The 71,799-nt window shown below is 47.3% G+C and overlaps 1 protein-coding gene across 2 annotated transcripts; it reads left to right on the forward strand.

Annotated features, from left to right (window-relative positions):
• Positions 1–7,064: 7,064 nt before the first annotated feature.
• LONRF3 (LON peptidase N-terminal domain and ring finger 3) lies at positions 7,065–41,266 on the forward strand (the record flags this gene model as incomplete). Of its 2 annotated transcripts, XM_084258114.1 has the most annotated exons (12): positions 7,080–7,896; positions 10,508–10,626; positions 14,043–14,165; positions 18,107–18,262; positions 20,293–20,554; positions 21,289–21,379; positions 30,646–30,760; positions 32,914–33,035; positions 34,002–34,160; positions 35,063–35,225; positions 36,183–36,332; positions 41,111–41,266. In XM_084258114.1, 12 exons carry the CDS (start codon positions 7,080–7,082, stop codon positions 41,264–41,266), a joined length of 2,433 nt encoding a protein of 810 aa, XP_084114240.1. The 2 variants fall into 2 exon arrangements, with proteins under 2 accessions (XP_084114239.1, XP_084114240.1); XM_084258113.1 differs by lacking the exon at positions 18,107–18,262 and having other exon boundaries at positions 7,065–7,896.
• Positions 41,267–71,799: the final 30,533 nt, after the last annotated feature.

The following is a 71,799-nucleotide window of genomic DNA, read 5'->3' on the forward strand; positions in this document are numbered from 1 at the left end:
CAGAGAATGAGTGGATAAACAAAATGAAAATGCATACAATGGAACATTATTCAGCCTTAAAAAGGAAGGTGATACAGACACTTGCCACACATAAATGAACGTTGAGGACATTATGTTAAGTGAAATATGCCGGTCACAAGATGATTCTATTTATTTGAAGCGGCTAGAGCAGTCAAATTCACAGAGACAGGAAGTAGAATGGGGGTGGCCAGGGGCTGGATAGGTGTGGGGTATGGGGAGGGTGGGCAATGGAGAGCTGTTGTTTAATGGGGACAGAGTTTTGGTTTTGCAAGAGACAAAAGTTTTGGAGATGATGGTGTTAATGGTTACAAAATAATAAGGATGTACTGAGTACCACTGAACCATAGGCTTAAGAAAGATTAAAATGGTCAATTTTATGTTTTTGTATTAAATTGTATACTACAATTTAGAAAACATCCCAGCCTGCCAAAGTCGTCAGATAATTTCCTTCTGATGATTGTTTCTTGCTTTCCTTGCAGCTAACCTGCCTTTTATTACTTTTCCTCTTCAAACCAGATTGCCCCTCTGCGAGGTCTCTAGAGCAGGGTCCAACCTCAGGCTCACTCTCCTGGGAAGAAAATGACTCTACTCTACAGGCAGCCAGCACATATTTTACTCACAACGGTGGGCAGATGTGAGGTCTGCAGGTCCCTTCTGTTCCCAGGAATCCCTTAGGGACTAACTGCGCTGTGCGTTTTCCATTACTAGTAGCTCATTCCACCGGTGACATGGGGCATCATTATTAATAGGTGAAGGGCACACAAAGAGAGAGGGGAAGTGACTTGGGCTGAGTCACACAGCAAAGTTAGAACTCTGCGCTCCCAGCCACTGGCCTCGCCCTGGGCTCTGTCCCATACACCTGGCAGCTCAGACACTCGTTCCTTTTTGTGTTCTGGGCAGCAGACTGTCTGGCTCACCAAGCGAGTCTGACTTGTCTTGCAGAGAAATGAAGCAAAATCTTCATGGGAATGATATCTTGTGATCTCTGGGTTTCTACAGGTCGGGGGGCAAGAAACCACAGTTCCACTACCTGCGGAATGACCTCGAAGTCGTCATTGAAAGTTTCTGGACCCTCATTTTCCCTTGAGTAAAATGTAGGCAAGAATTAATGATGATACTGACCCCCAGAGAGAGTGAAGATGAGCTAGGAAGATAGGGATTATTGGGGAGCACTTTCCCAATCTATTCTGCATTACCCTTTACATGGGTGAACCCCAAAGCTGGCTGAGCATCTTAATCACATGGGAAGCCTTCAAAATACAAATTCCTGGCCCTTGACCAGCCCCCACTTACTTGCATTTCTCATCCTTTCTTCCTGCCTCTTGGCCTCCAAGGCGAAGGAGAGCCCCTGGAATTCAGTGGCGGGTGGTCTTTGGTTTCTCCATTTAAATCATCACCAACCTAGTGTAGAGGGACCTTCTCCATGAGATGGGAAGCTCTGCTATTTACTTGGAGCTTTCCCTTGGACTCACTGTTCCCCCAATGTTGGCACTTCTCACATCTTGCCTGTTATTTTTACTTAACTATTTCAAATCTTTGCCTCTTGTTTCCTCAGCCAGCTACTGGAGGGTAAGAACTGTGTCATCCCCTTCTATTAATTGTCCCACAAATGCCAACTCCATTAGCACATAGCATATGTTCAATACATGTTGAATTGCAAATCTTATAATTAGGAAATCTGAAATAATTTGGCCCATTTGGGGGACATGTTCTCTGTCTTTCGGCACCTTTCTGATCACGTGGAAAGAACTTTAAAATAAGCTAGCACCCTCACTTCCAATCCTGGCTGTACCACAAACTCCCTTTGTGACCCGCTGCAAGTCACTTGCCTTCTCTAGCCCTCAAGCCCCTCATTGGCGAAACCAGGGCTGATCTGCAAAGTTGTGTTTCGGTCTTGTTTTTAGCTCTGGGTTTTGCCTACTCTAGATGGCAAGGGGCAGCTTTTTGCATGCCCATGTCGTCAATGCACACAATACCCTTTTTTTTCTTGTAAGGACTGCATAATGGATGGGTCACTCCCAGTTTATAAAATGAAAAATTCAAGTATAGGTCAAATAAATGCTTTTGCCAAGCTTCCATGCATAGGGTGTGTGTGTCAAGAGTTGCACACTCTGCATCCCAAGCTCCTGGCTTTCATGGATTCTTCCATCCCAGGACAGCCCTTCCCAATTGTGGGACTACTAGCCCTTGATTACCAGTATGCCCACGCTCTCTGTGAATGACCCAGGGCAAGGGTATGATATTCCAGCTGGGTTTCCTCTTGTCCCTCTGCACGCTCCCATCCAGCACAGAATGTCCACTGCCATATTTATTAAGTTCTGTCCAAATACTGTCCTCTGAGGAGGAAACGAGGGATACAGGACACTAGTCTTTGCCCTCATAGAGATTCTGGTTGCCTGGCAAGCCCGAACAAGAACATGTGGGAAAAAGTTGGGCAACCCCAGGAGCTCAGTGCTGCTTAGATACAGCTGCAGTGCCTAGAACAGTTCCTGCTACATAGAAGATGCTCAACATATATGTTAACATAGCTGAAAATTGCCATGGTTTCCAAACTTTTTAAAACAACAGAAAGTCTTTTGTCGGTGAAATTGTGTCCGTGAAGCCTGCTACGTGAGACAGATGGATGCAACGGTGCCTGGTTGAGGGGAACTAGGGTTGAGTCCTGCCTGCTTTCCCCTCTGGACCCAGAGAGGTTCCTCAGAGCCCAGTGGGAAAACTTGCTGTAGTCAACTGGAAAGCTTATCAACTTCTGCACTTTCCTCCTGGGTCACCTTAGCCACGTAGTAGTGATTCCAGCAAAATAAATGGAGCTTTGAAGAATCCACCTTTTAAGTGAAGAGGAGCTGCATCTGAAAAGGGGATGTCCACCTCTCCCCACTCCTCAGGAGCTCCAGCTAGTAAGGGCGGGGGGGGGGGAGTTTTGCATAGGAGGGTTCTGATTTGATCCACAAATGTATATGAATATAATGTTTGTAATTTCAGTGGAGAAAATAGGAATGTCCTGGAAGGCATATGCTAAGTGAAAAAAGTCAGGAGAAAGACAAATACTGGATGATTTCACTCATATGTGCAACATAGAGAGACAAAGCAGAGGATTAGACAAACTAAACCAAAACAAAGCCACGACATCTGAATGTAGAATTGAAGCTACCAGAAAGGGGGTGGGGGGCAGAGAACAAAAGGGTGAGGGACTTAGGTGGAATCCGATGGTACCTTGGTAGTGGGTGTGAGGTGGTAACATACACCTGAAGAGGGATGAACCTATATCTCTGAATCATATGCAACGTTGTAAACCAAAGTTACCTCAAAAAAAAAAGCAACCTTTTTTTTTTCCATAAAATTAAAGCAGTTTAAAAAATAAAGAACTAAAGCAAACCACTTCAGCAGTGTTGTCCATATTCAATAGAAACCAATTTGGTGTTATCCCACAAGGCTGTCCTGATTTGAAAATATGTTGTGAAACTCTCGTAGGGCCTGGTCAGTGCGTAGGTGGTGCTGCATCACCCCGGCAGCTGTTAACATTCTCAGCCAAGTTCATGGTCAGCTCTGGGTACCTCTCTATCCCATGCCACCAGGACAAGACCCTCCTTCTGCCTGACTTGGCCTTATCCTTGCTTCTCCGTCCCCCAGTGGGCAAGGGAGAGAAACCAACTCAGGGGGTACTTACTCCTCCAGGTATTCCCGGGAACAAGGCTTATCCCAGCCCTGTATCTGGAGGACAAGTTGGGGTGACAGACTTCTATTTTAAAACTTGTCAGAGGGATAAAGTTCTTGAATTAAGATGTTTTCATCGTGAAACATCTCATGATTCTTTCATATAAATCTCTTTATCTGCCCCACACATCATCAGTCCTCACACATGCCTTAAGAGGCAGGCAGATAATTAATATTGGGGACCCTGCTGTAAGACTCAGTGTGCCCCCCCCCATTTATATGTTGAAAGCTACTCCCCAGTGTGATGGTACTTGGAGGGAGGACCTTTGGGAAGTGAGTGGAATTACTGTCCGTATAAAAGAGACCCTTTGCTCCTCCCTCCACCAGAGGACACAGCAAGAAGACGCCTGTCTGTGAACCTGGAATCTGACACTCAGCAAACACCTGTCGGCGCCTTCATCTTGGACTTCCAACCTCCAGAACTGTGAGAAATTAATTTCTGTTGTTTATAAGCTGCCCAGTCTGTGGTATTTTGTTGCAGCAGCCCAAATGGGCTAAGACCCCATTCAACAGCAGGGGAAACTTGTGGGTGAAAGGAGCTCCCCTTAGGCAGCAGAAGTCCCAGTTTTTCCTCGACTGCCTGGCATAGGCATTTGCTCGACCTCTTGGCCAATCCCCTGACTTCCCTGTCTTCAGAATCTACCCCAGACATGATCCCAAGGAAGAGGACAGCTGTCTGGTGGTCCTGTCCTTCTGTTAGGGAGAAGTGATGTCCTGAGTTAATCCCATACAGGCTTTGTGGACTCCACCCCCACTCCAGACTAAAGCCATCAAGACTCTGGGAAAGACAAATCCCATCACCAACAAGAGAGGGTGGCTGGGACCTGAGGGTGGAGTTGGGCAGCCAGGTTGGATATAAAAAACCAAACACGTGGGCCTTGGGCTCGCTCTCTGGCTCGCGATCGCTGGCCTCCTGGCTTCACTGCTCCTGGCTGGCGGCCAGCTCTCAGAGCGCCATTTTGGGATTCCTGATCGGCGGATCGGGTAGGACTCATTTAAAACTTTGTCTCCCACTTTTCTCCCAGAGCTGTACATTTCCTCATTTCCCCTTCCCTTGTAAATAAACCTTTTATGAACCTTTCACGTGTGCCTACAGTAGAGCATTGATAAGTCCTTTTAAGCGCGCGGGTGAGGACCTACAGTCAGGCACCCCGTTTTGTATCGGGGTTGCTCTACAACACTTCCACTACAACTGCTGGCTTCACCCCTGTCCAAAGTCCACCCACGGCATCTGGACTAGTCTTTTGTATTTACCTAGTGGAGTTGGTGTCATGAAATCTGGTCTTGGAAGTCACTCAAGGTTAGGACTGGAGAGAAGTTTGGAGAGCAGGACAAACTGGGGCCTGCTTGGAGGACTTGTCCAAGGTCTCACAGCAAGTAATGACAAAGCCAAGGCTGCCAGCCAAGTTCTCCTGTGTGTACCTTACACCTCCCTGGCTACATCCTGACTTCCTGTCTCTTTTCCTGGTCTCTGTCCCCTGTAAGCCAACTTCCCCTCACCCCTCTGACCCTCTCTTCCTGTGCTGTCTCACCAGAGGAGGCTCTAAGCATCCGTTTGTTGTACTGGTTCTCTGGGGCCTTGGCGATAACTCCAGGCATGATTAACCACCTAAGAGACAGAGTCAGATGGAACCTGTGATCTGAAGCTCTGAAACCCGACTGGATATCATCTAAGATCATCCCTGACATTTGTTTGTTCAGAAGCCAAAGAACAGCTCCCAGAGTTTGGGTCACTTGCCCAAGGTCATTCAGCTAAGAAATGGCCACAGCATGAGCCAAGTATAAGTCTCCAGCTCCCTGGGGTGGCGCTCTGCCTTGGGCACTGTTCCTGGCACTGGCCAGAGTCTGCAGGCTCTGGAAGCCGACCGAGCCCGACGCAATCCCAGAGCCCGCCTCCCTGCTCGGAGGAGCGTGACCGTGGGAGCACTGCGTGAATCCTTTATGTCTCCAAGCCTCTGCTTATTTGTGCCTGTGATTCCCTTCCGAAGTTTGGGGGGAAGGGAGACAGTGTGGGCGGATCACACTGGCCTTCTGGTGGAGTGAGGAGCACCCCGGAGGCTCCCTAGCCTTTGTGAGTCAGGCAGAGCTCTCGTGTCCAGTTTCAGCGCTCCCGCGCTGCCCCCCACTGTGACGCGTGCGCCTTTGTCAGAATTGAGTGCTCAGGGTCCTGGACCCTGGAGGCAGCTCCACCGGCCCCTGAACTGCGGCAGAACTCGGGGACTTTCTTCAGAGTAGCGCTCTGGGTCTCCATCTTCCGTCCGTGGTTCTCCCACACATACCCCCTCCCCGAGTTCCCACTGAGCCCAGCCGGCCAAGTTCTCGGTGCTGCGCCCATCAGGCCGATGGCCCCCGGGCCAGGCACGTCTCCAGCCCAGCGTGGGCCGCCTGCCCCAGCGCAGGTTTCGGGGCTGGGGGGAGAGCGCTGAGGAGCGGAGCACGCGAGGCGCCTCCCGGTGCGCGAGCCGACGAGCGCATCTTCCCGGCGCGTCCCTCTCCACTCAGCGAGCGCCACCCAACTTCTGTGCCCGCCGGGCCCGCTGCTCCGAGTCGCTCCCAGCACACGAGACCCAGCGGCTGAGGGGAACCGCACTCACTACCTTTAGGGGATTCCTTTGGGGAAGGTGATCAGGGACCCCGATTGTGAGTAACCCGGGTGGAGCTCCCAGGGCTCGCGGGCGAGACTGGGATCGCGAGCTGGAGTGTTGCTGGGGACCCTCTCAACCCTCTTCCCATGGCAGACAGCAGCCGTCGCCCCCAGGAGAGCGAGCCTTCGGTGTCCCCAAAGACCTGGAGGACTGCGCGCCGGAGGTGCCGGCCTCTCGGGGGAGAAATGGGGGCGGAGACCGCTAGCGAGCGGCTGGCAGAGGGGACCTGTTTGCTGGCAGGTTTGGAATGGGATGGGGTAGTGTTTGGAGACGGAAAAGCCCGAGAGAAGACTTCGGCTTTGTTTTCCCTCCCCCTCTTCCGAAAAGGAACCACAGAGCGAGGGGGAAATAAGGCGGAGTGTAAACACAAACAACCTCAAAAAGAAGCCAAGAAAAGCGAAGCCAAAAGAAGCAAGCGCAACACTGTTACAAAACTGTCTGGTTTTGTAACAATTTCCCCGCCGCCGGCCAATGAGCGGCGTGGCGGCTCGTCACGTGGTGCCGTTTTATATAACACTTTGCTGAGACAAGACAGTTATTAGGCGGCGCGGGGTGGCCGGCATGGAGCTCGCGGAGGCGCGGCGGGGATCGGCGCGCGGCGGCTCGGCGGCCGTGGCAGCCCGGACTCCCTCCAGCCGCCGCTCCCAGCTCCGGCTCCCCGGCCCCTAGACGCCTCTTCCCCGCGCGCGTCCCTCTCCTATGGATGCATTTCAGAGCGGACAGATGCTGAGCTTGCTCGCGGAGCTCGGCAGCAACTTAGAGCTGGCGGAGCCGAAGGAACCGGCGGCAGCGGAGGCCGGCGTAGACCCTGGCCCCCACCCAGAGGCGGCTACCGAAGGCCCCGCACCTCTAGCAACGCGGGAGCCGGAGCGCGAGCAGCCCCTGCGGGCCTCGACGCCGGAGTGCAAAGTCCTGCTCACAAAGGCCGACGCCCTGGCGTCCGGGGGGCGCCTGCGGGAGGCCCTCGAGGTGTACCGACAGCTCTCCGAGAGGCAGCAGCTGGTGGCTGAGCAGCTGGAGCAGCTGGTGCGCTGCCTGGCGGAGAACGTCCGGCCGGGCAAGGCGCCGGCGCCCGCGGACAGGAGCAGCGCGGCCAGCCGCGCGGTGGCGGCGGAAGAGGCAGGGGCGGCCACGGCCGCCGAGGCCACCGAGGTGTGGGACGGCTTCAAGTGCCGGAAGTGCCACGGGTTTCTCTCAGACCCCGTGTCCTTGTCGTGCGGCCACACCTTTTGCAAACTGTGTCTGGAACGCGGGCGGGCGGCCGACCGGCGCTGTGCGCTGTGCGGGGTCAAGCTCTCCGCGTTGATGGTGGCCCCGGGGCGTGCGCGCGGGGCCCGGCGGGCCGGGCAGCAGGCGCCGCCACCGCTGCGGGTCAACGTGGTGCTCAGCGGCCTCCTCGGCAAGTTGTTCCCGGGCCCCGCCCGGGCGTCGCAACTCCGGCACGAGGGCAACCGGCTGTACCGCGAGCGCCAGGTGGAGGCGGCGCTGCTCAAGTACAATGAGGCGGTGAGGCTAGGTGAGCGCACCCGGCGCCGGGAGGGGCCGCGAACCCCACGGGAGAGGGGGCGCCGCGGGCTGCCCCAGCCGGAGCGGGGAGAGCGGTTCCTGGAGCGGGGCCGCCGCCTCTGCGCCCGTCGCCAGCGCTCCCTTCTCCTTCTCGCAACTCCGTCTCGCTCGCTCTTTGTCTCTTCTGCATCGGCGTCCGTGGTTCGCGTCCCGCAGGCGGCTTCTGTCGGGGCCGCTCTTCCTCTGTTTGGCTCTTCGCCTCTCGCTCGCGCTTTCTTGCTCGCGGTCGCCGTCTCTCCCGCGGCCTCTCCCCGCCGCCCCCCGGCCACCTGGCCGCGCCTTCCCGGCCAGGAGAGCAACTTCGCGCCCTTGCCGCCCGCGCGCCGGGCCCTCTGGGTTCCGGCGGGTCCGAGACGTTCGGGCGGCGCCGGCGTCTGCCGCTCCCGCCTGGCCCGGGGCCGCCGTCGCCGCCGGGAGTTGTCCCTTCCGCGGCCGCGGCCGGGGCGGGGTGGGCCCGGCGTGGAATTAGGTCAGGAGAGCACTGGTTGCATAAGGGCGGCGAACGGCCCGGGCCGGGCGGCCCCTCCTCCGCGCGGGCGGGCGGACGGGATTGTGTAACGGCTGAGGTAACCGAAGTGGGCCACGCTCGGCTCGGAAACCATCCCGCGAGCTGGTGCGGGGGGCGGGGAGCGCCCCGCTGCCCTGTGACTCATTGTCACCGCTTCCTATCACACGATCCTCAGCTGAAATAGATGCCCCCCCCCCCCCGCTCCGCGCGCCCGCAACCTGTGCCCTGGCCGCGAACCCCTACCCGCGAGGCGGGCAGGCGACCGTGCCAGGCCACCGCTCAGCGATCTCCGCCGGCTGGGCTGGCGGCAGAGGGGGCACGCCTCTGTCTCGCTTCCCCGTGCTGCCTGAGCAGGGCCGGCCGGGCTTCGCGGCTTCAAGGGCAACGTGAGCAGCTCCCGGGCCCCGGCGGGCGCTCGAGTTCCCCCAGAGAGCCATTCCCCCATCCCGCCCCCGCCACCCCCCACATCTGGACCCAGGAAGTGGCCGCCGAGCCGCCGGTCGGTATTGCCCAGCTCGGGCTGGCAGCCAGGAGTTGGCCAGGCGGAGCGGCGCGGTATCCGGCGAAGCGTGCCTGGGAGGAGGCGGCCGGGCAGGGCTGGGCAGAGGGCGCCCCGTGCCTGCTTCGGATGGGTGCTGGAGGGGCTGGGCTGGAATCTCCACGTGTTGAATCTCCTCTCAGTCTTGCAACAGGTAATAAGGGAAAGGTAGGAGCAGAGCGAACTGGAAAAAACTGGCATCTGAGGGGGACCCCCCTCCACCCCCAGCACCCTGTTGGTGCCCAGTCAGGGCACACAGGTCTCCATCCGGCTGGTACACGCTGGGGAAAAGGGATGGAAAAGCAGGATGGAAAACACTGTCAACTCTGCTCCTGTCTTAAGAGCAAGTAATGAGCACCCAGGCAAACCCTTGGCACACTTCTGGGGTGAGAAAAATGGACAAAGCCTGTTGCAGCAGGAGAAGCTGGAGCCCAGTCCAGGGAGAAGACCAGCGCAGAGTGAAGGAGATATAGGTGGTGGCCTCTTAAGTCCAAATTTCCAAGGGAGGTGCCAAGCCCTTCAGGTATCCCCCAAGGGCCAGGCCGTTTCCCGCAGGCCCTCCTCCTCCCCCTTGCTTGCTGCCACCACTTTTCTCTGGGGGCTCATCCTAGCATTTTTTAATCCCATCAGAGCAATCAGGATGAAAATGTCAAGACCAGCTTCGCCCTTTCAAGGGAAAGGGGCCTCCCAACAGAATCTTTGGGCAGGAAGGTAGCAGTGTTGCCTCATTAGTCTAAATACTGTATTCCCTTGAAAGACAAAAACCTGCCTCCACCCCAGTTTTGAAGTCTGGCCAGTTAACTGTGTGACTTTCAGCAGGTGCCTTTCCCTGGGTTTGACTTTCCTCATCTGAAGAATGGGCTGGTTGAGCCAGATGATCTCTAAAGTCCTGTCCAGCGCTGGCATCTAGGGCTTCAGAGTTGGTGAGAGCCAACCTCACTTTACTTCCAGAAGCCTTGTCCAGATTTGCTGGTATTTGGTCATCTGTGATGAGAGAATGGATCCTGGCAAATGCATTTCCATTTTTTCAGAGAAACTTCATATGTGCTGGGCTTCGTAGACAGAGATGTCACTAATGTCACCAGAAGATAGACTTGGACTTGTCTTCCTGGTGGTCAGAAGGGTGGGGGTCACCTCTTGTCACCTCTCTTCCCCCCCCCCCCCCCCGTCCCTGGCATGTTTTCTTGTGGGCAATTCCTCTCTCTAGAGCCAGGCTGCCATGAGCTAGTGTAGCCATGAAGCAGGGTGCCAGGGCCAAGTTGCTGCAGCCTGCCAAAGAACAGGTTGAGACAGGGACAGAAATGACTCCTTTACGGTGGGGGAAACACAGTCCGAGTGACTTGTGGATGTGGTAGGTAGGGCAATATTAGGGCTGGAAATGGAACCTAAGCCTTTGGATCCCAGTAGAAAAGTCCTAGATAACCTGCCATTTGCATAAGATCCATCCTCATACAGGACTTGTCTGTGCCGGTGGCCATTCATGAGGGTTTTTTTTTTTTTCCTCTCATTTGGCAGCTCCAAATGACCATTTGCTTTATAGCAACCGGTCTCAAATTTATTTCACCTTGGAATCTCACGAGGACGCACTACATGATGCAGAAATAGCATGTAAGCTCCGCCCAATGGGTTTCAAGGTGAGTGTGGGAAGGGAGGGATGGGTAGGGGGGTGTACAGTAGGCAAGAAGTTTCAGGAAGGGCTGCCTCCCTGGGGTGAGAGGCACTTGCAAAGGGAGAAGGCTTTGCAAAGGAGCTGGGTGTCAGGTCCTTCCGTAAAGGGTGACTCAGGCATCTGCAGGAGAACTGGATTCTTCCCTAATTTGATTCTTCCCTAACTGATGACCTGCAGAGCAGCCTGGGCTTTGTGATTCTAGAAAATGCACTTGAGAACCAGACTTCCCGAGTTTATGCCCCAGCTCTGCTTCTTTTACTTGCTATGTGGCTTTGGGCAAATGATTTAACCTCGCCGGGTCTCACCTTATTGGTAACATGGGGATTTTCAAAGCACCTACTTAACAGGATTGATATGAGGATTACATGAGCTAATTCATATAAGATGCCTAGAACAATGCCTGGTACATAGATATGCGTGTTTGCTGCTGTCATCATCATCAGCATCATCATCAGCATCATTTCCCAGGGTCAGTAGAGAGGAGGGTGAGATAACTATTGCCAACTGGCTGTGCCATTTCAAGTCCTTAGTAGATTTTGTCAGCCTGCCAGTATCCCTCAACATCTGGGTCACATGGAGGGGTGGGGAGAAAGAAGGCGAGCATCTCCCAGGTGCCAGGATGCAAAGTGTCACTTTCTGCATCTCTGGCTGCAGGTCTGACCCTCGGCCGCCTGTCAATATTTTGTCTAGATAAAGATTAGATTTGAGCCAGGGCACTACTACTTGCCAGCCAAGTGGCTTTGGGGAAGTCGCTTCACTCTCTGGCCCCCAAGTGTGAAGGTTTGCAAAACAAAAGCTGTTGCTACCTGCCCTGATTGCCTCACAGTAAGGGTCAAAGGTGAACACTGCCAAGAGGCCATCTGTGAGCTGGATCTTACTGCAGCGCTGTCTCTACACAGCCCCAGGATGCCTTCCTTGACTTATCCAAGTCTAGGTCCATGATCTCTTATCTGAATCCCATGGCACAAGAAGAATCCAGAATGTTTCAGATTTCAGAAATACCATATATTAGGTAACACTCTCAGTGAGCTCTGGTCAACACCCCGTTATCAAACATATTAATATTTGTGCAGAAAATTACACAAGAAGTCACACTAAATTGGATAAAGACTGTAGCACACTTTATAACATTTTAGGTTAGGTTTTTCTACCTGATGACTTTTGATATCAAGCTGATGAAAATGTTAAATCATCAATCATCAGACCTTTTTTTTTTTTCTTTTTGAGCTGGGGACTTCGGATAAAGCACTGTGGTCTTGCACAAAGGGCCATTCATGTCAGAGTGAATCTCCTATGTTCTTTCATGAGAAGGTTTTCTTGGGTGGTAGCAGATTAATAAGTTCACTTTCCCAAGGAACACATTTACAGTTTGCTAAAAGTCACCTATGTCTTAATGCAAAGGGCCTTTAGTGAAACACTTCTAGCCTTGTACCAGCACAGGTCAGGGAGCTGGGGGAAAGAGGACTTTTCTTGCAACTCTTTCTGCTCACCTCTAAACCTAGGGATTTGCTAGTATAGTCCACTGAGAAGCAGTAGACTCATTGGGATGAAATGGGGAAAGTGACTTCCCCAGTGAAGGAAGAGTTAGTGGAAGTATTTAGCTGTTTCGTCTCCCCCAAACTACTAGTGTAAGCAGAGAGGTATTGCCAGGGTTGAGAAAAGACTTGAGCTGATGCATATAAATCAAAACCACCTCACATGGTGATTTGCATATCCCTTCCTTTCTCTGTGCCATGTCCCTCTGGCAGGGGTTCATCTCATGTGGCCTTGTTCCAGTCACCCACCAAGGCTCAGTAGTACTCAGATCTCCTACAGGTGATATAGCTCTCAGTGGGGTGAGCTGCAGCCTTGGCCTGGGACATGACTTGGTGTGATTCATGGGATCCCAGAGGCTCCTTCATTATCCCTGAAATGTCATGTGAGCCTTTCTCCAGGGCACTCCTGGGAACCACTACTGGGAGGAGTAGCAGCAAGTCATTGGTGTCCACTTATCAGCTACGATTAATCTGCAGAAGGAGGGGGGCATAGGGAAAGGTCCTCAAGAGGTTTGGAGCAGGGGCCACCACTCCACCACTCCACCACTCAAGAAGGTAGGTAGGTCCCTGACAGCCAGTGTAGGCTGCAAGAGGCATGTTTGAAGGGGAGGCTGGGGAGTGCCCAGCAGCAGCAACCTGGATCAACTTCCTTCACTAAGTTGCACTCGAGGTCAGCCTTGAAGTCAACAGGGTATGGAGCAACCCCCCTCCCGCCCCGCCCCCAGGGCAGCCCTGATGACAAAAGAAGACTGTCCTCCCAGCCCAGTTGCCAGAGCCATGTGTCCTAAGACACAGGGAGAGGGAGTGCTCTTCCCACCTCTTTTCTTTCTCTTCCCCAGGATGCTCCTCTGTTCCCCTCGAGTTTCTCCCTTGGGCTTGTATTCCCAGGAGTCACAGAACTTTCATTTATTCCCAAATTATGTTCATTGAGGTAAAGTAGGTTTACATCTTTGTATCTGCTCCAGGGTGCCCCCACAATCCTCCACCATGCTCCATTGGGCCCCTTCCATCCCCCACCCCTACCCCAGCATCCTACTCTGGGCGCCTCAGTTTTATAGTCAGAGGTTAAAGGTTTATTGGTTTGGTTTTGTCTGACCCTTTGTTAGGTTTCTCTGTAGTCCACACATAAGTGACACCATCCAGTATTTGTCATTCGCCTTTTGACTTATTTCACTTAGCATTATCTTCTGTTCCATCTAATTTGCGAGAAATGGCAGGAGTTGATCCATTTTTGGCAAGAGATAAGCAGTGAACTGAGGAAAAGCATTTGCTCAACCCTTGGCTCCTCCTCTCCAGCCTGTCTGCTGGGTGACGAAGAGCACAATTCTACTTCCACTGTGCCACTAGTTACCTTTGAGACCCCGTTGAGGCCATGCCCCTACCCTTGGGCTGCTTCTGAAAAACGATCCCAGATGTAGGTGGTCACTTGCCCAGTTATGTGGACTAGGTTTCTACTTGACAGGACTGGTTAAGAGGAAGGAGTATGTGGGCGGGTCCTGAACACTGGCTAGTATGTGCCCTGACAGAGGGTCTTGCTATTGATACATTTGGTGATGGGAGGTTGCGGGGGAGGTAGTGCGGCACCGTGGTTAGGAATTTGGGCTTTGCTCTCCAAACTCAAGCCCCGATTCCACAGTTGACCAGCCGTATTACTTTTCTGTGTCTCAGTTTTGTCTTCCTCAAAATGGGCTTCCAAAGAGTTGCCCGCATTCCAGGGCTGTAGACAAGACTGTCCTTTTGCAACACTTCACACAACACCCACAAAGTATTTAGCTGGTGTTTCTGTTAGGAACAGCCACAATGAGGCACATGAGAATGGGATTGAATTGCTCATGCTTTCTTCCAGGCACACTTCAGAAAAGCACAAGCCTTAGCCACCCTGGGCAAGGTGGAGGAAGCACTAAGGGAGTTTCTATATTGTGTGTCTCTCGATGGAAAGAACAAGAGAGCAAGAGCTGAAGCCCAAAAGGTGAGTGGAAATGACATCAGGTCCAGCTTCCCAATGGGCTCCCACCTCTGTGTTCTCCAGAGAAGGGGGATGAGAGATCTGCCCTTCCTGGCATTTGGGGTCCTGCTTCCTGGGTTAAGGGGACAGGATGGGGACGCAAGTACCAGTGGATCACCCAGAAGCACTGCCCTCTTGGTGGGTACAACCAGATGGAGCAAGCAGCCACTGCCTTTGTAGGTGCCTGGGAGAAATGTTGCTGCTGCTTTGATTTAGGATCTGGGTCGTCAATGGGATGGAATACAAAGCAAAAATTAAACCAAATCAGTTAATATGGGGCTTGAGGCTCACCAAGAAAATTCTGCCTGTTGAGGAGAGGTCAGGGGTGTGGGGCTGCCTGCAGGTAGAGAACTTTCCTTTGACTGAGTCACAGCTTCACCAGCCATGCATGGCAGCCCCCCTCCCTGTTGGTCCTCCCGTCCCCAGCCACGTGCAGAATTCCAATCATCACCTTCGCTAGAAAGAGAAAACTCTCTCTCACAAGTGTAAGTCAGGAGCCCCTGTGGATTAATCCAAACAGTTATTCCAACTCGTGGATCCCAGAGGATGTGGTGGTTATTTAAAAAATGGCCCGAGACACTGAGAACATTAGTGAAGGTTCAGGCATCCACGATTCATAGACTTTGTGGCTTCCGATTCTGCAGTTTCCACTCCTGGCGGCTGGCTAAAGGACCCGGCAGTTGTAGGCTTGGTGGGATCTTGGTGGCCTCTGCTCCCCTCGTGCCCTGCCCCCTTTTCAGCATGACGCAGTGTGTTTTGGCAAAGCAGCAGATGAAGAAGGGGAGCAAGAGGCAAGACTGGTCTGAAGGCTCCAGAAAAGGAAGGGTTGGCAAAAGCAGTGAGCTAGGGGAAGCTGAGCTGAGCTCTGGAGGTCCTGCCTGTCACAGATTTCTTTTCTGGGAGGTTGCTGGCTCAGGTTTGGGAATGTGGGCAAGGTGCTCCTGAGAGAAACACTGGTGGTGGAGAATTGCTCCAAGCCACGAGCCCCTCCCTAAGCCTCAGGTGTGGTCTGTAGCGGTGAAAACAGGGAGCATTTACGGAGCATCTCCTCTGTACCAGACACTCTGCCATGAGCTTAATGAAGAAGATGCATTTACTTCCCTGACATCCCTGAGGGAACTTACTGTAATTTACCCCCATGGTAGGCAAGACAGATGAGGAGGCTGAAGCTTGGTAACTTTCCTGAGGCTACTCAGCTAGTGACTGGTGGAGGAACAGTCAAACCCAACTCTGTCTGCTTCCCTAGTCTGCCTTCTTAGCCACTCCACCATCCTGTGGTCCTAGGAGGACATGCAAGGGGTCACAGAACTCACCCCTGGGGCTGGGTGGAGAGTAACAAGGGGACTATCCAGTTCCGGGGTGCATGGACAAAGGCAGAAGAACTTTGCCTTTGGGGACAGACTGTTTAGAGGTCATCAGAGGCAGGTGTTGGACCCAGAGGTGAGTGGTTTCTTCACTCCTGTTTGTCCACTGCCAAATGGGGAGTCTGGTCTCATCAGCTGGGTGCACCTCTCTCCCCAGCCCAGTTTCACAGACCCACTGGTGTCATTTGCACAACTATCTAACAGAACGAGGCTAGACATCGTGCTGCCTTTGGAGATCCAAAGAGGCAGAAGCCAGCCTCAATCCTCAAGGCCCTCACCACCTTGCCTCTGTTCTGTAATGCAGTGTAAATGCCGGATAACACAAGCGAGCACTTGCCCATAATGAAGGTTCCAGAGTTCTGAGGCTGGGGCAAGAATTAGGAGGTGAATTCCCACCAAGTGTAAAAATGCATGGCAGCCCGTTGGGAACACGGAGGGCTCTTAGTGTGCTTATCCACTGCCTAGTCCCAGTTCCAGGGCTAAATATCTGACAGAGACAGTGTAGGTTCACTCGGTATTGATTAGCTGCCTTAGACGCTCACAGGCCTCGGTTGTGGTTTTCTTTATTTGTTTTATGGAGGTAACATTGATTGATAACTGTGTTTTAGAGGTACAGGATCTCCCCATTTTTAAAGTTTTTATCTCAGATTTTTTTTTCCCCTTCTTGACCCATTTGGGCTTTTCTAAGGCTGACACTGAAGTGGAATTGACTTTCATTCCTGTGGAATGAGTATTCTCACTGACAGGTGACCCTAATTTTTGTTTTTCAAAGCCATTGAGAAAGCCCAGAGTGAGAGCTTCTCCGGGGAGAAGCACAGTGCTGCTCTTCCTTCTGCTGTGCTTCCTTCCACATCTCCCCTCTGTCTCCCCTCCCTTCCCTTCCCACCACCTTCTGCCCTTTGAGTCTCTGCTTTGGGTTCCGTGCAGTGTGGCTGACACTGAAGAGCTTCACACTCTTTGGAGAGAATTCCGGAGAGACTGCTTCAGAAGTGGGTTGGTCCTGTTGGCCACTCAGGAGGGCTTCTGAGGGCCCACATTGGCTCCTGTGGGGGAGGGCTCTCTGGAAGCTGGCACATATGGCCCTGGGCACTGATTGCCTCCCCCTCTAAGTTAACTTAGTTGCCTTTGTCGGCTTAGACCTGGGAAGTGGGTTTCCCAGAGCTGGAAGATGACATAGAGATCTCTGTGAGGACTTTGGGCTGGAACACTAGGCCCGTCCCTGAGCCTGAGATGGATAAGTGTCTTAATTCAATTCCGTGTAGTGTTATGAATATTTATTGGACATCTGTCATGTGCCCTCCAAAAGCGGGCCATCTGGTTAGAAAGACTTCATCTGCGACACAACTTGAAGTTAATACAAGATGGTGTAGCCAAAGGTGCTATTAGAGACGGGGGCTGGGTAGTAGAGGAAGACAGCACTGGAGCAGGGCCTTGGTTTGGCAACATGGCAGGTGTGGCCTCTGCAGGAGCATCATTAAAGGATTCTTGGGACCAGCAAGGGAACAAATCCAAGTGGAGAGTTTGGTGGCCTGTTACCTCCCTTGCTCCATTAGTACCCTGACCATGCACCCTGAGCAAGGAAGGGGGTGGTAGAGCATCCTTTAGTGGGTGTTGAAGCCCTCAGTGGTACCCACTTGGGGATGTTTTAGAAACCATGTGAGCTGCCCCTCAGTTACATGGTACATGTAACATGCACATACGTATTCCTGATTCCTGCTGGCACCAGGGGAAACTGAAGCAAGAATGTGGACAGCTAGAGCTGCAGGCTCCCCTCGTGCACACGTCTATGATTCCCCAGTCCCTTCTGGGCCTTCTTCCTGCCTCCACGCCATTATCCATTTGCAATGGCCACCAGCTATCGACTGGAACCTGCCTGCTGCCAGCACTTGAAGTGGCCTGATGTTCTCTGGAAAGCAAAGGCCAGAATCAGGGACAGAATGAGGAAGGAGAGGCCGGGAGAAGAGGGAGGAGGTCTGGGTTCTGCTTTTCCCTCACGCAAGGTGTCACAGATCCAGGGTTGGGGATTGGGCAAGAGGGAGGCAGAGTAAAGAAATTTTAAGGAACCTAGAAGACACATGTAGACATCCACCCACTGGGGTGAGGACATGACTCCAGGACCCCCAGCTGATATTTCTTTTCTGCCTTCACCTCTCTGTCTCTCCCCTGCTAGACAGGTTTCTAAATCCCACTGCAAAGATTTCTGTGCAGTACTAGGACCGGAATGGTGGTTCTCAACTTTGGCAAGGGTTATGGAAGCATCTGTAGTGCCTTTTCAAAATCCAGATTCCTGGGCCACACCGCTGATCTGGGGGACCCAGGAGTGGGAACTAGGGACAGTGTTTTTGTGAGCTCCCTGCCCTCCCCCCGCCCTTGAGTCTCATGCAGGGGTAGCAAGGCCCTCTGCTCTGGCGGCTGGGGCTTGTAATCCAAGCCTTCCTCCTCAGAGTTCCCCACGCCACAAACCCTGCCCTCCTGCCCCTTCCCCTTCGCTCCAGCGCCTGTAGAAACTGAAGTAGTGAAGTCTTCTGTTTTATGTCACAGCTTCTCCTTAGTTTCTTTTCACCATCAGTCCTGGGGGAGTCTCAGGAACATTCTCCCGATATCCTGAAGCTGTTGGCACCTCACCCTAGATTAAAGGAACACGTAGAGTCAATGGCTACTGAAGGCACCAGCCATAATCTACCAGAGTTGTCACAGGTAAAACTCAACTCACCCAGCTCTTCGTGACACTTTGTTTGGCTGTTTTGTGGGCAAACACGGGGCGTGAGTCCCTACCTCTCCTTCGCTTTATAAGAGATGGAGCTCCAGAGAATGTGTCCTTTGCTAGAAGGTTATTTCTCAAAGATAAAACTAGATTTTGGGCATGGTCCCGGGGTTTGTGATTTATTGCCTTTATTTTTCAGTTCTTGGTCAGGTTCAGCTGAGAGGGGTTTGACCAGACCAGAAAGGGATGGCCCACTTCCCCTGCAGCCAGTCAGTTGGTGGTGGTGGTGGTGGTGGGGGCGGTTATCAGCCCCTTCTTTCCTGGCTTGTTTGCTCAAGCTGCTGGACTTTGAGTGGCACCCGAGACCCTTCGATGCAGACAACTCCATCTACTCCCCAAATGGAGTTATTTTATCTCCCTGTGCTGTGTCATACACAGGAGTAGACTTCCTGTACACATTTGTAGCCGAGAGGAGGGAAGTGATTGAGGAAACATTAAGTTGAAGTTCCTGGGAGGAAGAGAAGTATTTGTTTTTTTCTTTGCAAACCATGGAACAGAATCACAGAGAGATGGCCCCAGGCCCTGGCTTTCCCTGCAGAAGGAGCGAGGCTGGGGCTCAGAGTGTACCCCTGAAGGTAGAGTTTCTCCCTGAACACCCCGCTCCTTGCCCAGGCCTCTTCGGGCAGCTGTCCTCCCTCTATTTTCCCTATATTCTCCACCTGTGTGCCAGCCCTGCCATCTCGGTGGCTACTTGGATTCTCTACAGCTGGAAAGCTTAGATTTTCCCAGCTTCTTCCCTGCCCTAGTGAAGGACGAAAATGCAGGTGTGCCCGATTCAAATACACAGGGCAGAACTTCGAGTATCTCCTGAAATCAGAGAACCCCTAGTGCATTTCAGTAATTGTTGGAGATCAGGATCACATGACTGAGCGCATTAATGCTGAATCAAAGTGCCTGCGATGACTTCTTGTGGCAGCTCAATCTAAAATGAAGAAAAATGGCACCCCTGGCTTTCCAGGGTAAGCCAGCTGGGGAACAGGGACGGGGTGTCTGCCCAAACGTGGCTTTGCAAAGCAGGGTACTCCTGTGCGCACAACGCCTAGGGCTCAAGGAAACTTGAGGACACTTCATGCTGTGGTGTTGAAAAAAGCTCCCCAGGATCGAAACTCAGAAGACCCTTTTTCTCCTCACTTCATTGTTTTGTCCTAACTGTACACCACCCATTTTTCATGTCTACCAACTTTGGGGGGAAGGTTGAGGTTAGAGGGCGACAACAACATGGGCATCTTAACCTGAGGAGGAATGGATTTTGAGGAGAGCGGGGTTCTCCAGGGAGAATCTGCATAAACACCAACCTTACCACGCGCTGGAATTGCAGATCAATATTCAAATATCCCTTTCCCGGACAAAAATCCTGTACCAGGCTAGGGACATGAGTGACTGTTATGCCACATGGGTTTTTCTCTTTCGGACTTTTCATGTCCAGTCTAGCAAAGGAGTAGTTTGTCTTATAGAAGGAACTGGTTAGAATACTAGGGAAATCCACCGGCCTAGGGATGAAGCTGTGCCGACGCCTTGGCAAAAGTCCTGACGGAGCTGGTGTGGGCAGGGCGGGGTGGGGGGGGAGGGGGAAGGGTCCGGGGAGTATGGATGGCCTGGACGGGCGGTGAAAGAGAGAGGAAGCACACCATGTACCCTCGCTGCTTGCCTTGGTTTCCCAGAAATGGTAGCTGGGGAATGATCGGGATTGGAGAGGGGGCTGGTGACCCCGTCTCTCCCCTTCGCCAGTGCCCCAGGTGTCTCTCCCCTCCATGCTTCCTGTTTTTGTATAGGGAACTTCCTTACCTGCGCATGGGCGGGCACTCCTTTGTCACACCTGCTGTTATGTCTGCTCCCCAGTTAAGCGGTGTCTGCTGCACCAGCAGGGCCCTGCCATTTTCTCTTTGTCCCTTGCGGGTAAAGAATATCAAAGGATAATATTGGTCCCACATAGATGCTGATGTTAGGTTCTTGTTTTCTCCAGGAAAACCTGGCACTCCCACATTGTTCTGGTCAGGAGGAGGCAGCAGCCAGGGGAGACTGCAACTCCCTGGTGAACCCAGCTAAAGGAAAGGTGGATGGGCAAGAAGGCAATAGGAAAGACCGAGAAGAAGAGGAAGAGAAGCGGGACACTGCCTGTCAAGAAACTGCCTCCATCAAGACTGGCAAATGCCAGGAAAAGAAAAGGAAACATTGTCAAATTGAACCCCAAGACCCAGAGGTGCCTCATAAAGTCTCTAAGCAAGGTACCAACTCTACCCAGGGGGAAAGGGCTTGGAGGAGATGCCTGGGCGCAACACCATGTGCCAGTTACTCAGCCTCCACAGGAGGGCTTCTTGGGCTCTGGGGGGACCGCCCAGCTCTGCCACTTTGCTGTGTGGCTTTCTGCAAGGTTTCTGTGAGAGCCTGCACAGTTCCCAGGTCCTAGCAGCCTGCCAGTGTTCCATAATCATAGTGGAAAGCCAAGGCATAAGGTCAAGAGAATATCAGACAGTGTTATTGGAGGCCCTCGATGGCGTCCCTTCCTTCCAGGCCAACCACTGCCTACCCCACCCCCATGCCAGGAATGTAAAAGCAAGGAATTGTGATCAGGCCTCCCTCTGCTCATCCCCAGTTATGCTCCATAGGTAGGCATCCGAGACGCAGCATCTGGAGCTTGCAATCTTTCCAAGAGAGGTTGGCAGTGCAGGATTCAACATCAGCTTTGAAGGTCTGGCACGGGCTGTGAAGCAGCAGCAGCAGATTGCTGGGGAGCGAGGTGCCTGTTGCAGTTGGATGAAGGCTCCTGGACATTCCCTGCCTTGTGCTAGGAACCTACCAGAGCCCGCTTCAGGCTATCCTATTGTCATTGGTCAGGTGGCCACGAAATCAATTCTGGGAGGCAGTGAGAGTGGCAACCCAAAAGAATAGTCTGGTTCATTGCATGCTGCCAGGAAGTCAAGGTGGTTCGGGCTCTGACTAACTGCTTTCTGAATCACAGATCCTCCCGCTGGTCAGGAGGCCAAACCTGCTCTCCCTGTTCCACTCACATCTTTCGACGCCTCTGACCTTGAATGCTCCCTGTGTATGAGGTAGGTGATAGATGCTATGGCTGACCAGCCGAGGGCTGTGCTTCTGGGTATCTGGACCTTCTACTAGTGAGTTTCTGTTTGGTAAGGGAGCTGAAATATTTTCACAAAAGATGGTAGCCCCAGGAGATACCAAAAAATCTTTTGGCTCACCACACAGGGGACCCAACCAACAGGGGCGCCTCAGATGTTTTTTTACCCTCTACAAGCGCATAGGTCTTCCATGCCAATCACATAGGTTTACATCTGCGATGACTTTCCTTGTTATCTGAATAAAAATGAGTAAGGCAGGTGTTACCTGAACTTCTACTTTCCCTTTTTCTCTCTCAGAAAAAGATTAGAGTTGTCAGATTTGCTCGCCAGCTCGGGCAGACTTGGTAGTGAAGCACGTCCTCCATGTTCTGCTTCGGCGGAGCGGGCTAGGGTGGGCTGGCTCTCCAGCCGGTTCTCCATCACCATCCTCTTCTTTCCCCCAAAACAAAATGGCGGCTGGGTCACGTCAGACCCAAAGTGGGAGATGAGGGTTCTCTGCTTCCACTCAGAGAAACGGGCTCTTCAGGTAACACCCTTGTGGCTCTGAGGCCGCAGTGTGAGCTCTGGCCTTCCAGACACCACACTTCGACAGACTTGATTCCGTGGGCTCGGAAAGCACAGGGTTTAGGCGCGCTCATCCTCGTCAGCACTCCTGCCCGCGTGCAGGGGACGCGGAATCACACACACACTCATGATGTCCCGCTTTCCCGAAGGGCCGAGAATCCCCAGGTCAAGGCTCTTTTGCTCCCTTTCCTCTCCTTTCTCCTTCCGTTTTGCTTGTCCGTGATCTCAACAGAGGGTTTCAGAGAAAGGTGAGAAATCTGGTCCAGGAAATAAACATCAAGAGGTTAAGACCCCTTTCGAGGCTGATGCCTGTATGAAAGCCATCCTCCTCCTCTCCCGTCCTCCTGTTCTAAGTCATGCCTCAAAACAAAACCCGGTCTCCGCCTGGCTGCGGGCCCGTCAGCACTGCGGCACCCATGGCCGCTGCAGGGTGAGAAGAAGACTGTTGCAAGGGGAACCCGCATGCCTCTGAGCAAGGGTTTCAGCTTTAAGAGCCTCGGCAGGGCTTGTGTCTAGGCCAGAGACTATTTCTTAGGCCTGCTTTACCTGGATTTCTTGCTGTCTTGAAAAAGTTCCTGTTTGGACCCCTCTAGTACTTTTCTGCTCTTTCTTATTATTAGGATTATTAGGAAGTTTTATTACGACCTCCGTGTGTCTTCATGGGAGAGGGTTAGGGTGAAAGACATTCAAACAATGCCAGGCATGAAACTGGACACTTGTACCTCCCATGCAAGTTTCTAGAAAATCTAGTCCCGTAGCATGCAAGTTAGTGTGAACTGATGGATTCTGAGGCTAGAGAGAAAGGCAGAAGCTGCTTATAAATTCTTCAGGGGAAAAGGTGGAAGTAACAAGTGGGACAGTAACTGCAGCGTATGCGTGAGGGACTTGGCCATCCCCGAGTGCCCCCGCTGCACCCGGACGCCTCCCTGCAGCTCAGAGCTCTCCCCTCTGTCTTCAGTGACAGAAACTCCTGCTGCTGCACATTCTCTAGCCATGGGACCACCTCTGCTGAAGAGGAGTACTTTTGGGGTGACAGGGATATCTTGAGATGTGCAGCAAGAAAGTTTGATAATTTGAACCAGTTACCTCACGGTCCACTGACCTCTTTGCCAATTGAAAGGAAAAGCTTTATATTTAACTGAGTTTTAAGTATTCAGGTTAGCTGGGTGTTAAGGAGTCAGCTCGTTCTCTCCACCTCTCTCTTTCCCTGCCTCCCTTCCGCCTCCCTTTCTCCTTTTCCTTCCCTCTTTGCTCGCAGTTGATAGCAGCGAAAGAACACAATACAAGGATGTAACTGGTGGGAAAAGATAGCTACTTCCAGATAAGCGAAACGTTTTATCCGGGCTGACATCTAACTGAAAGCGTTTATTATTACTATTGTTTATTCCATCCCTGTGACAATGTAAAACAGTTTCTTGTGAGGAAATCTGGTCCTGCTCTGATTTATAAATGCCTCCCTGAAGTGTTTTCTGAAATCATTACCTAAAGTGGTAAAATAAAAGGGAAGAGAGTTCAAGTATATATCTATTTCTAGCTTGTTCTGTCTATGTATCTGTGTATCTACCTGTCTGTTGGTCTATCTGTCTGTCTGTCTATCTGAGTTCTCTACTTTCTCATAGGAGAGGATGGAGAAAGACGGAGGGAGTGAAGGGTGTGTGTGTGGGGGGAGAGAGAGCGAGAGAGAGAGAATATATACATAGACGGATGAGGTCTGTTCTCGATGTAGATAGAGTCTTGACTGTGTCATACAGGAGAGAAGGAAAATGGGCTTGGAGATCAGAGGTGACGTCACATCCCAAGCTTGCGTGACCTTGGGCATCTTAACCTATCTGCATCTTCATTTCCTCGGTAGTTAAATGGAGCTAATCATAACTGCAACCTGTTGATAAAGTTAATTTATGTAAAAAAATAAAAAACAGTATTGTGCACACCCAAGAGAACGATGTGCTACCTGTTCCCACTTTACTCAGTCAGCCCTCATGGCACAGCAGAGTAGCCCTGAATACAGAAGAGAATCGAAAGGTGATCTAGTCAAAGCAGTGAAACCTTGAGTTATTTCAAAGCACTCATTATAGCAGCATCCTAGGCAGCACTCATGGTCGTGACTATTCAGACCAGGGGCATTTTAATCTTAGCTTTTGCTAAGAGTTGCTGTGTTCTTTTGTGTCTTGTTTCATTGATCTGCTCATTAAATGTCGGTATTTCTTGCAATTAGCCAGCTCTATCAGTGCTATTTTACATGGATTCCATTCTTAAACGAACAATAAGCCCAATTTTTAAATTCTCAGGAAAAATTGTTTTGCAGATACAGATTCGTCCATCATCATCATTAGCGTCACCAAATTGTGTATAAAAAGCATTTCGATTCATCGGACTGAAATTACTGAGGACTTGAGCTATTCTGGTTTGCTCTTCTTACAGTTCGATCACAGCAGTAGTTCCCAAATCAGCCTGCAGATCACACTTTTGAAAAACATTTTAAATTGTGAAAAATACATGAGTGGGAAAGTACATAAAATATAAATGTGTTCGGGCCTCCCCTGGTGGCGCAGGTGATTGAGCGCAGCGCTGTGAAGCTGTCCACAGCCTCTGCAGCGCTGGTTCGATCCTTGCCAGCCGGCGAGGGTCCCACATGGCGCGGCAGACCTCTCCTGTCGCGCCCGCTGCTCCCCTCAGCAGTGTATTTCGTCAGTCTGCCTGTTCTGCTCCCCACTCTGTCTCTGGTGAGTCCTCTCACCCTCCCGCACATCTGGCCTGTACCCTGGTTCTTGTATAAATAAATAAATAAATAAATAAATCTTTAAAAAATATATATAAATGTGTTCTCTTAAAATATTATAAAGATGATACACAGGCAACAGTCCCTCTCAGTTCAAGAAATAAAACATTGCCCAAGCCCCGGAAGCCCCCATAGACCACTTACAAATCTCCATCTGCCGCCACCAAATCATTATCTTGAGTTTGATCTAGTCTTTGTTTTTAAAAATTGACTTGTTCCTTTTATATTCCTCCCTCCCTTCCTCCTCCTCCCCTCCCCCTCCTTCCCTCCCCCCTCTTCCTTCCCCCTCTCCCCCTTAACTTCCCTCCCTCCCTCTTTACTTCCCTCCCCTCCTCCCTCCTCCTCTCCTTTTTTTCCTTCTTTCTCTCTTTTTTAATGGTTTGATTTACATGTATTGTGCAATGATGACAACAGTAGGCTCAGATAGCATCTGTTTTCTCTTATAGACGCAATGAAAAGAAAAGATCAGCATACAGAAAAACATTTTGTCCTTGTGGTGAGAATGCTGAGGATTTATTTCCTTCACAACTTTCCTGTATAGCCATAGAGCAGGGTTCGCGCTCGACACCAGGTTGTGCCTTACGACATTACATGATTTTTTAAAAAATTTTTTAAGATTTATTTATTTATGCATATAAGAGCTGGGGTATAGGTCAGAGATGGGGGGGGGGAGGGTGAGAGGATTCACCAGAGACAGAGTAGGAAGCAGAACAGGCAGACGACTGAAATACACTGCTGAGGGAGCAGCGGGCGAGTCAGGAGAGGTCTGCTGTGCCATGTGGGTCACCTCCCTGGCCAGGGATCGAACTTGTGCTGCAGAGGCTGTGGATTGCTTTATAGTGCGGTGCTTAACCCCTTGTGCCACCAGGGAGGCCATTACATGACTGTTTTAAAAAATAATTTTAGTAGCCTGTGTGCTTCTCTAAATGTTATGATTTCGTTTTTCTAAATTTTAAAAAGTTGTATTTATTTAACTCTTTATTAACATTGGTTTACATCATTTTTGTGTTTTAGAGGTAATGGGTCTTCACCCCTCCTAAGCACTGTTACTGTACCACACCCCTCACCAAAACACCCGCAGTCCAGCCCCACAGCCCCTTGTGCTCCTTTGCCACTTTGTTCTCACGCCTCCTCTGATAGTTCCAGTTCTATAATCAGCTTTCTAAGATTTGTTGTTAGTTTGACTTTATCTCCACCCTTGTTTGCTGTCTCTCTACTCCACATGAGTAGCACCATCCAGTATTTGCCTTTCTCCTTCTGGCTTGCTGCACTCAGCTGAATCCCCTCCATCCATTTTGCCACAAAGGGCAAGTCTTTGTTTTAATACTGAATAGTATCCCATTACGTGTCACGCCACAGCTTCCTGGTACATTTGTGTGTATTTGGGTGCTGAGGTTGTTTCCATAATTTGGCTATGAAAATGGAGTTTTGCTTATTTTTCAAAACTTCTACCCATTGAATTACCCAGCAAGTATTCTTTTGCTCTGGCTTCTCCTTGTCAGTATTGAGTTGTCCATGTTACTGCATGAAGGTGAGGTCCCATTCTATAACTCGACCTCCAACTGTGAATTCTATTACAGGTGGGTACTTGGGGGCTGTTTCCAGTTTGGGGCTATGATGCAGAACCCTGCTATGAAGACTTCTTCCTTCCTTCCTTCCTTCCTTCCTTCCTTCCTTCCTTCCTTCCTTCCTTCCTTCCTTCCTTCCTTCCTTCCTCCCTCCCTCCCTCCCTCCCTCCCTCCCTCCCTCCCCTCCCTCCCTTTCCGATTTATTCATTTATTTATATAAGAACCGGGGTACAGGCCAGATGTGCGGGAGGGTGAGAGGACTCACCAGAGACAGAGCGGGGAACAGAACAGGCAGACTGATGAAATACAAAATACACTGTTGAAGGGAGCAGCGGGCGAGACAGGAGAGGTCCGCCCCACCATGTGGGACCCTCGCCAGCCAGCCGGGATCGAACCGGCACTGCAGAAGCTGCGAACAGCTTCACAGTGCTACACTCAACCACCTGCGCCACCAGGGGAAGCCCGGTTTTAGCCCATTTTCTATTGAGTTATCTCTCTTTTCCTCACTGACTTGTAGGAATTCTATGTATGTTCTAGAAACCAATCTTTTGTCAGTCATACATGCTGCAGATACCTTTTCCCACCCTGTGGCATGACTTCTTGCTCTCTCAGTGGCATCTTTTGATGTAGTTACAAGTCCTAAATCTTTTTTATTGCAAAATGGATATTTCCTTTATTTATACTTTTCAACTATAAACCAACTTGCAGCAAAACACAAAACAAACTTTCTGAAAATATTAATGAACACGCCAGGGTTTGTGGTGAAACAGAGTAAAGTGGGGTGTGGTAATCCACAAAACACCTGATAGTTTAACCCTTCTTGAAAATGGAGGGTTTTAGCAAGTATAACCTTCCAATCCCAGGGGAAGAAAGAGAATAATCCTTTATTACACAGCTGCATTGCTGTTACTTTTACTTCCGATTCTTGAGGTTGGATTCTAGATCCCAAAGGTCCCCAAACAAGTATTAGATGCAGTTCTCTGGAGTACAGACATCTTTCATCATGTTGCACAGAGCAGCCAGCTCTTCATTTTTTTAAAAAAAAGATTGATTGATTGATTGATTGATTGATTGATTTATACAAGCACTGGGTCAGAAGCGCAGGAGGGTGAGAGAATTCACCAGAGCCAGAGCTGGGAAGCAGAACAGTCAGACTGACGAAGTACACTGCTGAGGGGAGCAGCGAGGGCAGCAGGAGAGGTCTGCATGCCATGTGGGACCCTCGCCAGTGGCTGGGGATCGAACCGGTGCTGCAGAGGCTGCAGGCAGCTTCGCAGCCCAGCGCTCAACCGCTGCACCACTGGGGCGATCCCCAAGCTCTTCATTTTAATGCTATGAAAATTATTGATCTTATTACTCACTTAGTGGTTTTTTGGTGTACCTTACTTAAGAGAATTTTTTTTACCTTGAAGTCGTAATCATATTCTCCTGTTTTACATTCTGAAACCTTTACTGTTGGTCTTTCATGTTTATTTTTAAAGCTCACATGGAATTGCTTTCTTTATATGGTGCAAGACATGGTCTTCCTTTCCCCCGATGCATAGCCGAGTATCCCAGATAGCAGGGGCTGAGGTGCTATTTGTGTTTTGAAACACCCCCCCCAACCTCTGCTTTGAAGTGCTGCATCTGTCCTGGACCAAGCATCTGTGTCTGGGTCTATTTCTGGACTTTCCATTCTGTTCCCCAGGTCTGTCCATCCTCGTGCTAGTCCTCCACTCTTTTAGTCACTACAGCTTCATAATGAGTTCTGACATCTGGTGGAGCAGGTCTTACTGTGGCTCTTCTTGGCCCTTTGCCTTGCCTTACAAAGTTTAGACTTAAACTTGCCAAGTTTTTTTTTTTTTAATGGTACTTATTTAAGTCTTCTTTACTTTCTTTCAATGAGGTGTTTATAGTTTTATAGTTTTTACAATCGAGGTCTTGCACAACTTTTGTTAGATTTATTCCTGGGTATTTGATTTGCAAAAACAGTGGGAAATGTCATCTTTGTTACCATGTATTTTCTAATGTTTGTTGCTGGTATATAGAATTACAATTGTGTGTGTGTGTATTTGTCCAGCATCCCTGCTAATTCTATCAATTCTCATGAACTCTAATAATAATTCTGTAGATTCTTTTAGATGTTCTAAGTTTACCATCGTGCCATTTGTGAATAATGGTGATTTTTTTTCATTTCTAATCCTCACACTTTATATTCTTTTCCTTGCCTTAGTACACTGCTGAGGATCTCTGTAATAAAGGATATTTTTAAATGTATTTTGATTTTTGGCCAATATAAAAGCTAAAATGTTTTAATGGTATTAAACAAATTAGTTTAAAACAGCATTATAAAAGTCAAAAAGTAGAAAGAAGTACATCTATATAAAACCTCTCTCCTACTCCAGATCTTTGTTGTCTTGTTAAAAGTAGCAAATCTCCACCCCTGCCCTTGACCTGCTGAATTGAACACTTGATTGGGGGAGAGGGGTGGGCTTTGCCATGTGTGTGCTTTTAAGGCTCCACTGGCGACTCTGTAATTCAGTTTAGAGACCAACACTGCCTGTGCAGAGATCAGTTGGGCTGTGTCATGCAGTGATTCTCACCCCTGGGGGCACATTGAAACCCTGTGAGGAGCTCTTTATGCCTGCTTGTGTCTGTGCAAGCGTCTTCTACTTTCCTTTCTTCCAATAAACCTGATTTTTTTTGGATATAAATAATAAGAATAAAACCACCTGAGGAACTTTCAAAACTCCCGATACCTAGTCCTTAGCTTAGACCAACTGACCTGCATCTGCACATGCAGTCCCAGGCCCCAGTAGTTTTTAAAAACTCCTCAGGTGATGGTGGTACAGGGAGGAGCAGAGGGGAGGACATACACGGGGCATGAGGACAGGGTTGGGGGTTGTGGGCGTGTTCATTCTCTTGGCTGTGGAGATGGCTTCATGGGTGTGTACATATGTCAGTCATATCAAATTGTACATTTGAAGTATGTGCAGTTTATTGTCTATCAGTGTACCCCAATAAAGCTTTTGAAAGCAAATGCTCCCAAGGGGTTCTCACACAGAGCAATGGTTGAGGCACCTCACGGAAGTGCAAGTTGGATAGATTTTCATCTGCCAGTAGTTGGCTGTGTGCATGTAGACAAGTGCCTTCATGCCCTCTGGACCTCACTTGCATTCTGGGAGGTGGGTTCATATTGTTCTCAAGTACTTTTCAGCTCTGACATGTTGATTGTGCTCAGCGCTGCTTGTGGGCCAGGCTGCTGGTGCACCTCCTGGCCACACGAGGGTGTTGTGCAGCAGGCAGCTCCTTCCTCTCAACTGAACACTCTTGTGAGATCAAAATAGGCTGGTCAGCCTCCTTCTCTTCTTTCTGTCTTCTGGGTGAATGCAAGCCCGGTTTCTGAACCTCATCTTCAGCTGTCCCCACCCAATGATCCTGCTGCAGGTGAGCCTTTCTTTTAAGCCAAAAAAATCCTTGAATCTCTGAATGTACAGAATAATATCTTTTAAAAAGATTCCCAGATTGCTTTGAAAATATCTAGCTCCTGCAAAGCAATCAATACAGGATCTCATTGAAGTACATGTGTGCATACATATATATGTATATATGTATATGTATGTGCATCTGTCTGCCTGTAACCATATTATAATATTACTCTCTACTGCCTAGAAAAATGATGCATCCATGTAAAAGGCAGAAATATATTTATCACAGATGTAATCCCAAAATCCTTCAGGCAGTAAACATTGCTTAGGTGAAAAATGGAATTAAGGTTAGCAAATAGGCTGTCTTTTTCCATTGTAATGTGACGTAAAATACTTAAATGGTTAAGTGTGACTGTGTGTGTATGTGTGTATATATATATATATATATATATATATATATATATATATATATATATGTTTCTGTGTGCTTGTTTCTCTAGCTGTGTGTTTACATATACCCAGGTGAACAGGTTGGCTAAATATGTCAGGATGGAATCTGTTCAGACACTCTGGGAATTCATCTCCATTTTTCTGGAACGTGACAGGGTGGGGGGATTCTGAATGCTCTAGAAGAGGCTGACTAGAACTGATGATTACAAAATGATCTAGCTGTGTCCTCAACTTTAATGAATGCATTATTTTAAATCCAGCTCAGAAAGTAAAAGGCAGATGCTTTATGGTCAGGGTTTTGTGTGTGTGTGTGTGTGTGTGTGTGTGTGTGTGTGTGTGTAAAAAGAACCTCCCCTCCCACACACAGATTTTTCCAAATAACACTATAAAATCTTAACATTGAGTAGCTCTTTCTTTTATTTTTTGGTCTTATTGCAGTTTTCTTCCATTTTGATTCCTACATTTCAGATTATTCTATGAGCCAGTCACAACACCTTGTGGGCACACATTTTGCTTAAAATGCCTTGAAAGATGCCTGGATCACAATGCCAAGTGTCCACTGTGCAAAGATGGCCTTTCACAGGTAAAACAGTATTTCCTTCTTGGTTGGATTTGCTTATCTGGAGGTGGGTACTAAAACAGTGTCCGATTGGATGCCAAGCCACTGCAGTATGCTGGGGCAAAATACCCCCTCAGACCATCTGTGTGCTTCTGTCGCATAGCTACCCCTCCCCTCTCCACAAAATCCTTCGGGAAAATGAGGTGACTAGCTTTTTATGAACTGTTGCTAGTGAAATTAACTTGTGTGGGAAACAAAAGTATTAAATTGATGTTAAACATGGATCGTGCGTCCAACCCCATCGTGACACCCGATTCCCTGTAATCTTGGGTGAACCTTTTGTCTTCTCTGTGCTTGGACTAGAGGACCCTGATGGCCCCTGATCATCAATGTTTATTCTGTGGTTTGAGGAAACCACTCCTAGGTCCCCAGGAAAACCTCACAGACCTTCAGTGTGGTCCTTGGCCCACCCGGCAGGAGCCACTGTACATGTCAACAGATAATTGGCTATTTGCAAAGCTCTAGGGCTTCCAGGTTCTCTGAAATGAATCACACAAACTGCCACCTTTGTTTTTCAAGGGGTCCTGATGACTTTCTTATAACCCAAGAAGCCTCCGAAAGCCATGTTATTCCCCCCACTCAGGGACGTGTGTGCCACATTTACCATCAGTCTTAATGTTCCTGACCCCCGCCATCCCTGAGGAGAGGTTGAAGACTGGGCTATCTCTAGGTGAATGTAGATCCAGAGAAGTCACAGGTTGAGCTTTTCCATCATTTAAGAGAATGGAGTGAACTAAGCATCGAGGGTAACCTTGAGGGCATGTATTGGATTGGGAGGAAGGTTTGTGTCCTCTCTTGCCTAGGTCAAGGGATAAGATTTGCTGGCCTGATTGTAGGTGAGAAGCCCATGGGCCTTATACTTAAATAGTTCATGTGTGCTGTGATTTCACTGCAACATTCAGATAGGTAGGAAGAAGAAACGTATCTGCATACGTGCTCAGCACCTGCAGAAAATCACTGTTAACATGTTAGTGTGTGCTTTTCCCGGTTTTCTGTTTTAGCATCAGCAGAGGAGTCACCTCCTTCTTGGACTGGCTACCTCCTGAGTCACTGCTTTTTCCCGGAAAAGCTGCACTAGGCAAAGCATTTGATTCTCCTGTAGCCAGGGGTGACTGTGACTGATGATGCTTCCTGGACGCAGATGCTGTGGGATCCCGGACTCAGGGGCTAAAAGATATTGTCATCGATCTCTATAGACACACACAGACTCACACACCATTCTCCAGAGAAAGAAATCTCGTATTCCAGTCATGTTCACTGCAGAATAGACAGGCACAGCCCATACTGGCAAAGGAAAAATTATCTCAAACCCGCAGTTTTAGACTCAGGAGCACCCCCTGCTGGGTCTGTAGCGGTAATTTCCATAGCGAGCAGTGCTCTGCAGATGTTTTAACTCTTATTGTCTGGTTCACATGGTTAACTACCCCCTGCTTACAGCTCACTGAGGACACATGGGGTAGGGGTGTTTGGGAGGAGAGTAATAGTGACGGCCGAGCATTAGTTGCTGAAATCATGGGTTATAGCATCTCAGTGTTGCCTAGATGGCATATTAAAGAAGCAAATAGCAAAACCATTAGTATTTGGCTCTTTTTTTTTTTAAACCAAAACGAGATGAAAAACATATTTAGATTTTCAATATCCAGAAACCAAGCATTTGGGAAGGAGAGGTGGGCAGAAGAGGAAAGGATCAGTGATTGAAAATTGCTCTGTAGTTTCTTGAACCTCTAACCCATGACTTGTAGCCTGTTCCAAAGGGCGACCATTCTGTGAGCTTATAAAGACCGTGATCAGAAAAAGGAAATGAAAGGATCCCTCCGCCTTTTAAACAAGAACATGATCTTAATTTCAGTGCTTTAGGAAAGTGATAAAGTTTTTTAAATTTCCATGCAGTCTTTCTCTCTTGTTAATTTTTTTTCTAATTATAAAAGCAATCACATGTGTCTTTTAAAAACTTAAACTAACACATGGAGACTACATGCACGAATGTAGTATCAGCTGCTACTGTATGGGTCTGGATTACTCCAATATGTGGATTATTTGTCTCTTCTGCCAATTGCACCAGAAATGCTTCATGTTCCTCTACTATGTACTCTCGAATTGCCTTCTTCCCCATATAGTGCTTGGCATCAAGAAAATATAGCAAAAATGTAATCATGGAAGAGCTAATAGCTAAATTCCTCCCAGAAGAACTGAAGGAACGAAGGAGGCTTTATGAAGAAGAACTGGAAGAGCTGTCCAAGTATGTATATGACTGGCTCTCTTTTCACTTTCACTCATGTCAGCTCGTAGAGCTCCATGGGAACATATTTTCCTAACTCCCTGTCCGGTGCTGGTGCTGCTAGCTTCATATTGACCCTGGAAATGTACAGATACAACAGGGCTTTTACCTCCAGAGTCAGTTGTTTGACAGTCTCCAGCCCACCTCTGAAGATGCATGAGCCAAACCACTGACCAGGTTACGTCTTGGCAGGAGTAAACAGAGTGGCTTAATTAGGAGAATGCACAAAGTGTCCAGAGGACTGTTTTCAAATACAGAAGGAGGTACTATAAGGTTAAGAATTTTAGTATCAGCCTAAGTCCCACTTCTCCCACTAAGTGAGTCTACTTCATGACCCTAGGCAAGTCACTGAACCTCTGCGGGCCTCAGTTTCCTCATATGGAGCTTGGGGTTCATAATAGTTCTTACCTTATGGTCTTGTTATGAAGATCAAATGAGCCAGTTCATTGTAAACACCTAACCCTGGAAACAGTAAGGCCGCTGCCTGCTCTGCTTCCCTTGCCAGGCACAGGGGTTGTGAGAGGGGTAGGGGTGCCGTGGAGATGGAAGTGAGGCTCCCAGCTCTCTGCCTGGCTGGAATCACAGCTCACTTAGAGGCAGTGCCCGAAATTCTGTCTCTCAGATGGCTGCCCTCCCATCTCCCCAAACCTGTGTTCTAGCTTTCACCAGTGTGCAGGCGCTGGAGGGCTACTTTAGCCGCATTGGAATATGTGCCACGTCCACTTTGATCTCTTAGCCCTTAGAGTAATCTCCGCACCAGCTCACAGGACCAGCCCATAGCATCAGTGGCATTTCAGTGTTTTTTTATCGACCGTCAAAACTTGATGTCCCCTTGCCTTCCTGCGGGGGAACTCCCTGGCGAGGTGGGGCTCACCTTTCCCGTGCTCTGCCTGACTTGAGATGCATGCCGCTTGCTCTTCCCGACAGCTTAAATAAGAACGTGCCCATTTTCGTGTGTACCATGGCCTACCCCACCGTTCCTTGCCCGCTGCACATCTTTGAGCCTTGTTACCGTCTGATGATTCGTAGGTGCATTGAGACAGGCACAAGACAGTTTGGCATGTGCCTTGGAGATCCCGTCAAAGGGTGAGTGAGGAGCTACGTGAGGAAAGGGGGGTTGGGTTGAGAAGCAGGTTTGTTTCGCTCTGGAGAGCCCCCAGGAGATGGGGAGGCACAGCTCCCAAGGTTTAGCTGGCTTGTAACCACTGTAACCACAGAATTTGTAAAGATCAGGGTTCCTCCGGCCCTCCCTTACCATGTGAGAGGCTGCCTATCTAAAGGAACCGCAGGGTTCATCTTTTGTTAAATGGGTGGTGTGTGCTATAAAATGTGTTTTAAGATTTTTATTTATTTATACAAGAACTGGGGTATAGGCCAGAGGCGTCGGGGGTGAGAGGATTCACCAGAGACAGAGCGGGGAGCAGAACAGGCAGACTGACTGAAGACACTGCTGAGGGGAGCAGTGGGTGGCAGGAGAGGTCTGCGCGCCATGTGGCCGGTGGCCGGGGATTGAACGGGCCCTGCAGAGGCTGCGGGCAGCTTCGCAGCCCAGCGCTCAACCACCTGCGCCACCAGGGAGGCCCTATAAAATGTGTTTTATAGGAATCCAGGCCCTACAGTCAAACTGCCTGGTTTCAGGTTCTGGCCCCAGAGTTGGGCAAATTATTTCACCTTTCTGTGACTCAGTTTCCTTGTCTGTAAAGTGGGTGTAACAGTGGCACCTACCTCTGGGTTTTTGGGCGAATTGGTGAGTGTCCATAAAGCACCGAGCATAGTCTAGCACACAGTCCGTGCTCACTCAGTGGTAGCAGTTATCCTAGCGTATTAAGTAGTCTCCACACGGGTGCCACCTGCTAGGTAGTCACCACTGTAAGTCCTGGAACAGGCAAATAGGCAGATGTCCCTCAAGGCACAGCATGGGTAACAGAAGTGGCTAGGGTCCAGGCTCAGGCAACAATTCATCAAGAATTTACTTTCTCGATAAACAGGTTTGCAGAATATGGCTGCATCCTAGAGATCAGAAATGTTCAGTTCTTTGCTGATGGCCGCTCAGTGGTTGACAGCATAGGCAAGAGGCGCTTCAAGGTGCTCCACCAGAGCCAGCGGGATGGTTACAATACAGCCGACATTGAATACATTGAGGACCAAAAGGTGAGGGTGCCCAGTGCCACACAAACATGGCTGCAAAAGCGTTTCTTAGCACTGTTGGGGGCGCTGGAATTTCTCACCAAATTGCTGCAGCAACATGGAACAGTGCTGGATTCCATGGTAGAATGGCAGTGCGGTGCCCGCTGCCTGCCTGTGCTGGCTTGCTTGCCAGGTTGTATTCATGTGTAAGAAACGCTCAGCCAGACCATCCTGGGGACCCCTTAGCCTCGGAGTTAGGTCTCTGCAAGGGATTCCAAAGAATAGATCTGGAGCAGGGTGTTCATATGTGTATTTTATTTATCAATTTTTTCCTATTTAAACCTTTTTCTTTTGAGACAATTGTAGATTCACATGCACATTGTATTTTTAAATGTGCCACCTGGCAGAGAGCCCTTCCCAATAATCCATTGTCCCATGAGGCAGAAAGATGCCATGTCCAGTTAATCCCTGGTTTTCTGGGCTAGAAGAGGAGGTAAATAATCCCATGCTTTTTGTATTTTCTGATCACTACATAGAACAAGATTAATAAATATTTGATCAACAAATACATGTATTTGACTTGGAAGATAGAGTTACGCTTGGAGACACAGACATTTCCTGTCTCCCGTCTGGGTGAGCTGTGGAAAAGCAAATGTGAAAAACAGGAAAGGAGAGGGCCTAACCTAGTTTAGCAGCACGCCCTCACGAAGGCCACTCTGAATCTCTGCTTTTCCATCTGGCTTGCTGCTTCAGCTCATTTGCCCAGCTGACCCTTCCTCCTTCCTCCACCCTCAGCATTGTTTACACACAGGCCATCCTCTGGCTGAGGAGCCTTTCACATAGCACTCGGGAGAGAGCCGGCTGGGTGAGCCTTCCCATAGGGAGGTGGGGTGGATGCTCAAAGAGAATCAGGTGTGAAAAGCAGCTCTTGGAGTGATGGAGAAGCTACAGAATGCTTCACTCCCACTCTGATGCTTTCAGGTCCAAGGAGAGGATCGCGCTGAGCTCATGGGATTACATAACTGTGTCTATGAGCAAGCGTCATCGTGGTTTCATTCGCTGAAGTCATCTCTGAAGAATCGGATACTCAATCACTTTGGTCCAATGCCGGAGAAAGATGCGGATCCCCAGGTATATACAATTGTCTCTTGGGGAGCAGTTTCCCCGCCAGATGAGGGCCTAGGGTTTGTGAGTCAATGAGTGCATGATGGCCTCCAGCAAAGCAAGCGTGGAGAGGAAGATGGATCCAATTTGCTGTTGTTTGGCTGGGTAGTGGAGCCCATGGTTAAGAACTAAAGGACCCCAAGTCAGAATCAGACTAAAAGCAGGAGCATGGATCTGAGGTGTGGAGAGAGAAGTCAGATGGAGAGAACGGGAACACGGGCCCCACCAACAGAAGAAGCTTCAGCAGGAGACCAGACTCACGCCCCGGTGAGCTGTTAGGGTGACAAGATGTACGCAGAGGCCAGGCTGAGAGAAAGGTGTTTTGGGAGTGAGGCTAAAGGTTACCATGGCCAGGGAGCTTTATAAACTTCTCCCCCATTGCTGCAGGAGCTAGGGACAGGATCGGCTACTTTATGACAGCCCAATTGCCAAGACTACAGAAACTTCACACCCGGCTCCTCCACCCTTAACCCTTGCAGTTCTAGACCCTGTAGTTGTCCTCATCAGGGATGAAAGGTCCTGAGAAAACAGACTGAGCCTTTAAATATACCCCTGACTGTGAAAAGGAGTTGATTAGGTTCTACCGGGTGGGGTTTATTTCCCAGGGTGGGGTCTATTCCTGGGGTGGAGCTCAAGCTGCAGCTCATTAGCTCCCCAGCAAAGTGGAGATAGTTACATCTGTTGTAAATCAGCAAATCCTCTTTTTCTAGCACAGGGCTGGTACTCGTCCCCCACTGCTGCTTTTTCTCACATTCTGAGCTGGCCCGCCCACACCATCACCTCCACACTTACCTTGATTCTGTGCTGACAATCCTTCCCAACTGTCACAATAGAAACGAATATGTATATTTGCCTTCCCTGCCAAAAGCTGGTTCTGCTGGCCTCTCTCTCTGTGTGACTTTGGGTCAGCCCCTTCCCCCCTTTCAGCTTTTCTCCCATTTCTGAAATAAGGCAGGTGGGTGAGGAGGCCTCCAAAGTCCCCTCTTCCTCTTGCCCTCTGAGGCTGTGAAACACCAGTGTATTCTCTGTAAGGGCAGGAATGGGCACGGTGCAGGTTTTCTCATCCAGCAGACCGGGTGAAGGAGGAGTCAGAGTCCTTAGTGGCTTTTTGCAGGTCTTTTTATTTAGATTACCAGGTATAAGGCAGGCAGGGGCGCTGGGGTGCTGGGGGCCTGCCAGCCTCCCAGCCCCCAGCAGGTCTTCACTCTGGGCTCTCCAGCCTTCTCTCAGCTTCAGCTTCTCTTGCTTCTCTCTTGGCTTCTACTGGCGTCCCGGTGACGCCGCCCTTAAAAGCACAGTCTTAGCCCAGGTGAATCCCATCTACTTATGCCCACACCCTACTCCAGGTGCCCGCCATCAGGCATGCATTCAGGACCTCAAGGATCCATCATCTATCCTGATGGCGGGAGGGCAGAAAAGCCTGACATTTTTCCTTACCCTACAGTCCACCCCCTCAGGGTTTTCTGCCATATGGTCTTCATATATACAATTTTCTTAGCAAACATAAACAATGCAGCCATGGCCTACAAAAGCAAATACATCACAATATAACAAAATACAACAGAACACAGATAAGTCCAGGCAGGTTCCCAACCTAGTGGCAAAAGACAATTATTGGTACCAGCAAAAGAGCCACCAAATCTGCTGCCGAAGGCACTGCTCATACGAGGGAGGGGAATCACTCACCGCATCTACTGTAACACGCCAGGAGCCGTCAGGCTTCCTGGCCTTCTCTGGCTGTAGTCTCGGCTACAAGCCACACACTGCATCCACCCCCAGGATGCACTCACTCTGGGATTGGCGATTCTATTCTGTTGGGGGTAATCGCCAACCCTCAGGGTTTCTGTCTGCAGTCGCTCCAACATTCTGCCTTCAAAGCCACCAATGCGACTCGCAGACCCCTGCACTCAGGCCAACCCACTGCACAAGCACATGGGTCAGGGATCCAAACTCTACATTTGGCTTGGGCTCCACCCCAAGCCACGTTCCCCACCCATCCCCCAAGGACGGGTTCCTCAGCTTCTCACCCTCACTTAAGAACGAGCAGGGCATCACCCACAGGTGATTTTAAGAGACTCACTGGCCTTCAGCATACTCAGGCTCCTTAACAGCCACTCAGGGCTTCTCAACTTAGCATCAGCACCAGCTTTTGCCTTATCAGTTGGCTTTTTCTCCTTCGCCTAGCTGCCGGGCATACAAAGGCTGCTTTCGGCCATCCCACTGGCCACCCCCAGATTCCCAAAAGACATAACCTGCCAAGGTCCTCCGCCCCCTGGCAGGATTGTCAGTTCAAGTCCATCAGTCCAAGTCCATTAGGCCTCTCCCTGCCATTAGCACCAGCAAGCTCCAAATCGTGGTCCTCTCTTCCCGACAATTCTTGCTGCCTCAGGGTTCATTGGCTGGTCCTCTTGGGCGTCTCCTCCATGCGAGGTCTCATCCGCAGCTCCTGGACCTCGTCCAGCTCCTGTGCCACCATGACGCCTCCAGCGTTGTCACAGGCTCACACAGTCTGTTACTCCTTAGTCCCTCCAGGTCTTCAGAGGGCTCCATACCCGTCTGCATGGATCATCCTGCTGACTACGCCAATTGTAAGGGCAGGAATGGGCACGGTGCAGGTTTTCTAATCCAGTAGACCAGCTAAAGGAGGAGTCAGAGTCCTAAGTGGCTTTTTGCAGGTCTTTTTATTTAGATTACCAGATACAAGGCAGGCAGGGGCTCTGGGGTGCTGGGGGCCTGCCAGCCTCCCAGCACCTAGCAGGGCTTCACTCTGGGCTCTCCGGCCTTCTCTCAGCTTCAGCTTCTCTTGCTTCTCTCTTGGCTTCTCTTTTGGCTTCTACTGGTGTCCCCGTGATGCCGCCCTTAAAAGCACAGTCTTAGCCCAGGTGAATCCCATCTACTTATGCCCACACCCTACTCCAGGTGCCCGCCATCAGGCATGAATTCAGGACCGCAAGGATCATCATCTATCCTGATGGTGGGAGGGCAGAAAAGCCTGACATTTTTCCTTACCCTACATTCCCTAACGAGCTGAAATGTCTTGCTTTCTTCAGACCACAACTATGGTTCCTCTTCCCCAGGCAAAGTCATCCCAAATGATGGAGGGAGAGGCCAGTTAGTGCTTCCCAGTGACCCACTACTCCTGCTTTCTGGGCCGCTGTGACTCAAGACTACAGCAGAGCTTCTAGGCACACTTAATGCTTAATAACAGCATCTTCCACAAAAGAAAGCACAGATGTCACTGAGTGATTCATAAGTACTCAGTGACACAGAAAGCTGAAATCTTGAGTCTCATTTCTTTTCTTCTTAGGACTGTCATTATGTTGCTTTGGTGGCAACAGTGAGAACGAAAAATAACTAACTTACAACAAAAAATACCTCCTCTAGTTTGGTCCAGTCAATGCAGCTGCCCCTGTGATTCCATTAATAAGAATGTTCTGAGCCCCAGGAGGTTTCTCAGAGCCACCACGGGTATTAACATCAGCTTGAACATCGTGGTTATCGGCCCTGAGGAAGAAAGGTCAGAATGTGCCCGCCTAATATTCAGAGCTGATCCTAGGGGGAGGGCAGGTGACAGACCAGAGTGAGGGACAAAAATGAATGCAAGTGAAGCTGGAGGCACAGAGGAGCAAAGAGGGGGTGATGTCAGGTGGAGAAACTGGTGAATTTATTTGCACGCAATTAATCCCACAGGTAGGTGGTTTGACCAGAATGCAATTCTTGGGGATCCTAAAACCAAGCTTCTGCGGGTGAGGAGCAAAAACTCATTTTGGGCTTCGTGGGAAATGTCACCGCAATCTAAAATGTATGCCTGGGAAGCTGCTCCAAGCAGAATTTTGGTGAAGGATTTGTGTGGAATGGGAAAGGTCTTTATTAAAAGGAAACTGAGGTGAATGTGTTTTCTAATGGGAATCGTTGCCACGTGGAAGTGCTGTGCTTTGGGGCTGTGAATGCCAGGGTTTGGCTTTAGGAGAGAAGTGAGCTGTGGCCCTGTTGAGTGACATGGCATATGTCTACTAGATGAAGGAACTACCTTGCCTTCATTCAGAAGCAGGGAAATGAAGGAATTAGGGGGATGTGGGAAGTCAGTTGGATCCCAGGCCCACCTGTTGTTTGCATCAATCTTTAGGACCCAAGCAGAATCTTCGAGCCAAAGGACTGAGTCCAGCTGGTGAAATCACACTGGCTGGAGGGTAGAGTGTATTCATTGGGATGCTGGTTGGTTAGCTCTAACCGCTTCCCCACATAACTGTAGTTTACACAAGATAGAGGGCGTAAGTCCTGGAGGGCTAGGGCAGCTCTGTTCCATGAGCTCATTCAGGGATCCAGGTTCCTTCTTCACAAAGCTCTGCCTTCCTTAGAATGTTTCCTGCATCCTCCTGATCAAAGAAGGCCATCACCACGTCCACATTCTAGCTAGGGGTAAGAACAAAAGAGGATGGAGAGCACACGTTATCTTCCCAGAGCATGACCCGAAAGTTACACAGATCACTTCCCTTTATGTCTCATTAGCTAGAACTTTGTCTCATGACCTCCCCAAGCTGCCAGGGAGACTGAGACGTGTAGTCTTTTTTTTTTTTTTCTGGGTGACTATATGCCCAGTTAAGATATAGGGGGGGGGGCATAGTTTAAGGGTATTTCACAGTCTCTGCCACACACAGAAGCAGCTCCACCGGGAAGCTTAGGCATCTGCAGATAGAGTCACTTCCAGGGGAATAGGATAAACCCATTGTGTTTCTCTGTTGCAGATGAACCCGAATGGTCCAGCCTGGTGCTGGTGGACATTAGCGGTTCTTCCATTGGAAAGCCGTGCTCAGCTCCCGTTCCTAGCGATGAGGTCCTTAAAGGATAGATTGAATGGTATTCGGCGAGTCCTGGCCTTTATAACCCGAAACCAAAACTAGCGAGAGTGAATTGCTGAAGAGGAAATCACACCCTCCCCGCTGCCCTTGGGGGAGTTGTCTTGTAAATATATCTAATTGCAATAACATCTTAACAGAAGGAAGTATCAAACAGAGGCATTGCCCTGCTATTAATCACAGCGAGAAATTGAGTAGAAAGACCAAAAGAATGGGACCTGTTTGAAACTTTCTGTCTTAAGATGCTTCTTGACATGCTGCACAACTACATGCACAGCAGAGGTTGTTTAAGAGCCCAGAAGAAAAAAAAATTCATTTGATTTTGACATAAAATTTTCTGAAAGTTTAAAGTGGTTTTGCTTTAATTTCCTTTCTCTCATAGATGAATGATTGTGTGGTTGAAATGTGAAGCAAAGACACTAATAATGTTGCTGCTTTATTTCACTGACTTGAGGTCTCATTCCAATGGTTTAGGTTTTATACAGCATTGTGTAAAATAGTGTTCATACTTCTTTCTGTTTTAATAATTTATTTTTTGCACTACTGTATCCTTTTTTCTACATGGATGTTTATAACTATGTAAGTGTAAATAACTGGAAAGTCAGTTGCTTTATTTATTGATGTGGCTTACCATGTACCTAGGGGGAAGTAACAGTACTCAAAATGTGCAGTTTCTGCTTTAACTGTGTTTTTTTTTTTTTTACATCTCATTCCAGTTCTTGAACCATTTTTTGTGTTTGTCCAATTGGATGTTTACCAAAGAAGTTCAGAATCATGCTAAGATCATCTATGCCACAGACTCCATCTTGTTTTCACTTTGAATACAACCATATCAAATAGTGAAGGGATTTGGCCTAGATTGTGGTATGTGCCAGTATAAACTAAAATAATTGATTTTCAGTGTGCTGTCCAGAGAGGGACTAAAGAAATTATTTTTGGGGGAGGAAGAGATGAGTCAAAGGAGTAATCTTTGACTGCAATCTAGTGTGGGCATTTATTTCAACCATCTCTAAGTATATCTCATTTCTTCCTTGTGCAGTTAGGAATGAGGTTTTTTCTGTAGGCTAACACCTAACCCTTTAGTGGGAATGGTTTTCAGTCGTAAGTTTCTCCACTTGCTTTTGGGAAGTGATGTCACTCTTGCTGAGCCCCAGTTTCCTCATCTAGCGAATGGTAGTGATGAATACCACCTCTAGGTTTTGATGAATGTTACATGAGATAGTATGTGTATAGCTCTTACCTCTGTACCTAGCACATAGCAGACATCGACAAGTAATCACTATTATTAGATTATTTATAGTTACTGAATATCATCAGGAGCCTACATTTGCAGAAAACACTGCCTTTACACACAATGCCTATTCCCAACCCCTTGAAACTTGGTTGGAGGAATCCGTACCATTGATTTTCTGACTGTAACTTGATAATTTACAGGCAATTCCTTACTGGGTCAAGTCTAGGAAAATGAAGACTAGGAAACAAATGAGGGTCAGAGGTAAGCGAGCATTCTGTGCCAGCACATTTTTCCTATTTCAGTGGGACTAAAAAAAATAGCGTTAATTTGGAGATCTTGAATTTCCACTTAGTAGCTCTAGTAGCCCCATTCGAGTAACCAATCCATCACTCCCTGCTCTCTACAATGAATTGAGTCTCAGTAATGTCAAGGAGAACGTATTTTATAGTCTATGACATTTAAGCTTAATTCATGGCCTGTCTTTACACTGTCCCAACTAAAAGGTACCAAGAATTCACTACTTCCCAAGTACTGAGCCAGGTATGTGGTTTCACATACACAAGCTCATTAATCATTTATTTCTCACGTCAGCCCTCTGAAAACCCATCTCTCATCAATCTAGGTGGAAAGGGAAGTTTGAGTGTTTTATACAAGTCCACATTGTAGAATGTATCATCTTGATTGACTAGTGATTACCTCACTCCAACAAGTGTAGATCTTGGTGTGGCAGAATTGCAGTTGACTCTCAGCAGCCCTGATACACATTGAGATTATTTTACAGCAAGTTTTTATTGCAGTAGTGCTAACAGGCAAGACGTGAGGCTAAGCGTTGGCTTTCTTTGGAATGCACTTAAATGGGGTAATCAAATGGACATGACCATTTTCTGCACTTGTAAGTTGATTTTGTTGCAAAACTTAGGAATGACGAGTATTCTGAGAAAAAACATAAAGCTAAATCTAGGTCAGAAGGACAAGACATCCCCCCTGGGTAGGTAGTGCCATTTATTTGGTTAGTTTTCTTGTCTATTGTGACTGACCTAGTCTTTTTCTAGTAGGTTGTTTTTCTGGTGTGTGTATGTGTGTGTTTGTGTTTGTGTTTGTATATGTATATGTATATGTATATGTATATGTATATGTATATATGTATATATATGTATATATGTGTGTGTGTATAATAGGTACCAAGCAGACAATATGCCTTTCTGCTTTGTACTGAACTACTACTGCTGCTAGCTAATAACCAGCAACATGTAGAAAGTGAAAAACAACAGAACTAATTTTCTATAGATAACTTGGAGAAGAGAGTCTTTGCCCCTGATTTCAGAGGGCAGAGAACTGACTGTTTCAACAGTCTCTTCTGAAGACTGACAGCTTTTGACCCAGTGCTGAGGCAAAACAGGGCTGGTCAAGTCACTGCCCATGTGGCACTTCCAGCTCTGCCTGTGGAGCTACTTGGGCTCAGATAATCCCCTCCAACTGGCCATTGGAGCAGTGGAATTCCTGAGATTGGTTAACAGCTCCCAAAGGTCTCTTACTGCCAATGATTGCATTCTGTTGATGGACTAGAATCCACTGGGGACTGTCCCCCCCTGCCAACTCCATTTCCAAGATGGGAGTTTGATTCGTAGGACTCGTTCCTTGAGTTCACACTTGCTGACTTTGCATCCATCTCTGTTTACCAAGGCAGAATCATAGTAGAAGAGTATAATATGGATGCAAATGAAAGGCAACCCTAATAAAGGAAAAGGACAGATGTTCAACCCATTCTTAGGCTTGAGGAATGAGGTTTTGATTCATGATTAAAGACAGTTCTGAATAGCAGCCTGCTGTATGGGCTGCAGTATGTGGTCCTTCTTCATTATAGAGAGGAAGAAGGAAAAGGAACCACTGTTCAGCTATTTAATAATCTGAGTTATACACATCCAGAGATGAAATGAAGACATTTTCACTTACAAGTGAGTATTTTCAAATGTGTTTAAATTAACGTTGAGAGAGAAGTGCCTGTAATCTCTTCCTGGTGTCATTTTAAAGTCCTTGCTTCTTGACTCTGTAAGCTGTTTAAAAATCTGTGGCAGCAAATGTGATTAACAGAAGTTTACAAAGCAACACTGTAGCTTATGCATCATTGTAGAAGTTGCTGAAACATTTATCTATTGTCAAAGCAACAACATTAAACAAGATAAAAGGAGAGCAAATAGGTCAATGTGGCATCATAGGCTTATCGTAGATAAACTAGTTCCATCATTTTATGGAGTTCTCAGACATGCCAGGGTTAAAATATCAAGCAAGCCATTTAAACACTGGCAAATAATGTGTGTGTGTGTTTGTTATTCCATTTGTTTGTTAAGCAGCCAGTTTACTGCTTGCATTGTAATGAGTGGAAAGAGAATTTAAGAAAATGCTTCCCCCCTCCCACTCCACATACTGCTGTTCAACTACCTCTATATGTTTGATTTCTCTTTAGGGTTTTCTTTGCTCCAAATCTGTACAAAAAAAAAAAGGCTCAGCTCATCTATATTGTAATAACAATGTGATATAGACAGTCTCTGTGAAAGCTTTTTGTTCATTAAAGAAATGTTTCCTAGTGTCTCACTTTGTATGTAACAACACTCTACCCATACCTTAGGGCAAGAATTACACAAATAACTTCAGTTTCATTTTGTTGGAAGTTGACTAGGAAGGAAAGCTATGGACACTTCTGTTTTCTTCTTGTTCCTGTTGGTTGTAATAAGTTGGAGCAGAAGAGCTTTCAAAGAAATAGACGAGACACAAGCTCTTGTCGGTGTGACAGTGAGGCAGGTGTGATCTGTAATATCAATGTGATCGATGTGTTCTGAAAACCTGACCATAAATTGTTCTACAAAGTGTACCAGAGAAGCTTGTTATTTAAAGAATTATGTTGAAGCATTTCGCCAATAATCTGCCCCTAGTTTGTCAATCCATTCACATATTGGGTTTGCTTACAGCAGAACACACTACCTACTCTGTTTTCTTTGGCATTATAAAATATTCGTGAAAGCAAATGGCATGTTTTCCTTTCAATTAAACCATTTCTCAGTAATTGGCTAAACCCAAGGCCAAAGCGTGAACCTTTTGATAGGAGATTGATAAAATGGCATGGGAAATGAGTGCTAGTGGCCAAGCTACTTTCCACAGCACAGCTTCAGAGTCTCATCATTGGGATGGTACTGATTTTAGTCTTGTGCAATTGATGACTTCAGATGAGTTCTGCTTTACCACTGGAGGGAGAAAGACGTGGGGGTGGGACAATTAAAGAAATGAAAAGCCCACTTAGGCCTGACATTGTTCTTCATAACAGGATCTTTTGGGGTAACAGAAAAATCAGAACTTCAGACCAACTAGGCCCCAGAAGGAAAGCTTGGCTCTGTTAGACGTTGCTCTCTGTACCTAGCCTGCTCTTCTGTGGCTACACATGGTCAAAGGCATGATCTTCCCTCCAAGGTAGCCCTTCTGCCCAGAATGGCTGCTGAACTCTGTCTGGAGAACTGGGTTAGATTATCTAAAAAGAAGATCTAACTTACAATTATCCCCCAGGTCTTCAGCAAAACCAGAGCCAACACTTTCAGCTTCCTCTTTTCTGCCATCCACCCTTTGTGTACTCCTGGGCCAAATGCGCCTCCTTAGAAGATACTCCCAGTGTCAAAATGAGATGTAAGCAAGGAAAGGGAAGGAAAACTGCACTAGACCCACAGCCTCCTCAGTGGTGTCATGATTTCTTCCACTCCCAGGAAAGACTAAAGGAGAGGGATGGGACTGGGGTCAATGCTCCCCATATAGACTTCCAGGTAATGCAGAAACATCCCAGCCAGACTTGCCTTGGGTCAGCCCAACAGAGAGGTATGCCCTGGTCAAGGCAGAAAACTGCAGGCTCCAAGAAACCCTCCCTCTTTATCTGCAAGACCCCTTATCCCATCCTTTCCAGTTTTTTTGTGAATGGTTTTCCCATTTCTACCTGCATTAGAAAGTCATGAAAAACCCTTTCCTCACTTACCAAAGTGCTGCCCCCTAAACCCTCTTGCAGAACACTGCCTACCTTCCAGTAAGTCCAATCAACAAATTCTGGAGCCCCCCCAAGGGCAACAAAATTAAGTCCTGAGACAGTTCACTTGTCCTAAGACCAGTTTTACTATACAAAGCTTTCCTCGCATTTTAGGGGTAGGTTATGAAGATATTCAACACAGTTATGGAAACAGGAGATTATTACCCATTTAGCCCATCAAGATGCCTTTTGCCACTCCCAGTATCCTGGCAACTGCATTCTCCAGGACCACGTGCTCCTCCTGCAAGCCCAAGTGAGCACTATCATAAGACCAATGGGAGGGCTGAGGAGCATTTTGTCCACAAATGGAAGCATGCCCTTCAGCTTAGGCAGCCTACAGGGGTGAGTTCCCATTGGAGGGAGAGAGAAGTGTCATGGGAATGGCTAATTGTGAGAGTTGAAGTGGTTACCTTTTCACCACCATTTGGGCACAAAGTCATGCATCTTTTTCTCACATTGACTGGATTTGATCTTCTGTCCCAACTGAGGATGCCACTTAGGCCCACACCAAATCTGCATTATGCCTTCAGGAATATGAGTCATGTTCTTATATCCTTAAGCATCCAAAGGCTAAATGAATTCCACTGAGTATTCACTATTGCCAGGTTCTTTTCTAGGTGGTGGTGGTTTTTAATTAATTTTTTTAAAGATTTATTTATTTTTATACAAGAGCTGGGCTAGAGGCCAGAGGCGCAGGAGGGTGAGTGAATTCACCAGAGACAGAGCAGGGAGCAGAACATAGGTGGGGGTGTTTTTTAACATTTAGCTTCTCATCAGATCTCAATATATTTGAAGTAGATCGCTAGTCCCATGTTATAGAAACGAGTGTCTCTCTTCCTAGTGATTGCGAATTCAGGGGTTCCACCATTGTCATCACAGCTTGCCCAGCTTGCTCGTGCCCCACCCACTTCTGTGGTTGCTTGAAAGACTCCTGGGTCACAGAAAAAAAAATGAGTACAGATTTGGAGATTCAAAAACTGAAAATGAATAAGAAAATTCAATGCTGCCACCCTGTAGTTCTGGTGCCATACATTTCAAAGCTGGAAGAGGCCTTAAGTAATCATCTAGCCCAGCTTCCTGCTTCCGATCAGTATATTCTCATGTTGTAGATAAGACAACTGTGATTGTACAACAGTGTCCAAGGTCCTCACAGGAAGCAGTGACCACCAGGGGGAGGGAGCCTCACGTTTGATGCACACTTTCCACGGCAGGAATGCTTATGGCTACATGTCCTCACCTCGTGATTGTTCTGATGAGGGTGCCTTGGAGAGGGGCTTTCATTGGGCAAAACAAAGGATCTCTTTAAAGCAGTTGCAGCCTGTCTGGAAAGAGCTTTGGGGTCTTTGTCAGAGTCTCCTCACCTTGCCCTTTCTCTTTAGATTGATTCGCCATTCAAGATTTTCTCTCATATAGTCTGCTGCCTGTGAGCAACTTTTGCCCCACTCACAGAAGTCTGATTTCAGTGGATCTGAGGCAGGTACCTCTCTACTCCCAGTCACTCAGGTAATCCTGCCTAAAAAGTAGGAATTTAGGGCCTCCCCTGGTGGCGCAGCGGTTGAGCGCTGGGCTGCAAAGCTGCCCGCAGCCTCTGCAGGGCCCGTTCGATCCCCGGCCACCGGCCACCGGCCACATGGCGCGCAGACCTCTCCTGCCACCCACTGCTCCCCTCAGCAGTGTATTTCGTCGGTCTGCCTGTTCTGCTCCCTGCTCTGGCTCTGGTGAATTCTCTCACCCTCCCACACTTCTGACTGTACCCAGTGCTTGTATAAATAAATAAATAAATCTTTAAAAAAAAAAAAGTCAGAACTTAGTAATGGTGACCTTGACCTGGAAGGACTTTCAAGTCTGTGCTTTTCCTCTGGGAGTCACAGGGAGAGCCAGGGCTGTGAGGGCCATGCGCTTCCCCCGCACGGGAGGAGTACCCAACTAACTACAAGAGCGTAGATGAGAGTAAAAAGTAGTACCATGATTGGGAAGTGAAAAGCTTTGAGTATTTATTACTTTTTTAAAATGTAGTTTGTTTAATTGTGAGATTATGGAACTAACTTCTATTAGTAGCTTGTTTACCAACCAGCTTGCAGTTTCTGACATTTCCAGTCTCTGTGTCTGGCTCAGTTTCCACAATGGTAGGATGGAAATAAGAGTTTCTACCCCATAGGATTATTTCAAGGATTACATGAGCTGATGCTTATGAAGCTCACAGAGACAAGATCTGTCACATAGGTAGTAAGTGGTGGGGACAAGTTGTAACATCCTGCTGGTTCCCTCACCTGTTAATGAGTTTAATAAAAACTTTGATGTGTGTTTAAAAAGTGAATAGAATGGCAAAGGGGTTTTCTATTGCTCATGTCTACCTGAAGTTCAGTTGCAAGGGGGTATACCAGAGGTGCTTCCACCTGTAGGAACTGCCAGATAAATAGAGGCTCAGTTAAGCGATAATTCTTAATCTGGGCCCCACATGCATTAACGCCTCCAATTCATTCACTTATTAATGGAACAACTATTTACAGAACACATATCCTAGGCCTTGAGCTAGAGAAAGGAGTACAACATTGCCTGTGCCCTTAAGAGACTCACAGTCTAGGAGAAAAACACCAAACCTTATAAGGAGCATGGTGGTACCTCAGAGAAAAGACACATACTTTTGCTTGGGAAGGTATTCAGTCAAGGAAGCCTTCCTGAAGAAGGTGATATAGGAGCTAGATCTGGAAGGATGAGAAGTTTTCCAGGTGAAAGGATCAAAGAACACTCCAAAGATTGCAGAACATTCCAGACGCAACACTTGAAACCATCTGGTGCTCTGTGGCCAGTCATATGGAATATTGTGAGCAGTTCAGCTTGGCAGAGCACAGGGCTCAAAGCCTGGCACTTCTTGACAGGGAAGCAGGGTCCAGTTTCTTGCACTCTTGTTTTATCCTGATTGAAACCATCAGCTGGTCTCTGGGCAGGCCTGAGCAGCAAGCTCCAGGGGCAGAGGGCTAGCGTATGTGACTCCAGCTTGTAGGCCAAGTCAGGGTTCATTGTGCAAGCCCCGTGGGAGTCCTCTCAGCACAGCCTGACCCTGGTGCTGGGCCCAAGGGATTCTGGAGGGTTTGGACCAGAGGCAGAGAAGTGGGGATTGGTGGGATGGACATTTTTGGTAAGTGACTGGGGTATTCTGAAGTGGGGAGTAAAAGTGGAGGGGACAAGACTAGAATAGAGGGTTGTGCTTGCTAAGATTTGAAGGCTTTGGGACAGTGAACCCAGATAAATCTCTTTACCTTGCTCAACAAACATAAATCAGGTCCCTGGCCAGGGCATGCTGGAGCTGGCTCATACTGGCTCACAAAACCAGTTGTTGTTAAGATTTCAGAAATTACAAGCTGGTTTGTAAACAAGCTATTAATAGAAGTTAGTTCCATCATCTCACAATTAAATAAATTACATTTTTTAAAAAGTAATAAATACTCAAAGCTTTTCACTTCCCAATCATTGTACCATTTTTTACTCATATACGCTCTTGCAGTTAGTCGGGTACTACTCCTGTGAAGGGGAAGCACATGGCTCACACCCCTGACTCTCACTGAAAGTCCTTCCAGGTCAAGGTCACCATTACTAAGTTCTGACTTTTTGGTCATCTGAGCATATGACCTTTTCATTGTTTTTTGCGTTGCTACCCTCAGTGGTTATCACCATTATTGTGTCACACGCAGATGTGGAACATTATGTATCTGCACACACATGCTATTTTGCAGACACTTTGCATACAGTTTACGGACCTCCCATGAACCAATAAAGTCCAGTCATGTAGGGCCTCCTCTTGTGGCACAGCAGTTGAGCGCTGGGCTGCAAAGCTGCCCGCAGCCTCTGCAGCACCGGTTCCATCCCCGGCCACCGGCGAGGGTCCCACATGGTGCGCGGACCTCTCCTGCCATGTCCGCTGCTCCCCTCAGCAGTGTATTTCAGTCCATCTGCCTGTTCTGCTCCCCGCTCTGGCTCTGGTGAATCCTCTCACCCTCCTGCGCTTCTGACTGTACCCAGTGCTTGTAAGATAGATGAATGAATCTTTAAGAAAAAAAAAAAGTCCAGTCATGTACAGTATTCTATACACACTAACATGCACAACCTTTAGTAGAACATTCTAAAGCCATAATCATGTGAGGCCACCAAGGTTATCATGAGAACCCTATAATATTTCCGTGATTTGGTGACAGGCATATCAGGAGGCCCTGATACATGTGCACTTGAACTGAACTTCCAGCTTTCCCAGTCTCACAAGTTTGGGGACCGATTTCCACACCTCCCTCTAACTTCGCTTCCCCAGTATGCTGGCTACTTGGCTACAGCCTAGAATTGCCTCATCAAGCAAGCAAATATTAAGAAAAAGGATTCATCAAATCTCTCTGTGTGAACAGTAAATTATATAAGATGTTCTGCCTTTGAGATTTGCTAAAAACTGTGTCCATAGGGCCTCCCCTGGTGGTGCAGCGGTCGAGCGCTGGGTTGCGAGGCTGCCCGCAGCCTCTGCAGTGCCGGTTCGATCCCCAGCCCCCGGCAAGGGTCCCACAAAAAAAAAAAAAAAGCTGTGTCCACAGACACATATACTTGGGGGGCTCTGACACCTCCTGATGTGTATAGATGGACCTTTCTGCTCGATTTGCTTTCTAGTTTCTGAGCAAGGCTGTACTTGGAAATAGTCCTTTTCCAACTCTAGCATCTAGATGAAAGTCAGTTAAACATTCACTTCCTGTTTTATCCCTGTTTTATTCATCTGGCAGGCTTTGTCTGTGCCTCACCACACTTGAGCTCCCCCACCTTGGATCCTTAATCCTATTTCTACCTGGCTTTCCTCTCTTGCTCCTTGAGCTCTTATTTTCTTGAGCTTGCATTATCCTGTTCTGCACATTTGCTCTCAGCTACACTTTTTCCCCCAGTAGCCTCTAAACTCTACATACTTACTCATCCTCTGCCTGGTCCAGTTGATGGTTCCCAGCATCTCCCATAAATGGGCTTTGCCTTCTCCTAAAGACTTTCATTATGGCTTCTCCACATACATTTGCATTTTGATTATGATATCCGTGGACTCTGGCTTTGCAAAAACCAAAAGCAGAACAAAATCCACAACTCAGGAAACCACATTGATACATTTTTTTAAAAAGTTTACTTCTGGCTATCCTATTCCCCAGTGGCTTCCACCATTCAAAACCCCTCATTTTCCAGGAACAGCATTATATCTCTTCCCACCTCTCTTATCCCATAGCTGTGGAGTGAAAAGCTAGAACATCCTGTCTATTTTGCCAAAGAAAAGAGGCCATCAGATTGAGCCCAGAGATGTATGTGTGGGAGCTTCTCAATAAAGCAACCTCATTTCACTGTTTTTCAACATGACTATCAATTTGCAAAATAGGATTATGGAAATGTGTAAAATGAGAGCTAGATAGACAATCTCTTGGATTAACACTCCACAGTGACCTAGAAGCACATTGAAAAAAAGAGTAGCAAATTTCTCATAATGAAAACATGACATTTGTACCTGCCTTTTAAGATTAATAGTGGAGTATATACACTGTGGTCTTTTCAAGGGCAGCAGGCCCACATTCTGAATCATTTCCCTAGAGTTTATCTTGAAGAACATGATAGTGTTTCTAAGTGTTTCCATCCGTTTGGGCCTTGGAACATGAATAGAAACTTATACAGGAACTCACTGACATTAGATGAGCTGATTTGAAATCCAGCAGTTCGTCTAGAAGAATATCATCTGTCATAGGGGGGTTGAGAAACTCCAGATGTTTTAGATTTGTTAAGTACAACCCCAAAGCAGAATGGACTGAGAAGAAAAAGTAGCTAGATTGTGGTAGGGAAGGCGAGCCTGGCTTACTATTACAAGGGTAGAGGGAATGGAGTTGCGAACCAGCCCAAAGCAGTAGTGCCCAAGGCAGGGTGGCAAACGTGGGGAAATAAACATCTGTCCCTGTTGTGGGCTGAATTGCATCTCTTCAAAATCCCTATGTGGAAGCCCTAACCCTCAGTACCACAGAATGTGACTATGTTTGGAGATATAAATCCTCTTTAAAGAGGAGAGTAAGTTTGAATGAGGTTGTTACACTGAGCCCCAATCCCACCTAACTGCTGTCCTCATAAGAAGAGTCACAGGAGCACACAGTGAGAAGATGACCATCTACAAGGCAAGAGGAAGGGCCTTGGGAGAAACTAGACCTGTCAATACTTTGATCTTGGACTTCCCAGCTTTCAGAACTGTGAAAAAAATAAATTTCTGTTGTTTAAACCACCCTATCTGGATGGATAGATACATACATATATAATACACACATGCACAGGTACATACATATGTATACAATACATACCTATACATATATATAGAGATATAGATTCATAGATACATTGATGATAGACACAGAGATAGATAAATGATTGCTAGATGGATAAGTAGGTAAATAGTCAATGGTTGGGAGTAGGAGATGTGGAATTGAGCTAGGAGCACTGTGTGTAGCCAGCATGCTGTCTTTTTTTTTTTTTAAAGATTTTTTTATTTATTTATACAAGCACTGGGTACAGTCAGAAGCGCGGGAGGGTGAGAGAATTCACCAGAGCCAGAGCAGGGAGCAGAAGAGGCAGAAGGACCGAAATACACTGCTGAGGGGAGCAGCGGGCGGCAGGAGAGGTCTGCGTGCCATGTGGGACCCTCCTCCGGTGGCCGGGGAGCGGCCGGGGAGCAGCCGGGGATCGAACTGGCGCTGCAGAGGCTGCGGGCAGCTTCGCAACCCAGCGTTCAACCGCTGCGCCACCAGGGAGGCCCCGAGCATGCTGTCTTAAAGCTGTTTACATAGCAAGTATACTACTTCTCTTTAGATTGTACATGATAAAGAAGCGAAAATAACAAGTCTCTAAATACCAAAACAGGTTTCCTTATTAAGGAATTTTTTATTATTTTAATTTGATGGTGACTTTGGGAAACAGATGGTGATAAGGGGATCTCTGCAGCTCCCCCAAGCTACTCCTTAGTGCCACTACTCCAGGACAGGAGCCATCTAGGTTTCCCCAACGTTACCTGAGTAGACAGTCATTCTGTCCCAAGTTCAATTTCTGCTCTTAGGGACTCATGCTATGCCTTGGCCACCAGCCTGGGGCCTGACTGCTGGGTGCCCCGGCACCTAATGGGGATCACTGTTGTCCCCAGCACAGGATTTGGGGCTATTGTGGCCTTCAGCTTGGGTCTAGAACATAGTTCTTAGCTGATCTTTTTTACTGTGACTTAAGGCTTGCCCAGCTTCTGGGCCCTCCAACTCTCCTGTGCCACATCTTATCAATTCTCCAGTCTTCCCCTCATCACACTAGCCTGTAGAGTCTAGGCCTCACAATGAAGTGAGTACTCTGGACACAAGTGGTACAACTCAGAGGTAATTCCCAGGTTATTATTGCACTCTTTTGAAACTTAATAGAATTATTTAATTGAAAATGAAAAATATAGTGCCTTCTGAGACTAAATGGATGGAACCTGAAGTGATTATGCTAAGCAAAATAAGTCAGAAAGTAAAAGATATTGGATAGTTTCACTCATCTGCGGAATATAAATAATGAAAAACCAGGGGCCTCCCTGGTGGCGCAGGGGTTGAAGACAGCACTATCGAGCTATCACCAGCCACTGCAGCATGAGTTCAATGCTCCCGCCGGCCAGGAGCAACCCACACGGCATGGCAGACCTCTCCTGCCTTGCCCACAGCTCCCCTCAGCAGTGCATTTCAGTAGACCCACCTGTTCTGTTCCATACTCTGTCTCTGGTGAATCCTTTCACCGCCCCCCGGCCCCCGCACCTCTGGTCTATACCCCAGCTCTTGTATGCATAAATAAATAAATCTTAAAAAAATAATGAAAAACCATATACTGCCATAGCACAGCTGAAACAACTCCTTAGACTTCATGAAAAATATTCTGGTTACCAAAGGGAAAGAAGGGAGCAATGGGGGAAGGTAGGAGATAGGACAGTGGCACAGGAGGTTTGGCAGAGGGTGAGTGAAGCATGTGCACACGCCAGAGTTACACAGGCATGTAAATGACTGACACATTTAATAAGAAAATGAAAGAAATGTAAAAATACAAAACAAAACCTGAAACCCAGGAGACAAATGGAACTTGTCTGAAGTAGAAGTTTCGAGCGTTCCCGTGTGTGAAAGAGCACATTATACTTACAACATACCCAAACCCTCATCAAATCATTCATTTAACCTTTCTCCAAAAAAAAAGTTTTATTAGGGGAAAAAAGGTCAGTAGAGCAAAGGTTTCTATAGCAACCTGGCAGCCTCACCTCTTGTAACCTATGAAGTCACGGAATTACGAGGTACAAGTAGGTCAGAGATGAGCCTTATGGGCACCGGCTGACCAACAGTTATGTAACTGGAATAAGTGAGGGTTACTGCCCATCGTCAGGGAGACAAGTAGGTACCTACAAAACCCGAGGCTGCGTCATTCTGCCCTATTGTCAGGAGGCCTTCAGACAGGGTGGTGGGTGGTTGTTGGCGTGTGCTGTCAGGATCTGAGTGGAGGTGGGGCGTGCCCTAAAGGCTGGAAGGACAAAACCTGAAAAAAGCAGCCTAATGATTAAGTCTGAAAAGCCTGGTGTTGTTGAGAGCTGACCTCTGCTGGATTTTACTGGCTATTAAAGCGACATGTGGGCGAGAAAACAGAGGATGATCAGGATGGGCACTTGGCAAGTATGAAAAGGGGGGGAGCCTTTGGTTTGGGAACCTGAGGGGTTGCCATGTTAAAAGGCCTAAATTTCCTGGCAGACACGCCCCTGGCAGACATCTCCCCACCCCACCGCTCTCCCAGAACCTTTGACACCAGCCACAGACTCCCATCATGACTGCCAGTGTCAGGTCAAACACTGATGATTAATACAGAGACGGCTGGGAATGAATACCATCATTTGTTTCTTTTATCTCAGCAACACCTCTGCAAACCAGATGTGAATAGATTCATCAACCCACTTTCATTTAATGGGAGGACTTGCAGAGCATTATGTAAGGCAGCTATTTTATTTTGCACCTACAGATGAAAAGGGGTTTGACTTGAGACAAATTTGTTTCCAGTCTGGGTCATACAGTGAAGGAGAGAGACGCATGCTAATTTCTCAGCATCCTGTGCCAGGAAATCCTATCACCTGATCAACATCAGCCACATCAGGGGGGCAGAGTCCCCATTTTCACCAATCATACAAATGCTGGGAGTCTGGTTTGGGAGGCTGCCCAGTTCCTGGAAGTTGCTTCTTTGTCAACCTCCATTGTATCTCAGAACCCACCTCTGCCCTCCGCAGGTCCCAACAGCACACTCAGGTGCCTTATGTGGTGATTTTGATCACAATTGTCTGAGATGAGGTAGACTGGAAGTCTGAGGAAGGTCTGACTACAGGAGTGCTGGTGAGAGAGGTGAGTTTGGGATAATGACCACAGCTGCAGTATTCGTGCATTGGCTAAAGTCCAGGGTCGTCAACAAGTGACTCCGAACGTTGGAGAGGATCTTCAGTCCTCTGTGAGTCACTGTTGTAACTGAGTCATACACAGAACGAGAGAAGCCATGTTCTCTGCTTACAGGCACCCCTACTCATCCACTCCCCACATTCTTCCCAGGTGGCAGAGGAAGAGACCTGACTTCTATTGTTATTATGGCATGTCATAATTAATTTGTGGCCACAGCGATCTGTCATTACCTCCTGTAGATTACTTCCTCTGTCTAAGGGGGATAAAATAGTACCTCATAGTACATCACAGGATTATCATGAGGTTTAGATGAGCTGGGTCATGGAAAAAAAATTTGTGTCCCTGTCACATAGCAAGGACTCAAGAGTATGAATTATCATTAAGTCATGCCCCCAAATTATTTTGGAAAACCATTTATGATGAGTTTGATTAATGAAAATCATTTCTTGGAACCTCATCACCCAAGAGGAGGGGGCAGTGATCTGATCAAACTTCTGCATCCTAAAAGCTAAGGACCAACTTGAAGCACACGTTGACCCCATCAAAGGGCACAGGCCCCACAAAACAGCACCCAGCCTTCACTCTGCTCCTCCCTTATGTGTAGGAGGTGTGGATTATGTAGTAACTGCCTTCTGTTAGACTTCTGCTGGGGGGAGGAGATATCCCAGGGTCCTCTGTGTTCATGCTAATGAATGGTTTGTCCAACCCATATAGAAGAACGATGTTGTTTCTCACTATCGGGGAAACTGCCCTTGGCCATCCAGGTTCCTTGCACATTTGATGTCACTTAAAGGTGTCTCTTGGGTACCCTGACATCATATTCAACCAATGGAACTGATGACTCCTCAAATTAAAGGCTACGTTGCTTATTTCTTTCTCTGGAAACAGCCCATTCATCAAGATGTTTCCTCCCCAACTTCTTTATTCTATTTATTTGTTTATTTTTTTCCTCCAAAGAAAAGAAAGTCAGCAAGTGAGGGTCTATGAGGTGTTGCTGAGGCTTTTTTATTTTTTCCACAGCAGGTTCACAGAGTTCATGTCAGGGCTGGGTGTGCATTTCATACCCTCAAACTCATAAAGACCAATTCTGCGTAGCCTCTCCATCCCAGATTGTGGTCGCAAGAAATTCATGGGTTTCCAGGCTCCAGAGGCAGCTCCCCCCCACTCTGGGCAGGGAATCAAACCTCAGTAATAGTTCATACACACCAAACCAATGGCAAAATCAGTGTGGATATTCAATTGTTGTAGGCACAGCCATCAAAGAACTATTGTGTAGGCGCCTCTGAAGCACTGCCACGTGTTCCAAATGCACAAAGTAGAGGCACACACATGGCAACAAGAAGGCGTGGGCTCAATGGCCTCATTCAGCCTGTTCATGTCACACTCGCAGGCTGTGCTGACTCTCCAGCAGATTACCCAGGGCTCTGCTGGCCTCCACTCCTCAGCACAGATGACAGCCCACATCGACAGCCCGGTGTGGTGTCCAGTAACATGCATATTTCAGTTTTCCTAATCTTTGGGGTGTTGTAGGGGCAGGAATGGACACGGAGCAGGTTTTCTATGATCCCATGCAGACCGGGTAAAGGAGGAGTCAGAGTCCTCAGTGGTTTTGCAGGTTTTTTATTATGATTTACCAGGCATATGGCAGGCAAGGTTGCTGGGGGGCCGGGAGGCTGGCAGTTCTCCCAGCCCCCAGCAAATCCTCACTCTATCTGGGCTCTCTGGCGTTCTCTCTGCTTCTCTGCTCTCGGCTTCTCTTTAGGCTTCCACTGGTGTCCTCATGACGCCACCCTCAAAAGCCCAGTCTTAGCCCAGGTGAATCCCATCTACCTGTGCCCACACCCTAGTCCAGGTGCCCGCCATCAGGCATGCATTCAGGACCGCAGGGATCCATCATCTATCCTGATGGCGGGAGGGCAGAAAAGCCTGACATTTTTTCCTTACCCTACAGGTGTGAAACAGAGTGCACTTTTCTGTAATAGGGGAGTTCTGGAATTGTTGTAAAATGCAAATCAAAACCACAATGATATACCATCACACACCTGTGAGAATGGCTCACGTCAAAAAGACCAAAAACAACAAGTACTGGCGAAGATATGGCGAAAAAGGAACACTCCTACACTGTCGATGGGAATGTAGACTGGTCCAGCCCTACGGAAATATCTTAAAATATTGAAAATAGATCTACCAAGGGACTCAGCACGTTTGATGTCACAATTCCACTCCTAGGTATCTACCCAAAGAATACAAAGATGCTAATTCGAAGGGAAATATGTGTTCCTATATTCATTGCAGCACTAGTGACAGTAACCAATCTACAGAAACAACCTGAGTGCCCACAAAGAGTTGAGTGGATCAACAAGATGTGGTATATATACACAATGGAATACTACTCAGTCATCAAAAACATAAATTCATGCCATTTGTGGTAGCATGGATGGAACTGGGGGGGATTATCCGAAGCAGAATAACTCAGAAGGAAAAAGATAAATACCAGATAGTGTCACTTACATATGGAATGTAGAGAAACCAAGCAAAGGATCAGATACAGTCAAACTTAAAAACTAACCCTTGAAATCTGACTATGGAACTGAGACACCCAGAGGGGGGAGGGGAGAAAAGAGCAGTGGGGAGGGAGCACAGTGGACTATGATGGAGGACTACGGGTGCCTTGTTGGTGATAGTGCTACAGTAACTACACCTGAGGGGGGCATCCTATACTTCCAAAATACTAATAATGATGTAAACCAGCTGTACTTCAATTAAAAAATTAAACAAAATAAATTGAATGGTGTACGGAGGAGTGCAGCGACTAAAACAACAGCGAAGAGCAAAAAAAAAAAAAAAAAAAATGTCAGGCTTTTCTGCCCTCCCGCTATCAGGATAGATGATGGATCCTTGTGGTCCTGAATGCATGCCTGATGGCGGGCACCTGGAGTAGGGTGTGGGCCGATGTAGATGGGATTCACCTGGACTGAGACTCGGCTTTTAGGGGTGGGGTCATGGGGATGCCAGTAGAAGCCGAGAAAGAAGCAGGAGAAGCCAAAAGAGAAGCTGAGAGAGAAGCAAAGAAGCAGAAGCCGAGATGACTAGAGAGCCCAGATAGAGTGAAGATTTGCTGAGGGCTGGGAGGCCTGCCAGCCTCCCGGCCCCCCAGCACTCCTGCCTGCCATGTACCCGCTAAATCCCAATAAAAGACCTGCAAAAGCCACTGAGGACTTTCACTCCTCTTTTACCCGGTCTGCTGGATCAGAAAACCTGCACTGTGGCCTGTCCTGCCCTTACAAATGGTGTAATCAGCAGGATGATCCACGCAGACCGGTATGGAGCCCTCCGAAGACCTGGAGGGACTAAGGAGTAAAAGACTGCCTGTGCGACGCTGGAGGCGTCATGGCGACCCAGGAGATGGACAAGGTCCAGGATCTACAGGACAAGACCACACCTGGAGGAGGAGACGCCTGAGAGGACCAGCTTACGACCCCTGAGGCAGCAAGAATCATCAGAGTAGAGAGGACCATGATTTGGAGTTCACCAGTGCTGATGCAGGGAGAGGCCTAATGGACTTGGACTGACAATCCCGCCAGAAGGCGGAGGACCTTGGCAGGTTATGTTTATTTTTGAGAATCTGGGGGTGGCCAGAGGGCCTTGATGGCCAAAAGCAGCCTGTGTATGCCCAGCAGCGAGGTAGAGGAGAAAAGTCAACTGAGAAGGCAAAACCTGGTGCTGATGCTAAGTTGAGAAGCCCTGAGTAGCTGTTAAGCAGTCTAAGTATGCTGAAGACCAGTGAGTCTTTTAAAATCACCTGTGGGTGATGTCCTGCTCATTCTTGAGTGAGGGTGAGGAGCTGAGGAACCCATCCTTGGGGGGCGGGTGGGGAACGTGGCTTGGGGTGGAGCCTAAGTCAAATGTAGAGTTTGGATCCCCGACCCATGTGCTTGTGCAGTGGGTTGGCCTGAGTGCAGGGGTCTGCGAGTCGCATGGGTGGCTATGAAGGCCGAGTGTTGGAGCGACTGCAGACAGAAACCCTGAGGGTTGGCGATTACCCCCAACAGAATAGAATCGCCAATCCCAGAGCGAGTGCATCCTGGGGGTGGATGCGGTGTGTGGCTTGTAGCCGAGACTACAGCCAGAGAAGGCCAGGAAGCCTGACAGCTCCTGACGTGTTACAGTAGATGCCGTGAGTGGTTCCCCTCCCTCGTATGAGCAGTGCCTTGGCAGCAGATTTGGTGGCTCATCTGCTGGTTGGGGCCCTAGGGGGCACTAGGGGCACTAGGTTGGGGCACTGCCTGGATTTATTTGTGTTCTGTTGTATTTTGTTGTAATATTGTGATGTATTTGCTTTCGTGGGCCATGGCTGCATTGTTTATGTTTGCTAAGAAAATTGTATATATGAAGACTATGCGGCAGAAAACCCTGAGGGGGTGGACTGTAGGGTAAGGAAAAAATGTCAGGCTTTTCTGCCCTCCCGCCATCAGGATAGATGATGGATCCTTGCGGTCCTGAATGCATGCCTGATGGCGGGCACCTGGAATAGGGTGTGGGCACAGGTAGATGGGATTCACCTGGGCTGAGACTCGGCTTTTAGGGGCGGTATCACGGGGACGCCAGTAGAAGCTGAGAAAGAAGCAGGAGAAGCCGAAAGAGAAGCTGAGAGAAAAGCAAAGAAGCAGAAGCCGAGATGACTAGAGAGCCCAGATAGAGTGAAGATTTGCTGAGGGCTGGGAGGCCTGCCAGCCTCCCGGCCCCCCAGCACTCCTGCCTGCCATGTAAACCGCTAAATCCCAATAAAAGACCTGCAAAAGCCACTGAGGACTTTCACTCCTCCTTTACCCGGTCTGCTGGATCAGAAAACCTGCACTGTGGCCTGTCCTGCCCTTACAAATGGGATCTTCAAAACCATATCCCCCAAAGTTCCCGTTTTTTACAAGGGAATAAACTAAGCTCCAGAGAGATTTTATCATCTACCCAAGGTCTTTGTGGTCAAATCAGAGCTAGAATCCAGCACACTTGACATCCAGTGAAATGTTTTTTCCAGGAAAATGTGCTAGTTTTTATTGTAATGGTGTTTGCTTTACCTTAATTAATAACAGCTAATACTCATTGACCACTGCTTGCATGCCAGGAATTGTGCTAAGCATTTAGATGCATTATTGGAGTCAATCTACAAAACAATGTCAAGTGGTAAGGACTTGTGTTTTCCCTACCTAATAGATGAAGAGATGGAGGCTTAGAGAGATCAAGTAACTGAGCCAAGGTTACACATCACACCACACAATTCTTAATATTTAATTTACTAAAGTGACCAAGCCAATCCAAGAAGAAGAGTAGTCACACTAGAGGAGATTTTTTAAACTGACCAGAAGTTATAAGGCAGAATGTCAGAATTTTATGTACATTTGTTTATTTTTATCCTGAGACATCATTTCCTGCATTAACACTTACAGGTCTATTTCTGAAAAGTTCTCTTGACATTTACCACTATGTTTAGGAATTAGTAACATGACTTTCTGTTGTCCCTTTTCTAAAATTTCAAAACTGATGTGTTGAAGCCAGTGATTTAAAAAATAATAATAATTGGGCCTCCCTTGGTGGCGCAGCGGTTGAGCGCTGGGCTGCGAAGCTGCCCGCAGCCTCTGCAGCACCAGTTTGATCCCCCGCCACCGGGGAGGGTCCCACATAGCGCGCAGACCTCTCCTGCCGCCCGCTGCTCCCCTCAGCAGTGTACTTCGGTCCTTCTGCCTGCTCTGCTCCCCCCTCTGGCTCTGGTGAATTCTCTCACCCTCCCGTGCTTCTGACTGTACCCAGTGCTTGTATAAATAAATAAATCTTTTAAAAATAAATAAATAAATAAATTTAATTGAGGTAATGTTAGTTTATATCACTGTTTGTATTTGGGGGAATATACTATCCTGACTTCCTATGCTATTACCATAGTGCATCCAGTACCACCAATACTTTTTTTTATTTACAACACATGAGCTCTAGCATTCTACTCAAATTATACTTCATTTCACTCATAACATGCAGAAATAGAAAATGCCCATTTGATTATCACTGGCTTCATCTGATCAGGCTTAAGAATGTTTCTACCAACTGAAGGTAGAAATTATAGTTGAATATAGGCCACAGATGTTCTAGGGATTATAGGGGACAAACCATAGATTTCCTAACTTAGGCGTTATCCAGTATTTACTTCTATTAAAGTCACATTTACTTACTTTTCTAAACATATCATAAATAAAAGGTGAGAAAATCCTAAAATAATTTGGAGTAACCAGAGCTTCCCTTATATTCTTGCAACTCTCTTTTGCTTTACTTGGTACCAACACAAATGTTTGGGAAAGAGCATGCAGATAGGTAAAAGATACAGTGTTGGGGCACCCATCAAAAGGCAAACACCCCATCTTTGCACAGTGCTGGAAATCCAATCACTGAAATGCCTGTGGATGCCTATGCTGATTACCAGAGGTTTAGACAGGATGTGTACTTTACGATGTTCGGGCCTTAAAAATCTCCCCTAGAGGGGTGGGAATTTTACTGGGACTATAACCAAGATGAAAATGCATACATTGTGCAAAAATGAAAAATAATGTAAAAAATATATAAAATTTAAAAAATAGTAATAATAATAAAATAAAGCAAAAAAAAAAAACTCCCCTAGAGGGAGAAGGATCAGAGGGAGGGAGGGAGGAGCACAGGGGACTGAGGTGATGGTGCACGGGTGCATTGGTGGAGGAAATTCTATGGGGACTATACCTGAGGGGGCGGAGGAAAGCAAACATTGTTTAAAATTGAACAATGATGTAAAATATAAATAAATTAATTTTAAAAAACCCTCCCCTAAATGTGTAAATCCATTTTGCCTTCCCTTGTCCAAATATTGGTGCTCTTCTCAGACAGGCCTTCCCTGGATCTCTTGTTTAAAAATCTCACCTCTAGGGCCTCCCTGGTGGCGCAAGGGGTTAAGCACCGCACTATGAAGCAATCCACAGCCTCTGCAGCACGAGTTCGATCCCCGGCCAGCCAGGGAGCAACCCACATGGCACAGCAGACCTCTCCTGTCTCTCCCGCTGCTCCCCTCAGCAGTGTATTTCAGTCAGTCTGCCTGTTCTGTTCCCCACTCTGTCTCCGGTGAATCCTCCCACCCCCTGCATCTCTGGCCTGTACCCCAGCTCTTGCATGCATAAAATAAATAAATCTTTTTTTAAAAATCTCACCTTTACATTTCCTATACTTCCCTCTATTTTCCTCCATATCATTTGTCACCATCTAATGTATTACATGATTTTTTCATTTTTTCTGTATTATTCACAACAAACCCACTTCCTAAACTACAATCAAAACTTCACACATACTAAACATGCAGTTAATTATCTAAATAAACTTTATTTTGGAATAGTTTTAGAGCTAGGAAAATAGTTACAAATAGAATTCCCATGTATTTCCACCCAGATTCTGCTATTCTTAACATTTTACAGTAGTATGATGCATTTGTTACAATCAGAGAACAAAATTGACATTATTAACTACAATCCATGGTTTATTCAGATTTCCTTAATGTTTACTGCTGTCTTCTGTTTTAGGATCTCACTAAGATACTACATTACATATACTTGTCATGTCTCTCAGACGCCTCTTGGCTGTGACGGTTTCGCAGACATTCTTCATCCTTAAGAGTTTTGAGGTGTATAGCCAGACATTTTGTAGAACTCCCCCTCATTAGGACAAATTGGATGATTTTAACATGAGATTATGGGCTTTGGGGAAGGAGGACCACAGAGGTCAAGTGGCATCACATCATATCAAGGGTACTTATTACCAATGTATCAATAGCTTATCTCTGCTGATATTGACTGGGTCACCTGGCTGGATGTGGTGTTTGTTAGCTTTCTCCACTGCACCATTACTCTTCAACCGCCTTTCCTAGCTGCACCCTCCAGAAGGAAGTCACGACCCCCAGCCCACACTTACAGAGTGGGGAGTTTCAGGGAAGAGTATCTACATGAAGTATTTGGAATTTTTCTGCATAGATCTGTCTCCTCCTACATTTATTTATTCAATCATTTATTTATATCAACATAAGCACGTGGATATTCATGATATACATTGGGGTATAAGCCAATATTATCATTATATAGTTTGTAATTCAACTGATATCAGCTTTGTTCACTGAAACCTCTTTCAGATCAACTCCCGTGTCCTGTTGACATAACTCCAGCATTTGGGGATTTTTTTTTTTTAGTACTTCACTACAAATACTGTAGTGAATACTGTCACTACAAATGCTGTAGGCTCATCCTGTACACTCTCTGCCCCAGTCCTAGAGTCAGTCATTTCTCTAAGGAACCCTGGTTCTTTCTATTAGAAACCAGTACCAGTGGAATGGGCATGCTCATTGGGGTGGTGCAAGTCACATGGTTTAGTCCAATACTCTATTTTTTATATACTGAGGAATAAAGAATCCCAGCCTTCATTAAACGAATCACATTATTCAAGAACCTAGTTTCTTTACAAGCTGTTTCATTTAACGTAGTTTCCAAAAACCTCTCACTGACATTCAGTGAGGATTTACTGTACTTCTAAAGCCACCGGATCTCTACTGCTTGGCATTTCAGTTTGGAATGAAAGTCTGGATTTAAGGGAATAGGAATTGGTACATTTTACCAGGTGATAACTTCCCCACCTATACTGTGTCTCCCAGAGTGACTCATCAAGAGAGAAATCTAGGAGGGGAGAAAACACGGAAAAGCAAGTCAAGTAACCAAAAAGGTTGCCTATTGTATAGACTGGCATCCTTCAGAAATGGTTTTCCCATACCTCTGTGAGAGTAACATAATAGATCTGAACATTTTTTAAAGGACATTTCATATATTTCAAGAGTTTTCAAAAAATATGGCACACAGACCCTCTCAACTTTGTGTGAGTGAGTGGGTAGCTCTTGTTCAAGTACAGATCTAAATTTAAAGTTTCAGAGATAATTGGTGCAGGAGTAGGAATTGGAATTTGTTATTGCAGGTCTGTGATTTATTTATAACTAAGGAAATATTATACCCAGTTTTAGAAAAAATGTCAACATGTTATTAATTGAAAAGATGATGTATCAAATGTTAAAGAACATTTTTGAAAAGAAAATGTTTAATAGCTGTAATGAGAGTTAACTTGCTTTGAAACTATTAAATGTATCACAGCTAAAATTGAGTATTTTAAATCATAAATACAGAAATTCCAGTTCGTATACTGAAATATTCTTTCCATTTCATACTATTAACTGTAGTTCAAATATTTGAGATTATTACCTTTTAAAATATAGAGTAAAAGTTTAACTGCTTCTTCTACAAATAATATTTTAATGGGTATTTTTAAATGACTCAAATATTTATTATGTAAGCAAGTTCCTTCAATGTAGAGTAGGAACATGAAATAAAACTAAAATATTTCGGGCCTCCCCGGTGGCGCAGCGGTTGAGCGCTGGGTTGCGAAGCTGCCCGCAGCCTCTGCAGCTCTGGTTCAATGCCCGGCCATCAGGCGAGGGTCCCACATGGCACGCAGACCTCTCCTGCCGCCCGCTGCTCCCCTCAGCAGTGTACTTCGTCAGCCTGCCTGCTCTGCTCTCCCCTCTGGCTCTGGTGAATTCTCTCATCCTCCCGGGCTTCTGACTGTACCCAGTGCTTGTACAAATAAATAAATTTAAAAAAACTAAAATATTTCTATGCAGAATTACCTAGTCAATATATGGTTATTTCATAGTTGTGACTTTCTGTTCCATATATGGTGCTGATGCTAGTGACATTGATGAAAAGTGACTTGTGACTTTGCTAAACATGAGGGAAAACCCAATGGGACAATAATAAAAAGTGAAATCCAACCCAAACCATTGCTCCTATTATATTGAAAATAAATAATATACAATTAAATTTAAAAGTCAAATATAGAATCTACAGAAATTGAAAGAAGTTAGCACTATATTTTACAACAAACAAAATGAAAATCTGTAAAACATGCAAAATGTTTATCTTTTAGATTCAATAAACATTTATTTATACTTAGTATGTGATATACTTTCCCCCATTCATCTTATTGGATTTCCCATAATAATATCTTTATTATTTTAAACATAAAATATACTCATTATAGAAAATTCAATTTAGAAAGTTACAAAGGAAATTAAAGTTACCTACATTCCTATTACCAAGAAGCCACCATTGTATTTCTTAGTTTTCTTTCTATGCATATATATTTACATTTATTTTAGAAATACAATGGGAGTCCTGCGGAATACATAAATCTAAGTGACCTATAACTAGGAAAAAGAAAAAGAAAATAACAGGAATTAATGCACCTGTCAGCAATATGTTTTACAAGTCAGTAAATCTTGTTACCCATATAGCCAAAACAGGAGCTCATTTTTGCAGTTGGTGGACATGTTAAGCAGTTCAAATATTTAGGGGAAATCAGACATTTATAATAAAGATGACAAGCACACGTCTTTTCCTTTCTCTTTCACAAGGACTGTAACCCAAAAAAAAGAGGATCAAAACATAGATCAAGAATGATGTTACTGGGGGCCTCTCTGGTGGCACAACAGGTTAAGACACAGAACTATGAGGCTATCCATAGCCACTGCAGCACGCGTTCGATCCCCGGGCAAGGAGGTGACCCACATGGCACAGCAGACCTCTCCTGTCTCCCCTACTGCTCCCCTCAGCAGTGAACTTCAGTAGATCCACCTGTTCTGCTCCCAACTCTGTCTCTGGTGAATCCTCTCAGCCCCCACACCTCTGGCCTATACCCCAGTTCTTGTATGCATAAATAAATAAATCCTAAAAAAAAAAGAATGATGTTACCAGTAAAGAGAGAGAGGGGGATACTAGAGTGTAATGAGACTATGGTCCATACCTACTATGGAACACTACTCAGCCTTTAAAAAGAAGGAAATTGTCGGTGGTGGGTGTGGTGTGCTAACAGCATATGAAGAGGTATGCCCCTCTACCTCTGAGTCAGATAGAGTGTTATAAACCAATGTCACCTCAATAAAAAAGACTACAAGAAGGAAATTGTGTAATATGTCATAATATCAGTGAAACTTGAGGACAATTTCTATCTGAAATTAATAAATTCAAATGAAACGACAACAAAGAATGTCAGTGAGGATGACTATGAGCCACGTGTGACCGATGGGGGTTTGTAGATGTTGGTAACACAGGAATTCAATCCCTCAAGTTAGAAGTTGCAGGTCCTTATATACTTCGGATTTTATTATTTTTCCACATGTGGGAAAATTTGTATTTGATGAAATGTGCAGTCAGCTGCTTGGCAACATTCCCCAGGAGAGCTGGGATGGCAGTAAAAAGTGACCATCTCAAGCACTGTTTTGGGGAAAGGTGCTTTAGTTCCAATGATCTTAAAGGAACACTGCAAAATCCTCTCAAAATTAATTAATGACCCCAACTCACTTTATGCTAAAGATAAATGAAAACATGCAATGCCTCCTTCCTCACCAAAAAAAAGCCCCTTTGAGTTCAAGTTTATTTTATCCTACCTTCTTCCTCCATGAGCCTTCCTATTCACAGCGGCCCCACAGCAAGCTCTTACGGTGGGAATTCTCCTACGCGTACAGGGCCAGCTCAGGTGGGACTCAAGAGCCATGCTATTAGCACATTCTCTGTCCCTGTGTTTGTCCTGTTTGTCAATGAGTTGCTGTCTCCCCAGTCAGGTAGTGTGTTCCTTGAGAATAAGAGCAGTGTCAGGTACTTTAGTTATTATGCCACGTCTTCCACCCCTCATTTGGAAGTGAATGAATGTTCAAAAAATTGAGAATGCATCCGACGGAAAAAGATAAACATCGGATGGTTTCACTTATAGGTGGAAAATAGAGAAGCCGAACAAAGGGTCAGGAAAAAGACAAAACTTGCAACTGACCATAGATCTGAGACACACAGCCGGGGAGGGGGAGTGAGAGGGGGTCAAAACAAGAGAGGGAAGAGCACAAGGGACTGTGGTAACCGTTCATGGGTGCTGTGCTGGTGGGAGAACTTGGAGATGACACTTGAGGGGAGAAATCAAATAATATATAAATATTAACTATGAAGGAAGTTAAATAATTAATTTTTTAAAATTGGGACTGCACTGGGGGAAGCCATGAACGTAGTTTATGTCCCTATAAAGGATTTTTATAACTGTTTTTTAAATGATGTATTTATTTTTATACAAAAGCTGGGGTACAAGCCAGAGGTGCGGGAGGGTGAGAGGATTCACCAGAGAGAGAGCAGAGTGGGGAGTAGAAAAGGCAGACAACCGAAACACACCGCCAAGGGGAGCAGAGGGCGAGGCAGGAGAGGTCTGCTGCACCATGTGGGTATCTCCCTTGCTGGCCAGGATCGAACCCGCACTGCAGAGGCTGCGAACAGCTCCACAACGCTGCGCTCAACCCGCTGCGCCATGGGGGAGGCCCTATAAAGCATTTTTAAAAGAGCCGCAACAGGATTTCTGCAAAATCATCAGTTGCAATTTTCCACTGATGCTAAGGCTGTAAGCAAATTGTGTTAGTTTCTGTACTTAATGGGCCTAAAGCTCAACTCCCACTTCCTGGGGCCAAAACAGAATTTTCAGAGAAAAACCACCCCTGAAGTCTTGGTGGAAGTGGAAAATACTGTTTAGGTGCGGGTGTAAGGGAAGCAGCAGGTGAGAGCCAAGTCACCTCCCCACCTGGGTCGTGACCCAGAAAGACTCTGCGCAGTGCATCACGGGATCAAGGTTTTTTGCTGAAAGACATCCATCTTCTGGCTCTCCAGCGCCATGATTGCTCTAGTGGTTCATTTCCTGTTTTGTATGCGGCGGGGCTGCTTGTTCCAGACATTTGAATTGCTTCTAAGATTCTTGAAATGAAGCTCGGTGGGAGGTCTGCGTCCTCAGCCTGCAATCATTTTAGTGATAAAGTCAGTGTCCTCTCGCCAAAGAAGATTACCGGGAACACACACGTAGCTCAAGCGGGGTTTATCACTTACTGAGCTCACGGGGAACCATGGAGGGAGGGCTTCTAGGTGTCTTGAGAAGAGAGTGTTAGAAAGACTTACAGGAGTGGAGCTTTGGTTATGTGACCCGGGGGACAGTCAAAGGAAGCTATGGTGCCTTCTCTGTGGGTGTTTTCAAAAGCCAGAGCGATTCAGGGTTCACGGTGACTGGACATTGTGTGGTGGGCGTGGTGAGAGAATGTACCCCTGGCACATGGACAGTGTTGTGAACTAATATTACCACAATAAAATAAACAAACAGGAGAGTTCTGTGATTGGGTCAGTAAATTTTATCTAGGGAGTTGCTGACTAGTGTAAAGTTAAAGCTGTAATGGGTTAAGAAGCAGTGATCTCGCATAGTAGCTGGGCGAGAGATCCGGCCATTTCTGTGGTTTGGACAATGTCCACATTTTGTCTGAGTTCAGACATTATGGAGTGTTTTTGTTTTTGTCTCCATCCATCACAGTCACAGAATTGCCTTGTGTGCTATTGATGTCCTGTGAAACTGGTTATGTTCTGCAGAATGCCACGCCCTAGCTCTTAGGAACACCAGAACTGAGCATCAGGCTAGCTCCTGGATGTTAGGACGTGCCTTTCCCTCCTCTGTTCAGTGTTTTAGCAGCTCATGTACCAGGGGCTTCCTTAATTGTGCTTCATATAAGCCAGATCTGCCCCACTCAGCCCCCAGGCTTTTTTTTTTTTTGCCTGGAAGAAAGCATTCCCTTGCCACCACTGCATTGCCCTTGTCAAATAAGGGGGCCGAGAACATTCAGTGGGGAAAGGATAGTCTCTTAAAAGAAATGTACTTGGGGGCCTCCCCGGTGGCGCAGCGGTTGAGCGCTGGGTTGCGAAGCTGCCCGCAGCCTCTGCAGCGCCAGTTCAATCCCCGGCTGCTCCCCGGCCACCGGAGGAGGGTCCCGCATGGCACGCAGACCCCTCCTGCCGCCCGCTGCCCGCTGCTCCCCTCAGCAGTGTACTTCGGTCCCTCTGCCTGCTCTGCTCCCCGCTCTGGCTCTGGTGAATTCTCTCACCCTCCCGCGCTTCTGACTGTACCCAGTGCTTGTATAAATAATAAATAAATCACTTATAAAAAAAAAAAAAGAAATGTACTTGGGCAACTGGATATTCACATGCAAAAGAGATAAGTTGAACAAACCTTGTCTTACACCACTAACAAAAATGAACTCAAAATTAATTAAAGACTAAAATTAAGACCTGAAATGGTAAAAATTATGGAAGATAATACAGGGGGAAAGCTGTTTGACATTGGTCTTGGCAGTGTGTTTTTTGCTCTAACACCAGAAACAGGCAAGAAAAGCAAAGATAAACAAGTATGTGACATTTAGTTTGTTATCTCAAACCAAAAAGCTTCTGTGCAGCAAAAGAAACTATCAACAAAATAAAGACAACCTGCAGAATGTGAGAACATATTTGATTTAATATGCTCAATAGGGAAAGAAAAAGGACTAGAACTGTCCTGAAGGCACTGCCCAGCCAATGCTCTTAGAATGAGAAGATTTAAGGTCTGCCACACACACACACACACACACACACACACACACACACACACACACACACACACACACCCCACAAAGCATAAAATCATGTAATTTGTCTCCTCTGCAAAGGCCCATCTCTGCTCCAAAACAGTCATGCTGCTCCACCCAATGGCAGTCTCTAGATAGTGCACTGAGAGTGTTTCCAGGAGGCGCTCAGACTGACTGGAACCCTGAAGAAATGGGGAGGGAGTGGGGTGGCTCTGTTCTTTTTAATGCCCAGCAGGTTCTGATGTGCTGCCGTACTTGAGACTTGCTGGCCAAACTTTTGCTTTCCCTATGACATAGAGACTTCTTCCGACGCCAGTCAGGCTGGCAGGAGGCACTGGGGCAAGAATTAAACTTAGAGCCTCCCTCTTTTTGCTTTTTGCATTCTTTCCTGAGGAGTTTCTTTCTTTTTTCTTTTTTTTTTTTTCTCATCAACTGCCACTTCTCAGTGGGTGATTGTGTATTAGGTGCCGGGGAAACTACATTGCACAGGACAACAAGTTCTCTGTTCTCAAGGAGCAAGGAACCCCTGGGCGCCTGCCTTGCTCTTTCCAAGGGAGTAGTGAGCGCTCTCCTTCACCAGTTCTTCTCTCTGCTATTGGACTCACAAATGAGCCAACGCAGGGTGGAAAGAACTTTCCTTCACGTGTGGGTCACAGAATGCCAGTGACCAAGGCCATATCTGTGACAGTGAGTGATACTCTCCTGTCCTGAAAAGTCCTTCTGGTGAAATTCACCATGTCCCAGTATGCCCCATAAGGCCGGGAGAGCAGGCCGCAGCCTGTTCTGTGGTCAGGGTATCTACTTTCAAGGCCATGTTCCCCTTGGCCTCGTCCCTCACCTTCCCTGCATCAAGCCACCGACTCTGGTGCAAGTCCCCTTTGGAAAAGTCCTGGAACTTTGAGGGAAACTTTCCGAATCTTCCTTTGAAGAACAAGTTGGTAGGTGGAGTAAATCAAGAACTCTATTTTGGCCATTTCAGGTTGGAGATATATGTAAGATAGTTAAGTGGAGATAACAAGGAGTCTGTTCCGACACTATAGCTCAGAGGTAAGATTTGGTTCAGCGATATCAGTTTGGAAAGTATCATTATTTGGGTTACTTTTAAGGCCATTAAAAAGGATCCAATCACTGAGGGAAAGGGAATGATGCAGGGAGGTGAGGTCCTAAAACAGTGCCCAGAGAACCTCCAGTTTGGGGGAATGAGGTAGAGAATGACCAAACTGGAGAAAATCCATTAGACTGTGATGCCACAGA

Source organism: Talpa europaea (assembly GCF_964194135.1).
Source record: "Talpa europaea genome assembly, chromosome: X".
Classification (NCBI taxonomy): Eukaryota; Metazoa; Chordata; class Mammalia; order Eulipotyphla; family Talpidae; genus Talpa; species Talpa europaea.